This window comes from Ctenopharyngodon idella, chromosome 3 (genome assembly GCF_019924925.1).
Source record: "Ctenopharyngodon idella isolate HZGC_01 chromosome 3, HZGC01, whole genome shotgun sequence".
Lineage (NCBI taxonomy): Eukaryota > Metazoa > Chordata > Actinopteri > Cypriniformes > Xenocyprididae > Ctenopharyngodon > Ctenopharyngodon idella.
This window is the reverse complement of record NC_067222.1, coordinates 33,291,302-33,342,285: the sequence shown is the minus strand read 5'-3', so window position 1 is coordinate 33,342,285 and position 50,984 is coordinate 33,291,302. Positions and strand designations below refer to the sequence as shown.

Here is a 50,984-nt window from a genome sequence, read left to right as displayed (position 1 = left end):
ATGGGTAAGTTTGGTTGTTTATTAGACAGCTTTAAAAATTAATTTTTACTAGAAAGTCACTCAAATTGATTTCAGAATTATAGTATAAATTTATGAACAATTTGTAAGTCTACTCACAAAGCTGTGTCAGTGAGAAAGCAACCAAGTCTTGCATCACTGCAACGATTCCTTCGATTTGTACCATCTGTCATTATCCTTCTAGAGATTTGTAGCTGAGCATTTGAATTATAAAGCATTATTCATAGGATAACTTCATCCTCAAAGCTTATGCTGGCTCTGTCGGAGGAAAGCAGGAATTGCGGTTTGGGGGATAAAGGTGCTTCCCACTTCTTCACCGTCTTGGTGAAAAGGGCAGGAAATCTCACTAGTATGTTTCCATACTATGCATGCATTGTAGAGACCTAGTGAACAATAAGAATAAAGTAAAACACAGTGTAATTTCCATGCTATATTTAGAGGTTGTGAAGATGGATATGACATGCTCAACGAAGGGAGGTTTTGTGAGAAAGCATATAACACTGTGAGCTGTAGTGGGAGGCGAGCTTTAATATGATCTTCACACAGTACAAGAGGTGATGTGTCACATTAGGTGTGACACATGCGGTTTTTTTATCTGCTCATTTATTTCACAATTTGGAATAATGTGCAAAAAAAATGTACCCTGACGTAGAGTACTTAAGCACAGCCTTTTTTGTCACATCATGTACGACTGTAAAAATACATACATTAAAAATGACAAGTTAAATTTGCAAGCAATAAAGCTGTTTAGTCATGATGTCAATTTGTAGGAGTAGGTCAACTCTGAAGGCTAATAGATCACTGCAGTGATGATGTATTTTTAAAAGCCAACCCAGAATGTCCTGTCTCCCTCGACAAAAACCCAAAAGGATTTTTCCTTTGGCTTTTGGATTATTGCAGAATATAAGCTCTGCATACCAACAAAAGTTTATGATTCTTACATGATTTATTCATTATGATAATCTTCACAAACAAACACATCTTTTATGCATTTTAAAGCCTAAATACAATTGGCTTTAGCTATAAATGAATGACACATTACATAACTAAGCTTCTAAAAAATCTTTCAGTTTGAGTTAATAGTTTGCAAGGGCACGATTTTAAACACATCAAGGCTGTAAAAGCAGACTAGTTAGTAGACAGGTTTTCCTGTTTAGTTTGATGTTTAATATCTCTGACAATGTCTGTAGTCCCATTTAGCCACTTGTTAGTAACCACCTTTTTTAAAAGATGCATAAAAGCACCAAAAAAAAAAAAATCACAATGGTACTTATTTATTTTATGTTGTAGAATAAAACGTAAAAGTATGTTGAGCTTGTGTTAACCACAGACCTTATTTCAGGAATTTAACCAAAAACCCATTCAAAAAATCCAGTGACTTCAGGGCGATGGAACCATAAGTGCTAAAATGCTAGCTTGTTTCCATCCACAACGTAGCTGAAAGGCATAATGGAGGCCAAACTAAATTTGCTTCTGGATATATATACCTATCCAATCATAGTCAGAGATAACCATTTAAGCCAATCGGCTTCATCATCAAGCCTGCTTGCTTACGACAACAGGTGCAGAGAAACATCCACAGAATCCAAAATATAAATAAACTCCAAATTATTCCAAGTGTGAGTCACTGCAGGTCAGAGTAGACAAGTGAGACTGAATGACAGAGAGATATACATTTGCCATAAAGGTTGTGAGTCTCTCTAATTCATTTATAAATGTTTATAATGGTCATAGTCTGAATATGACGCTGCATGATTTTGTTGATTTACTAAGCTATATTGACATATTATGTTGGTGAACAGAGAGATTATAATACACCATTAAAGAGATAATTCAGCCTAAAATGAAAATTAAGTTGTTAAATAATACGTTCAATTTCAGTTTGTTTTTTACCAAACCCTATCGTATACCCCCAGAACACTTGGAATATACGACACATGTTGCATAGGACCATTATGTGATACTTTTGCATCTTTTTTAAAAAGCTTGACGTTGGTCGTTTTTCACTGCCATTATGGACGAATGCAAGTGGGACATTTTTTTTTTTTTTTTAATTATCCTTTTGTGGTCCGAAAAATAAAGACAGCATACTGCATTAGAACAATAGCAGGGTGAGTAAATGATTACTTAATTTTCATTTTAAGGTGAATTATCCCATTAATTATAAGGCAAGGGAATCTGTGTAAGGGAGCATAATTGTCAGCAAATAAGGCCTATAACAAATCTGATTCTGCTGCAATCTGTTACTGGTTTGATCAATATTAATTTACATATGACTTTCCCTGGAAAAAAAAAAAAAAAAACCTCATTGACCAATCACAAATGAATCGAATTCAGTTTCTTAAAGGGTTAGTTCACCCAAAAATGAAAATTTCTGTCATTAATTACTCTCCCTCATGTTGTTCCACACCCGTAAGACCTTCGTTCATCTTCAGAACACAAATTAATAAGATATTTTTGATGGCTCAGTGAGGCCTGCATTGCCAGCAAGACCATTAACACTTAAAATGCCCAGAAAGCTACTAAAGATATATTTAAAACAGTTCATGTGGTTCAACCTTAATGTTTTGAAGTGACAAGAATACTTTTGTGCACCAAAAAAACCAAAAACAAAATAACAACTTTATTCAACAATATCTAGTGATGGGTGATTTCAAAACACTGCTTCATGAAGCTTCGAAGCTTTACGAATCTTTTGTTTCGAATCAGTGGTTCAGAGCGTGTATCAAACTGCCAAAGTCACGTGATTCAGTAAACGAGGCTTTATTATGTCATAAGTGTTTCGAAATGTCAATGGTTCACCACTGGGGGGGCGTGACTTTGGCAGTTTGATACGCACTATGAACGACTGATTCGAAACAAAAGATTTGTAAAGCTTCGAAGCTTCATGAAGCAGTGTTTTGAAATCGCCCATCACTAGATATTGTTGAATAAAGTCGTTATTTTGGGGGGGGGTTTTGGTGCACAAAAAGTATTCTCATCACTTCATAACACTAAGGTTGAACCACTATAGTCACATGAACTGTTTTAAATATGTTTTTAGTAGCTTTCTGGGCATTGAAAGTGTTAATTATCTTGCTGTCAATGGAGGCCTCACTGAGCCATCGGATTTCATCAAAAATATCTCAATTTGTGTTCTGAAGATGAATGAAGGTCTTATGGGTGTGGAACGACATGAGGGTGAGTAATTAATGACAGAATTTTCATTTTTGGGTGGAACTAACCCTTTAACCATTAATTTAGTACGTCTGATGAAGAAATATTTGTGCAAAAAAAGAAATTATTCACTCAGTGACGTATGAACAGTAATTGTTTAAAGTCTCACAACATAACATTGCAATAGTTTTTGATGTAGGCTATTTCTAAGTGATTCAGTAAGTGATTCTTGATTCACTAAAACAACCAAAAACACAGTCATATGGTTTTTGATTCTCTAAAAGAATTGTGCTCATAAGAGAAATTTCTCTGGTAATCTGACCACATTCACTCTAAAAAAAAAAAATGCTGGGTTAAAAACAACCCAAGTTTGGTTAAATATGGACAAACCCAGTGGTTGGGTTAAATGTTTGCCCAACATGCTGGGCAGTTGTGGCTGGCTTAAAGTGAACCCAGGTTGGAAATTAAAAATCAGACACATAATTACTAGAGGCAACAATAATAATCAACTGCTGAACATTTAATAATAAGCAATTTAATGTTTATTGTTTAATTATTATTCATTAAACTTATTAATAAATGTTAATTTATTAAACATATTAATAAGTATTAATTTCCAACATACTTTGGGTTCATTTTAAGCAAGCAATAAAGTAAACAATAGCTGAGTTAAATGAAACTATCCAGCAGGTTGGGCAAACATTTAACCCAACCGCTTGGTTAAAACAACCCAATCGCTGGGTTTGTCATTTTCAACCCAACTTGGGATATTTTTAACCCCGCATTTTTAGAGTGTTGGTAAAGCTGCATGTTTAGTGATTACTAAAAAGAAACGTAATTCGAGTCAGCTCAGGAACAGAGGAATCTGAATAAGAACCTTTTTTTTTTCACCCAACCCTATTCAAACATAAATTTAAAAAGCAAACAAACAAAAAAGGTCAATGGAAATCATGCAACTTTTGATTGTACTGTCATCAGCATATCCCTATGAATCCAAATTATCCACTGATCTATAAAACTCTACAGAATAGCCCATATGAAGGTCTCCATGGAGGAAATCATTGAAAATGTCTGTGGCTCTTTAAGGACGTTCCTATTCTCCAGGGTCCGATTTTTCATGCATCGCTTCTTGCCCATATCTTTGCATATGAAGGCCTTAAGTAGCACATTGGTTGAGCCAGGGGCGCTGTGCGGGGAGAAACTCAGAGATTAGACGAGAGGCTTCGTCCATTCAGCAGCGCGGACAGCAGCCAGCGCGCTCCCTCCGCTCAGCTCCGCTCCCTCTGTGGGCGGTGTTTCAAACGAGCGGATTCGGGAGGAACGTGGGAGCTGTCATTGCTGTAAGACACATTTGCGGGAACCAGCATCACCGTTGACAGCAATTACAAGTGCTGGGATTATGTTCATTTAAACGATCACTTATTGATAGGTGCCTTCATAACATGCTGCTCCACATATAATCAAATGTATTTTTTTAGATTCGCCACATCTGAAGGGGAATTTTGGAGAAACACAAGCTGCTCATGAAGTGGGATATTTCACTCTTCTCTTGTGTTTTAGAGAAAAATACCGGATGCATCCGTTGAACGAAGGTATTTTCTGCTGGATTAACAAGGGACACTATTTTTGATACTTATTCTCCGTGCATAAACACTGATCTATTGGCGTTTTCGGGAAACAAAGATGCTTTTGTGAAGTCACATGCGAAACATCGTGTCATTCGTTTAGCCTAGTACCTCAATTGCAAAATGCTGTGGTGCTGATGAGAGACTGTTCCTCGATAACAGTTGTTTTTTCACAACCCAGAATGAGAAACAAATAGCTCTCCGCTTAAGAGATGGAAACACTGTGAGGCTTCCTACTGAACTTGAGAAGCAGCAACAGCGACTGCAACAGTCTCGACACCCCAGAAATCAACACATAATAATGGTATGGGCTTCTGAAGTCGATTGGAGCATGGAGTCCGCACACCAGGCAGGCTAGGAGGTTTTGCGAGACACGCTAAGAACCTTGTTTTGACCCCCTATCCTGAAATGAAGCAAAATGTTGATGTGTGACAGAGGAGTCCAAATGCTCATCACTACAGTGGGCGCTTTCGCCGCGTTCAGCCTGATGACTATCGCTGTGGGAACGGACTATTGGCTGTACTCAAGAGGAGTGTGCCGGGTCAAAAGTAATAACGAGAACGAGACGAGCAGGAAGAATGAGGAAGTCATGACCCATTCAGGGCTCTGGAGAACCTGCTGTCTAGAAGGTAAAATGCTTTGTGTGCTTCTAAAAGTCCAACTTAAGTGTTTTCCTATCTATCTATCTATCTATCTATCTTAAGATTCTAGTAGACTATAGCGTTTCTATCATACACCACTGTTCATTCTATCCTATGTAAGTGTTTAAGATTATTTAATATGACACACAGGAAGCACTACTAACCTCAGTCTATCACCAGAATTTACTTACTTATACTACAATATTTACAACTATTAGCTGCTGTTAACTACAACTGCTGCGATATCCTAACTGTTTAAATGAATCGAAGGCTTTTTGAAGCTCTTGTCCCACAGTCACAAATCGAGTCTTTTAAATAGGCAGCATGATGATTGCAGCTGTCATATAACCAATAGATCAGGGCTAAATTGTCTAATTACTCGCTTGTCAATCCAAAATTAGATGGGCACTGGGCAGTCATATTGATTACATTATATTGCAGTTCAATAAAATCACTTTATTTTACAAAGTATAAATCTTTCAGTATTGCGAGCTGTTGACACAGAGTACTTGGCCATTGCTGTTGGTGTCTGTGATTATTACCAATAATAATAAAAAAAAACAATAGTAAATCTACCCCCTACATTAAGAAACCTTAAAAATTATGAGAATATATTTTCTTTATCTTTTGGGGTGGGGTGGGGTTGGGGGTGAATTGTGTTCACTCCTGAAGCTGTAATCAGCCACACCGTTCTGTCAATCAAGATGCTCTGAATGATAGTGAACATCCTGTTGTCCCATCTCTCACACAAAGCAGCTTTAAAGGTCTTGTTGAGGGGAAATAAAAGTCATTTCATACTAGAAGCCCACAGCCTTACATAAGTACAGCGAGCTCAACAAAACACCCTATGGAGTTTAAAACATACCCTGTAATTCAAATGTATATCATATACCCCTAAAACATGATGATGATTTGTTCCCTTTGCTTATCCTCTTCCTCTATTTTCCTCATTTTTCTCCTTATCTTCCCTCTTTTTCCTTGCCTTTGTCCTCTGGACAGATTCATTCTAATTCCATGCAGTTTAGGTTTTGGCAGCCCTGACACTGCTTGACTGGGAGCGAAATAATGTACTTCATAATGTCTTTTCAAACTTTGATTAATCTCCTGCCCCAGGGAACGCAGAGAGGTGACATGACTGCAGTGTGATGGGAAGATCCTCATCTTTAATTGAAAGGGATGGGCGCAATCCAATAGATGTGGCCATGGCAGATTACACAAATCCAGTGATTGACTTTTCAGTATTAATTTAATTGAAGTGTATGTCACTGTCACCCAGTGCACAGATACCCACAGCCATATTTGATCCACTTTAAATCTCAAAAAGATTCTCCTGATTTATTTGCTTAATATCAATGAGGGATTGATCCGTCTAAGTAGAAACCTATCACTCTGAGTCATGGTCCATGCTTGTCCGTACATAAATCTTTGAGGGAGGTAATAATGAGGCTTTCTGCTGGACAAGACTACATGACCAGCCTCTCTGAATATAACCTTCAAGTGTGTGCTGCTCTGCAGCCACTCACTACCTTCAGTGTGTTCCTCCATGCATGACAGCTTTGCTTTGCCTGTTGATGGTTTTTGCCTTTTTTAACTTTCTTAATGCACACTGGTCTCATTGTGAATGATTCATCAGTGCATGTTATTTCATAGAAAAAAAGATGTTTGCTTCTGTAATTAAAATATCTTTTTTTTTTTTACTCCTACTGGAAACAACTTTCCTGTCATGCTGACACCATTTAGGCCATGCAGTCTATTTGATCATGTTAACCAATAGCAAAAAGGTATTTAGACACATTTTAGCAATCCATTCTGGTATAAAACGCCCACTTTTCACAATCCAATCAATTCTCAATTGATAAAAACAAGTTTTTCTCATATTTCTTACTCAGAAATGAATTGAATTCTGAAATAAAAAGGGTTGTGAATGCCAATTCAGACGACTTTAAAGTGCCCCTATTATGCTATTTGAAAGGTTCCTAATTTTGTTTAGGAGGTCTCCTACAACAGGTTTACATGCATCAAAGGTCAAAAAACACTTTAATTTTCTCATAATTTACATTGCACATCACCACATTTGTCAGTGATTCTCAAATGACTCGTCAGATGAATCAGTCTCTCTAAATCCCTCCTTTCTGTGAGCCTACTCTGCTCTGATTGGTCAGATGACCCAGTCTGTTGTGATTGGTCTACCACTTACAACGCAAGTTGGAAACAACAAACGCCTATTACCATAACTGATTCAGCTCCGGAGGCTTCCTAAATCTGGGGACACACTTAACGACTAGCTAAAACATTCTAAGACTGAGCTCAAAAAACAAATACTGTTTCCTTCGACTGAAGAAGATTTAAATATTACGGAATTTAAACACCTGACTTTAAACACAGACTGACTCGGCGCGTTTGGGCATGGTCAGTAAGTACCAAATTACATTCATAATCGGCCATACAATCATGTAATGTGTTCCCGGCTTAATTAAGCTCAGCAATTGTACACGCTGTAAAGACACTAACAATGGTGTTGATTTTACCATATCAGTCCGAGTGCAAGTCCAATGATGAAATATTGGAAGAACTAGTTATTTAAGCCTCCATCGCAAGGACGACTTGAGCAGGATGTTTCTCAGTGATACACTACTAAGTTTGACGTTCATCATGAGATGTTGCAACTGTAATTCCTCTACATCAGCATTAACAAGTGTATGTCCATCATTTTCTAATTTATTGCGGTGCACATGTGGGAACTGTATTATTAACTGTATCAAAAGCACATATGTTAGCTGAGCACTAATGTGCATGACTGATGTAACATTAAAGTTTGTAAAACAAATATTGCTCCATCCTTTATCACAGACAATCTGCATTAATGGATACAGTTTTAGGTAGCAGTGGGACCACAGCTGATTAGCAGAAGTATTTCAGTAAGATAGTGATAATGTGAGTTAGCCGGAGACATAACACAATATAGCTAAAACACAAAACTATGTATTTTGAACATTCGGTATAAAATATATACAGTACATCAATAATTAATCAAACTTACAGGTTGTGATTCTGAGGAGCAAGTTCAAATAAAGTTGGTACTGTCGCATTTTTAATGAAGAAGCATTTTGTAAATCCCATTTAGACCTCACACAGATTTGAGAAGCAATCGTCAGAAGGTTATACTGCTGTTGTATCACTTTGGTAATTTTAACCACTGACTCTTCACATCCTCATACTTTGGAAGTGTTTATAAAGAGAATTTGCATTGCAGACTAGAAAACCACATCTTTTCGACATGTACACAATACAAACCAGGCAGCTACAGTGTTTGAGAGGGGTTCAAGTTCTCGAGGGGTGTCCATGCAGAACGTAGTCCGGCATTATACAAATGTGTTAACTTGTGACGTATGAACTTCTCGGAAATGGGATTCGAATTACAAACAGCTTGTTTAAGCGGTTCAGAGTCGACTGTTTCTTTTGAGAGACAATAACTTTATTTATGATGCACTTTCAGCTTTACAACTTTGCAGACTGTTTACATTCACATACAACTACATTACACACTGCATGAAAGCAAAAATCAATAATAGGGGCACTTTAAATATTTACCTTTTATATACGTTCACTTATTGTTCTTAAGAGATTTGGGGCCAGATTTACCAAACGGGGCAAATTAGTGTGAGAGCGCAATTCCACAAATGCTCCGATGGGAGTAGCAAGTTTTGCGCGTGATCTACTGCTACAGATGCAGACAAATCATTTACATAATGACCAACGCAATCTACCAAGAGCAGTGGAAATTAGCATTGGGTCGCAAATAAACAGAGCTGATGCTCATCAGGTGTGGGTCAACACAGGCGAAACTTCTTACATGTAATATACGGATAACGTCTTCCTCTGGCATTCAAAAGAAAGTAATACGAGTGGAAAATACTTTCTCCATTCTACCACGCGCTCTCTGTCCTCTGCGGTGTCTCCTCCTAGCAACAACAATTGCAACAATCGCAAAATGGGTTAAGACATGCTTTTTTTGGGCGCAAATAATGCCGCAAATACCAGTAAATTACCTAGCACAAACATTAGTAAATCGCCATGCGTGATTCATTTAAATACTCTCCTCTCATAAATATTGCGTCTGAAAGAGAAACTCCTACAAATGCATATGCAATAAGGTCAGCCGCAAAAACATCTCAGTTCAGAGCTAATTTTGCACTGCGTGACTTTAGCAAATCCTAACAGTATTTTTTAACGCCAAAAGAGGGTTTGCGCTGGCGCAAGCTGTTAGTAAATCTGGCCCTTGGCCTCTTTGTGATTATTGGTCTTGTGTTTGAAGTAAAAGTTCAACCAAAAATGAAATTTCTCTTATCATTTACTCACCCTCACGTACAGCTGAACACAAAATAAGATATTTTGTAGAACAACTTTGTTTTTGAGTCAGTGTGGTCTAAAACAACTTTTCATTGACTGGACAAAAAATCACTGAGACATTTCTCAAAATATCTTCTTTTATGTTCCACAAAGAGTCATACAAGTTTGGAACGACATGCGGGTTAGTAAATGATGACAGAACTTTAATTTTTGGGTGAACTGTTCCTTTAATAATAGTAGTTTGGATGCTTATAATTTTAGGATAAAGCATCAGAAGAGAGACATTTCCACATTTCCAAAAAAGACTGTATTACAGGTTTAGGATTCAAAGTCTTTTTGTTGAAGAGCTATGACATAGACATTAGTCTTTTTGTGTTTTTAGTAGTCTGTCAGGTCATGCTATCATTCTCTTCAGCCTTCTTAACATGTCCAGCAGCCAGGTGTGTTAAATGCTCTGGGGGAGTTCGTCAAGTACAGCTCTGTATGCCAATATGTAAATGACTGTCTCTGCAGGAGGCCAAAACAGCAAGTACTGATCGAGACTTCCTGGAAAAGCTGTGAACTGAAGTGCGACTTGAATTTGATAGGCCATAAGATTTGCTTAAGATCATGATTCCTACCACGTAATTACAGTTTAAATGCCAAAGGCTGAAGGTACAGTCATATGTTTAATGCAAACAACATATTGGACCATTAGAATTCATATGAATAATATGAATCAGCGTGAAGATGTGATTCACTGCATACTGCTCCAATTTTCATTGAAACACATTTACCAAAAGGCATGACTTTATTAACCCTCATGTTCTTTGGAGGTTATACTTATTGTTTTTTTGTTTGTTTTTTATGTATGAGACCCCCATGATATACACTGATATACACTACTTTCTATTCATCAAAAAATCCTGAAAAAAAAATAGAATCATGGTTTTCACAAAAATATTAAACAGCTTAACCATTTTCAACATTGATGATAATAATAATAAATGTTCCTTGAGCATCAGATCATCATATTAGAATGATTTCTGAAGGATCATGTGACACTGAAGACTGGAGTAATGATGCTGAAAATTCAGCTTTGCCATCACAGGAATAAATTACGTTTTAAAATATATCAAAAAAGAAAATAGTTATTTTAAATTTTAATAATATTTCCTAATATAACTCTTCTTTTTTTTAGTGATTTTTTATTAAGTAAATGCAGCCTTGGTGAGAATAAGAGACGACTTTTAAAAAATTAAAAATTCTTACTGACCCCAAACTATTTTTAACAGAAGTGTATGCCTTAAAAAAATGATAGTAATATCAAAATTAACCTCTCAGAATTACTAGTCTAATCTAGTCTAATAAAAAACCCAGTCAGCAGATAATTTTGAAGCTTTAGCCATCTGTTTAGTAAAGTAGTCATGAACTTATTAGATATGTGACTAGTATTAATTCCAACAATTCTAGTAAGGAAAAATCGAACAAAACAAATCAACTGGCTGTATGTGTACAATTTCAGAAAACAGCATGTGAAAATCCATTACATTTAATCATGTTTTATATCCTGGGCCTGTGAGACCAAAACAGAAGTGATGTAACATTTTTCATAGAGGAATTTTTGAAGCGCAAGTCGAAATTGTGTTTATGATCAATTCTCATAAGATAGGAAAAGTCAAGAAGTATCAACCTGATACTTGAATATTAAGTCTATTTTTCAAGCCATTAAAAAGGCCTTGAGATCTCCCAAACAGAACATGAGGGTTAAATATATGGCGTGTTGCATCACATGTCATCAGAGGGAGGCACATTAGCAATTATGTACGTAATAATAAGGGAATGATCCGGTAGAATTTAACACGGGTTCATTTGCTGAATGGAGGTGTAAGATTAATGCAGTTGGTCCTCAAGTGCAGGTTGATCTCAGGGGAACAGTTTGGCCTTGCTCAGGATAAATGATGACCTGGGAACTGAGGTGGGGAGGGAAGGGGGGGGGAGAGAGAGGCAAAGCAGGGAGTGATGAAGAGGGACTCTTCCTTCCAAGTGTGCACCCAAGCAAAGCCTGTCTCATACACTCTCATCACGCACACACATCTCCTTGGAAACCAGCCGCTCCCGTCTGCGAGATAGGCCCACTGCTCTATCTCCATACCTTCCCCCATCCTCAACCCTGCTTCCCGTCCTCCTCCTCCCCTTGTTCACGAAGGCTTTGGAAAAACAGAAATAAGCATGAGATGCTGCCTGACCATCACACTGCATCTCAAACATGTGTCAAACATACATGGAGAGATGCGCATGCACCAGTGCACATATCCTCAAACGGACAATGAGATTGGCTTGTTGGGATGTGAACATACAACTGTTCCTCATAACCACTTACACTGCCACTCGGGACACTCTGCAAGCATGCGGCCCTGTGTTTTTGCCTTTTTAATGTGCACTAAAGGTGCGAGTGAGGGCTGTTAGACTGGGAACAAAAGGTTGGGTTAATACACACGGCTACAGTGGACTTCATTTATTATGGCACTGGTAATGGAAGAAACTTGTCAGCACTTTGCAGTACATTGTTGAAATACACTTTTTATCTATACGCTAGCAGAATTTTTTTTTGTGGCAATTTAAATGAGCAAACGAAATTAATAATGAATGTTTCTTTGTGTTAAAGCCCAGTCAGTATAACAGTCAGATATGCTTTCACCATTTTCATTTAGTGCCGCTGACATGAACTCCTACATATCTTTGTGTAAAGACTTATGGGGCGGATGTGAAGAGAATTTCTGATTTTAAATGATGACAAGTAAGCAGCCTGTTCTTTCTGGTGAAAGCATGTAAGCGATAATACACTCCGCCCTCAGACGGGGTTTATATTTTTTGCAATAATGACCAAGTGGCTGTACATTATCCTACTTATAATATGGCTACTCACCAAATAAATGATGTTTTATTAACAAAGTTCGGGAGGAGCACTTGCAAATGATCTATACAATCAACTCGTCATCAGCATATCAGCATGAGAGGAGGCCTATATATATACACAGTTGACTCACCTACATTCCTCGACAGGGCCAAATACTGAGCTAGGAGCCCTCTCCTCGGACAGTACGCCAAATATGCATACCATTTATTCAGTCTGACTTATTTGTAAGTGTGAACTCGTGAAATAAATATGTGAGCATTAAGTATTGATTTGAGTTGAAATGATTGTATAATTTTATTATCTTAAAGCTTTCGATTCAGTTTATTACAATGTACAAAACAATCATATAAAAGTATATACTGCATTGACAGCGGAAAATACTAGGAAATATCTGACTGTTGTGAATGACCAATCAGAATTAAGTATTCCAGAGAGCACTGGGTCTCATACATTAATAATTATGTGGATTATGTAGAAGAACACAAGAAAAGTTTAATTCACAACACGTGTGTATGCACATGAATTTAACCTCATTCTAATGTTAAAGAATTTAAAATACTCTAAATCGACAGTGTACCCAAAGTTTTTTGCATCATTTGCATAAAACATGCTTAAACTTTATCCATAGAAGGGCTTTCCACACAACCTACATATAAAGATCTTCAAGGAATGCCAAGTGTTCCATCTTCAAAACCAGTTCAAATACATAAATGCTTTTTATAAAGACCCAGATTGCAGATTTCTCAATAGCCAGCTGTATATACACAAATCTGTTTTTATGCAGAGGAATCTCACAGCTCAAGCTATTATGCACCTTTTCTTACTCTTTTACTGTGTGTATATATATGTATATAAAGGGTTAGTTCACCCCAAAATGAAAATTCTGTCATTAATTACTCACCTTCATGATGTTCCAAACCCGTAAGACTTTTGTTCATCTTCAGAACACAAATTAAGATATTTTTGATGACAGAATGCTGTCAGATTTCCTTCCATAGACTGCAGACTGCCTTTGCAACTTCCACTTTGATGCTTCAAAAAGTTCATAAAGAGTTCATAAAGAGATCGTAAAACTAATCCATATGAATCGAGCGGTTTAGTCCAAATTTTCTGAAGAGACTCGATCGATTTATATGATGAACAGATTTAATTTAGGATTTTACTCTCATGTAAACATTGATCAGCGAACATAAGCAGAAGCTCAACCTAACCTGAATAATGCACCTCTTGTGGAAGCTCAAACATGCTGCGTAACACGAGAATGAACCTTATTAATTACGCAGCACATTTGAGCTTCCGCAAGAGATTTGTTCTTGTGTGATATTTAGGTTTGGTTGAGCTTCTGCTTATGTTCGCTGATCAATGTTTATATGTGAGTAAAAGCCTAAATTAAATCTGTTCATCATATAAATCGACCGAGTCTCTTCAGAAAATTTGGCCTAAACCACTCGATTCATATGGATTAGTTTTATGATTTTTTTATGAACTTTTTGAAGCGTCACAGTGGAAATTGCAAAGGCAGTCAATGGAAGGAAATCTAACAGCATTCTGTCATCAAAAAGATCTTAATTTGTTTTCCGAAGATGAACGAAAGTCTTACAAGTTTGGAATGACATGAAGGTGAGTAATTAATGACACAAAATTTCATTTTGGGGTGAACTAACCCTTTAAAATTTATAGGGCCACCAATAGTATGTGATTTTTGCATACATGTGGTTTCAGTTGTTCCTACAATTTTTTTTTCCGTAAATTTAGAATATATTTTAGTGTGGAAGTTTTGGATGAATCATAATTTGTTTGTCAAACCGTGAGACCCATTGTCTATTCCAGAGTATTATCTATGGCAGACGAAAACTCTGGGACCTTTTATCCCATGTTCCTTTCTGTTTTTTGGAGTGTAAGGCATTAAATAATTTGCTGAAAGTACAGCCATGCACTTTGACTATTATGTTTAAGAGCGGAATTTTTGCACTTTGTATAGGCTGGGCTTCTGAAACCATGCAATGTTTAGCAAACCGATGTATTAATATCTAATGCCATGCAAAATCAATACAATATTGATGCTAGTTTATCCCTCCGTGACAGTGTGTTGATTTGATGTGGTGGGTACATGGCGTCCTGTGAAGCCGGCAGGAGAATGTGGACCATAGTGAGTCACTGCTGTTCCAGGCTCCTGCCTGTGATGCTGCCTCTGCCCCTGGCTGCGATGACCTTTGTGAGGCAAATTACTCTTGATAGATCCTCTAACAGCATTGGTTAAGCTTGCAAAAATAGCTCCCTGCGTCTCCTCCCCATCTCAGAGGCTCAGCGACCAGAGATAACACGGCCGGCCCCCACTCCTGTGGGTCTGAGCCCGAGCTATAGGAAGTGAGGTTGCGCTGTGAACCCGTCACTCTGATCTGCATTCATACGGGGCTGCATCGAATTTTGCGAGAATGCGTTTTGAGTTAACTTTAATGACCCTTTCAAAAGCTGCACAATCAGTCATGCATTAGTCTCAAAGGTAGCACATCACTGATCAAAGGCTGGTGACACGTAACTGGGTTTGCAACAAGGAGGATGGATTATATTTATATATGTGCTGTTATTTGAAAGCAATTTACTAAGGAGCAAGATATAGTTTTATGGATGTCGTCAGGTCCTCTTATGACCCGAAACACTCTCTTTTGGACATGTGCCCACTGTATACAGCACATAAACATGCACACATATTCACACAGACCTGCCAGAGATACTAAGTGGCTCACATTATCTTGAGATGGAAATGCCAAGGCTAGGATGGATTTCGTATTGGTTACGGTGAAAGGGGGAGCGCGGAATAAAGTAAGAGACTGTATTATATTGATGAGAGGGACAGGGTGCCAAGAGAAAGCAGGCCTGAAAAATCTGTTTGTGCAAACACTTTTCAATGAGTGTTGATTTAGGTGATAACAGGGCTTCTGAGAATGTGTTGCTGGCAATCCATCTTTGTGTGTGTGGCCCATTTGCTCTGCCACTAGTACTGTCACTTTGTTATCACTCACAAAGGAGACTGTCAAAGGCAAGGTGTATAAATTCATTAGTCAATATTTTTCACACTTTTTGCATAATTTGATAGATATAAATATATATGTTGCTCACAAGAAATTATTAGTAATGGTATTATTTACTCATCTCTAATTGCAAGTATGATCGTTACTGTGTTCTAAGTATATAAAAACTTTTGCAGAGATGCTGATATACTGTATGGGTTCAATATTAATTATCAGCTGATATTAGAGATGTTTTTTGGATTTATTGGTATCGGACAATTTTGGATATTAAATATTGTAATATTGGTAACACTTTACAATAAGGTTCATTAGTTAACATTAGTTAGCTACATTAGTTAACATGAACTAATAATGAACTGCACTTATACAGCATTTATTAATCTTTGTTAATGTTAATTTCAACATTTACTAATACATTAGTAAAATCTTGTTAACATTAGTTAATGCACTGTGAACTAACATGAATAAACAATGAACAACTGTATTTTCATTAACTAACATAAACGAAGATTAGTAAATACAGTAACAAATGTATTGCTCATGGTTAGTTCATGTTAGTTAATACATTAACTAATGTTTAACTAATGAACCTTATTGTAAAGTGTTACCGTAATATTTTTGTTCTTGCTCATTGCTCCTATCTTTAAAAACACTTATAACTTAATCTTTAACAAGAGTTAAAATGAATATTGATTTTCTGTACTGTACATTCATTGTAATGATGTGGTCTTTTGAAGCCTAATTTTTTTTTTTTATTGATTATGAGTCATATCACATCATTATTGTTGAGAATTTGAATATTGGTGCCTTCCTGTTTTTTACACAAAAACATTGAAAAATGTTTATTTCACATGTATTTACTTCACTATTAAATGCATGTAATTTATCCTATTGTGAATGATCCATCCATGGTTTTTATTCAAAATGTTATTGCTTGATCTTCTGGTGTAACGACAGGCTTCTTTCTGGTGATGTACGCCGGACTTCTCCACTTATTTAGTAAATTATTTACTTAAAGGTGCTGTATGTAAATTTTTGACTGTACACAGCAAAATCACCAGAGTTAAATCAACTCTGCTCGGAGTACATATGGTCCCTCTCTAAATAGTGTTAAAGCAGAGTTAAAGTTAATGAGATAATTAAGCAATTAATTAAGTGATGAATGAGCATTAATGATGAACACCTGCTGTTAACAAGCAGAATCACTGAAGAAAAGATAATCCTCCTCTGCTGAGATCTAGAGAGATATAATGTCTTTTATCTTCAGGTGATTTCATCTAAGACTGTGGCTGAAGTCAGTTGTAGTTCTTGTGTTTCTCTTTTCTTCATTGATTCTGCTTGTTAACAGCAGGTGTTCATCACTAACACTCAACCATTACTTAATTAATTGCTTAATTATCTCATTAACTTTAACTCTGCTTCAGTGTTACTTTAACCATAATATGTTTGCAGATATTTAGGAAACATGCTGAGTTCACATACTCATTTCTCTGAAAACCATTGCTACAGCCAGTTATTTTACTTGTGCGTTCCGTGTCGGAATGTCTGTTTTTGTTTTGGTGTGTGCAAGACCGCATGTTGCCAAATTACCCAATAGTATTTGTCCACCCCAGGTTGCCAGTTGGTGGAAAACACATGCAGCGAAATGCAGCCATGAAAGCCAGCGAACAAACTGGGTCACAGATCGCAGATTCTACCTGACCTAAAAAGCCTCAGCCTTCATCTAAAAATCGGTATGAACGGGAGCATATTAAAACGCGAATTCAACTCATCATAAATCAATAAATCAACTAATCAACTTACAGTGTGTAAGTCTCCTTGCCTTCCAATGTCCTGTTGCGAGTCCTCAAACTGGCAACCCGCGTGAGCATCGAGTCTGAGGAGGAGGGGGTGGGGCAAACAATATTTTGAATTTGTACCCATTTTGTACCCATTTCAACCCATTTCATTCTTACATACTGCACATTTAAACCCTGCCTCCATCTTACATTCAACTGCAAGCTCACATTCAACTGATCTGCCTGCATCCAATTAACAACCGATGGATAGAACCAAGTCCCCACCATACTTTTTTTTTTTAGATAATCCAATTCACTTAGATGTACGTCAAAACATGAAAGAAAATCCTGTCGCTACTTCCATTTCATGACGACAAAAGTTTTCATGATAGTTTTTATGTGACTTTCATAAAATCTTTTTCTAGTTTGAAGATCTAGTATGAATAAAAATCAACCCCTGGGACATAAAGGTGCACGTAGTTGAAGAAACACTCATATAAATGTGTGCATGCATGCCCACACAATTGTTATATCTAAATACCGAGCTTTATCTGACACTAACAACAATAGGTCCGGCAGTCCCAAGGTCCTTTGCGGTGTCAAACACAGACTTTCACACTCCTTGGGCAAACATTGATTGTGCTGGCCTCTGGGGTGTTTCTCTTAATGTACTTAGAGCTCAATAGTCTCGCTATAGCTCTTCAAAGTAGCACCCACACCGGCCTGTCCACACAAGTCACCGTAAGAATTATTGTGGCTTTGGCAATGAGTAAGTGTCTTCAATATCTGCAGCATGTCCACCTGCGGGGGTTCATAAGCTCACCGCCGAACAATAGTTATGGCTGTGTCCCTGTTTTTATGAGCAATCCATCTTGTGTTTCTGCGATCTCCTGGAGTATTGTGATTAGGAAGCCTGCTGAAAAAGCCGTGTTCCTCCCCTGTGTTATTAAGTGCCGTTATCTTCCTTAAGCCCCGGTTGTTTACTCACTTGCATTCACTCATGTGGAACAGTTTTTGGCACATTGCATGTAGATGTCCAGCACTGTTCCCGAACTCTTGTATGTTACTTATTTTATTAGGGATAATGGGAAAGCAAAGGGATCAGGGAGGGATAGAACTGAATATTGATGTGTATGTGTCGACTTCACCTCTGAGTGAATACGGGCAGCGCTGCTAGGGTGTAAACAAGCCAAATAAGTCCATTAAACTCGATGTTGGCCCGTGCCTGAGGAGACCTCTCTGTGGAGAATGGGCTGGCAGGAACCTTTGGCTGGCTTGCGCAGGCAGCTTCTTCCTTTTCATAGAAAACTAAATCAAGCACGTTGGCTCTGAAGAATAGCCATGAGATGAAGACTATTCGATGTGTGTCAGAAAAAAGTGCTTTCACAGCAATCACAGCGTCTGAATTGGCTGCTGTCAGATTCACACGTATGTACCAGCTGGCGGTGAGTCCCTCCCATACTTACAGCAAACTTCAGCAGAACACTTCTCATCACTCGGATCAGGCTCCGATGGTGTCAGGAAAACGTTTATCAGCCGAACATACGGCCTTTTAGGATTAGCCCCCACACAAAATGTGTTCACTTTCATGGTTCTGCTGTCATGTTTTGCACAGTAAGCCCAAATATTCATGAGCTCTGTCTTTGGCAACCAAAAGACAAGATGGTCTCATTGAATTACAAATAGGGAGCGCAGCCCACTTTTGATGAATACTGTCATTCCTCTGTCAAAGCACTTTGGCCTTGCTGGGATGAGTTAGCAATCTGCAACCCAACAAACTGGCAGATTTCACGCCAGGTTTGGGTCAGGTTTAGTTTTTTAAATTGTTTTAGAAATATTTAAAGGAATAACTCACCCAATGATGACAAATGAAATGTGTGTCATCATGTACTCACCCTCATGTCCTTCTAAACATGTATGACTTTCTTTATAATGTGGAACACAGAAAAACAAACAATTTACAAACATTTAAAAAATTACAATGAAAGAGTGTCAGTGTTGTTTTAGACCCAACTGAATTTCATTGTATGAACAAATACAGTTTAAACATTCTTCAAAACGTCTTCTTTTGTGTACTGAAGAAGAAAGAAATTAACACAGAAATTCATAACACTATCTCTTTATGATAAAAGTTAAAATTCTATCATTATTTACTTACTATTATAAAACGGTTAGTTCCTGTCCGTGATTCTGATTGGTCAGTAGCTGTGTTTTATTCATGATAAAACATGGCTATGACCGCTTCACCCAGCGTTTCTATGTATCACTACACAACACCCTTAGCAACCACTCTTAGCAATGTAAACTGTTTGTTCTCAATTGATATTGTTCATTGAAGCTTACTGTATTATGTAGAAGAGTATTGTGAGAAAGAGATCAAGTGAGCGAGTTTATTAGCTGCATTCAGATTTATCATTTTCCTTCAGGTCAGTCCTATGTTCATAATAAAAAATCTGTTTAAATGTCCGATGTATTATCTTGTCCTTTTAACATTTAAGGGGTTTTCCCGTGACTGACAGCGCTAGTCAAAGCATTTGTCAGTTGCGTCTTGTTCCATGTTCACAACAATTCAGTATTTCAATGTAAAAGTCTTCGCTACTGACTGACACACTCATAAAGACAGTCTTTGCCGCCATCTAATGGCTTAATAATGTAACTTCTGTTGCTGTTCACGGTCAGGGACCATTTTTCTGGCGGAAGGAAGGCTTTTAGTTAAAGTTTACTTTATGAAAGTTGCATTGATACATATTTTTGCCTTTAATACTTGTATTGTGTGGTAACCGTTTAATAAAAGCAATAAGGTACTCAAGGCTAGTGCTGTATCGGGAATAAGTCACAGCTGAAGGGGTTGCAGGCACTCCGCTTTGCGTCGTACCTTATTGCTTACATATATATGATATGATATGATATGATATGATATATGATATGATATGATACGATACGATATGATATGATACGATATATGATTTTTACTTGGAAATTGCATTGCTAATCCACTTCTGAGGGGACACTCAGTTTGAATGGGCATGACACTTCTGGAAGTAAAGGAAGAGATATTGTCCTGGAGTGATGTAAACCTGAACCCCTCAGGATCACTTAGACTATTCAGTCCCTGAGAGGCATTCAAGAGCCCCTGAGGTTCTACAGGAAGTGGCTGCCTGTATCAGCTGCTGCACAACCCCCTCTACCCGTCTTCTGAAGTGTGCTGTCGTTTGAAAAGACTCCATTTAATGGAAAAGACCAAAGCAGAAGTAGCGGATTTAAACAAACAAGAATAGTTATTGGACCCTGCTGAGACAATAGTAATAAGCAGCTAACGGCAGCCGAGTGTGCGGGCGAGCGGGAGAGAGGAGGGGGCAATCGACGCCACAAGTGGAAGCAGATTGCCTCTTGTACAGTCTTTCAGTCCCGTCCCAGTAGTCTTAGACAGGCCACATTGCACATTTATTACCCCATTCTCCAGAAACATGATTTAACATGGACGCTCCATGTCTTTGCTTATCGCAGATCTCAAATAAAGCGTTCCTTGCCTTGTTATGTTTAGTTGAATTAGCAGGCTGGTAAGTGAGCTTCTCGTGTTGGTAGGAATATTATTGTGCAAAGATATTGTGCCCTGTGGAGGATCATTAAAACCGTGCCTAATAAATGTGGATGACTCACCGTGTCCAAACCATTAGGCCAATCAGTCTGTCTGCAAGCTGGGCCTTAATTTTCAAACCCTACCTGCAAAATTAAACGCACACAAGTCATTAAAAGCAGCAGAAAGTTGCAGTGCTGTCGCTGGAGCAGTGATTACAGTCACTCTCTGAATGGCACAAGCCATCGCCGGCTCAATAATCAAGATCTTCATTTAAATGATCTCCAATTAAAATCCCAAAGTCGTTCTTTCACTCTGTGCCTATTTTCAGTGGTTGTGAATTTCTGAATTTAATTTGATAGTGTGTATCAAACAGGGCTTGACACTAACTTTTTTGCTCACCAGCCGCTATGCCTAGTGGTTTTCCAAAGATACTACATTACACGCCACTGCTGAAATCCAACCGCATTTAGTGGGTGTTAATGTCAAGCACTGGTATTGAATGTGATGCAATAAAAAAGTCAGTGTACCTCAAAAAAAAAAAAAGAGGCAAAAACAGCAATTAGACAGCTGAGCAGCCCATGACGATGAATATGATTTCACCAAGTACAGCATGTTCCTTGATCAACATCTTTGATGACCCTGGAACAACATTTCAATCAACCAATCAGATTTGAGGGTCTACCGTTTATGTCAAGTTTAGGCTTACAAGCAGGGTTTGGTGCTTCTACATCAGTGTTATTCACCTATTATTTCCCTCTGATTTTAGGGATACCTTATGGGTAGAGTTAGGTTTAGGGGTAGGGATAGGATTAGGACTAAATTTTCAGGCAGGAATGTTGTTCCAGGATGAACAAAATGTGTTGATCCAGGAACATGTTTTTCTTTGCAAAATCACGGTTACCAGCCATTGACCGATTTAAAGCCGATATGTATGATATCATACTATTTATTTTAAAGATGGTAAATAACATATGCATAACAATTGCTGCAATGAATTGTATATTTATTTTATGTAATATTTACAAAATTAGAAACAAATCAATTGAAATAATGAATCAATATGGAAAAACATTTTTTGGCAGGCTACAAATGCTCACTTCTCATTGGATTCGCCAAAGTTTGCAAGACTTGAGGAATTTAATGTTTATTAGCTATTCAAAGACTTGTATTTGTAATTGACTTGTAATTGTATTTGCTGAATGCCAACGGTATATGAAAGAGCATTTGCCTTACTACTACTTTTAATAATAAGACAAAAACTGAAATATAACATTACTTACTGTCTTTGTTAAACAGTCCTATCATTTTTTATTTATTTATTTATTTATTTGACAGAACTGTTAAACAAAGACTGTAAACACTAATAAATATGGAGAATGGGAGCTCCTGTGCATCTGCGTTCAGACACTGGCATTCTCAGTGAGTCAAAATAAAAGTCATCCGCTTCTGACTCTTACTGGCCAAACAGAAAAACAAATTAGCCAATGGTGATAAGTAAAAAACAAAAATATAGTAACTATTGTGGTCTGATTCATGGAAAAGTGCTCTTATGAATTGGTCCTTTTTAGTTAATCAAAACAGTGTAACCAGTGTAGCCTGCTTCCCAAAACAAATAACTCTTACAAGCTGATTGTTTTGATGAATAGTTCAGAATGTCCGGTTAATGGTTTGAATCAGTCTGATGTACTTTCCGGTGTTATTCACAGTATTAGCATAAAGAACACAAAATACATGACACACAAATATTGAGTAGTCTGTTTTTAATAACATTTAAAAAAAAATGATTCTCTTATCCTATCCTCCATCTTAGATACATATTTTTATTACTTTTTTTACTGCTGCAGTGCACTTCTATGCCGCCCTAGTATTTGTTCATAACAAGCTATTATAAACATAATTATGCTGCCTATACCTTTTGAGACAGCCTTAGGAGCCATTCACACAAAATGTGAATAAAAATATGAGATTCTAGCGTCATGTTTTTTAAAAGTTGAACTTGAGCACTATGTTTTTGCTGCAAAAGATGCAAGATGCAAGTGCAGCGGTCAGACACATTCATCTATGTTTACAAAGAAAAACACTGGAAAAGCAGCACAGTGAAATACAAAAGCATGTTCGGTGTGAATGGCCTCTTAAGGCCCTGATATACTACAAGCAAAGTTCTCTTTCGTTCTTCGTTTAGGAGTAAAACAAAGTTCGAAATACGTGAGCAGTGATATACTGTTATCGAACATCTGACTCCGCCCACACTGCTGAGAGCGACGGTTAGATGAATATGTAAAAATGTTGCGTGCTTTCCTCTCAGTAACAAAATAAACACAACAAAATTGAGAAACTAGCAAGGATTTTTAGAAAAGCATCTTGATCATGGCAACGTGGATATGTTTGTTTGCACAAGCTCTGTAATTCGGCACTCCAGTCACGTCACGTTTATATTATAACACTTTATAGAATAGATTGCTTAAAATCAAGCAGCTTTACCGTATTAAACACGAAAAACAGTGTCAGTCTCTAATTTCATCAGAAGTACAACTTCGTTTTCTACTATAAAGCAGCTCTCCAGTGTTCATGTTTTCACTCGAGGACTTCTACGGACTTGAGAGTAGAAATGAACTGGAAAAGATTTTCCGAGTGAAAGAAGGCAGAGTCTCAGCGCACACATACCTTACATAATGTCCGCGGACCAGTGGTAGTATGAAAGTGTTTACCAGCCATTCTGGAAAAAGTTCGCTTTGGCAAGCTGTATCGAACTTCCAAAACAAACTCCAAACAAACTTCGTTTCGGCCTCATTTTGTTCGAAATTAAGTCACATCAGTTCGTTCTTCAATTTTGTTTGAAGTATATCTGGGCCTTTGGTGTCCTATAATGCCTTGCAATGCTGTCTGGGTAGGTAACTCACTACGTTTTACAACTATAATATCTTATAAGAAAATTACAATATTTTTCTCATGAAGAGCACACTAAAAAGAAAGGCTTTTAGATTGCCTCTAAAATCGTCAATGTATTTGGCCATCATATTCCAGAAACAGGGTGAAATCTTGCTTGACAGGAAATTTTATGGAAATGCTGACTTCTGCTCCATCGCTCTGTTCAGCACAAATGAAGTCTTTACACTTTGACTGTAAGTTCCCTTTAAGCTGAGGGTGAATGCATAGGCAAATTAAGCTGAGCATGTATTTCTCTGAAGTGTGACTAACCGTGCGTCAATCAGAGCAAGGCAGGCAGCCCGTGTGCTATCAGAGGAGCTCCAGCAGCAGAGCTCTTCACTGCGCCCACAGCCACCCACCGCCGGCCACACAGGACCAGCGGACGAGAGCGGCGATGCAGAGCAACACAAAAGCCCCTTTTCATCCCCCTTTCTCTTTTTCCTTTTATAAAAGTGTCGCTTTATCTGTTAGCGGTGCGCTGAATGGGCCAGAGAGCTGCACTGGCTACACAATCCAAGTGGAGGAAGGGAAGAATGGAGGGCCGGGTGGAAAATGTCTCCATCAGTTCCTTAATCTTTCTGGTCTCATCCAACAAAGCTGTCACCTTTGAGGCGATTTCTGTTGAATTATTCAAACTGGAGGTGTGTCAGTGTGGCGACAGCCCCCAACCCACGGGACTCACCGCTCTTTTCACCTTCTCTCCGATGCGGAGACCCAGAGGCTCGAATCAACACAACCAGATGAGTTGTTTTCTAATCCGCACAAGGGTAGCTTTTAATTGAAAACATTTCTCTGGTGATTTTACCTCAATATTGACTGTAAACTACTTGCTTTTCCCCTTCCCTCTCCCTTCTCTCTCTCAACATCTCTATTGATATCCGAGCACGAGCACTCCATTAACTTAAAGTGTGAAACCGAGACTCAGATGTGACTAATTGTTTTAAGAGGGTCCTAACACAAAAGGGTCAATGAGACCTCAAAGTGGTGATGAAGACAAATTTTTCCACCTGCAGACAACAACACAGGAAAAAAAGTTCATCTTTTTTGTGTGTGAATTTATGAAGACATGCCCTAATCAGGTTATTCTGAATCATTGCATTGTCAGCATAGAAACCAAATTAGGACTTTTTATTCTTATACAAAGTATTCCTTGCAGGCATTTTTTTCCAGGGGACCCTTTCAGCTAATAGCATCAGTGTTCTTTTTATTTATTCACAGGCTGTTTGTAATGATAGTAAACACAGAGATAAAAGCTAATGAAATACTTCCTCGCTAATGCATTCACCCGTCCTCTGGTAAAGCTCTCTGACAGGTCCGCGACTGAAGTTGTGACAAACACGCAGTCATTCTGCAGGTTTGTGTTATGTAAATGGAGACAAAGAGTAGGGCTCTAAATCTGAGTGATTGTAGGTAAAAGCAGCTGCTGGTCTTATGATGCTTTTAGCGCTGCTGTAATATATCGCAGCTCATTGGAGGATGGAGAGGCCTGGTTGTACTTCACACTACGCTAGACAGATAAGTGTGGACACGGGCAGTGGACAGCTGATTTATTGAAATATGATATGAGATGACTGTCTTTCAATTGACATTCCAATAAAGTGTTAGAAACTACTGTTTATATGTGTGCATGTCTCCACCTACTAATCATATTTTGGGGACAAATTTGTACCCAAGTGAGCTAAATCGGGCACTAGTAAGGACCCTGGCTTACAGCACATTGGCTGTCACTGTCTCGTGTCATTATGTGTATTGAGTTTGGCTCATGCATTTTGTTGAACATCGATGCTCCTTGGTTTTCACAGTGCATTGTGGGATTTTTTAGGGAGCGAAAGTTTCAGTCCACTGGAAGGATTTTGCGATTGAGACAGCACTTAAAATGGCCGACTCTCTGATCAGTGCCCTGTCTACTGAACAAGGGAGCTGATTGAGACGCACCCTTATTTAGATAGCTAGGTAAATATGTGTGTGTGTATAGGCATTTTAAAATCGCTTTGAATGTGGCTCATCCGGACAGTTAAAACTATTTGCTTTATAATGTTAGGGGGTAAATCTCACATAGAAATGCCTGGATCATATTTCACCTGAAAATCAAAAGAAAATATATATTTAGTAATTTTTTAGTACCAGGTAAGACTTATTACATTGTCATATTATTTTACTGACAATTTTGTTTATTGACACATTTCCTCCCAAAAAATCATTACTTTAATGCAATTTTTTAATGAAATTTTTTATTGATGGATGGATGGATGGATGGATTGATTGATTGCATACTGAGAAATTGTCAGGGATAGGCCTATGTTTAGTTATGTTTAGTGTCATTGTGTTTTGGTTTCATTTTCCCTGATCCCATTTGCCTGTGTTCTCGTTCATTGTTGAGGTCTGCGCGGGACTGTTTTTTTCGTCCCGTTCCCGCCTGCTCCCGCAAGGTTCTCTTCCACACCCACCCGCCCCCGCTTAAAATTCACCATGTGTTCACCCGCTATCCGCTTATCCCGACCCGACGGGTCCCGCTAAATTTAGATCTCGTTTCCAGAATCTCACATTTAAACTTCCCATAAATAAAGAATCATTAGGAATAACAAATATAAAATGTTGGCTAAATTTTTATTTGTTATTGACTTATGATAGGCTAATGTCAACACCGTAAAAATGTCACAGAGAAAAATAGGCTAAATTAAATACGACATCAGTCACTTAAAACTATAGGCTAAGCCAAAAATATGAATAAATGAAAACTGTTGGCTTACTAGTAGCTATTCTTATAATTAAATCTTTTTTAATATCCACACAAATACGTCACTGACTCACGACGGTTTCAGTACCGAACGTGACGTCTCCACAAAGGCTGAATGTTCTCTCTGAAGGTGCACTCGTGGCCGGGATGCAAAGAACATATCTTGCCAGGTTGATCAGGGCAGGGAACTGGGAACTGTGTGAACACCACCACTGCAGAAAGTTTTGTTCACTTCAAGTTGGATGTAGGGAGCGGCCGGGCTACTGTCAGACCGCCCGCTCCTGCCCAAAGTACACCAGAGTTATCGACCGCTACCGCCTTTCATTCAAAATTTAATCCCCTGCCACAAGAAATCTAAATGGGAATGCAGACCTCTAGTTCATTGTTAGCTTCCATGGTTCCTGATTAAGTTACACACCTGTTTCTAGTATTGTTATTATTTAGTTCTGTGTATATAAGCCCTTAGTTTTTGTCGTTGTTGTTGTTAGATGTGTATTTGCCTTGGTTATTTCTCTTGTGTATTCTCCTGATTTGTTAAAAAGAACTCTGATGGACCAAAAAAAGCAGCACCATTCATTGTTCCTCGCTCGTGAAGGACTTTCTTTGTTGAATTATTACCCAGTTTTATGTGTTGGCACAGTGCTCCTTTCTGGACAATGCCACACTAAAATCAATTTACTGGATGTTTAGTTTTGTTAATTATCTAGTTGTGTGTATATAAGCCCACTGAACAGTTTTCTCAGTGTTCGATGTCGCTGGTGTTAGATTTGTCTTTATTCTGCGTATTCTCCTGATTTATTAAAAAGAACAAATCTTTCTGCTTCGTGCCTTGTAGTACTGTAGTGATGGGTCGAATGCGTGAGGATCCATTTGCAGCTTGTTTATTAAAAGTACTTACAGAGTAGACAGGGCAAAGGCAGAGACACAAACAGGGACAGGCAATAGTCGAGGCAGGCAGCAGACAAACTGTATCGGGTCACAGGCGGAGATCAGGGCAGGCAGCAAACAATCACAGTCCAGTACACAGGCAAGGTTCAGGGCAGGCAGCAGAGAATCACAACGAATAAACAATCCAACGGTAACAGGGTAAACAGTCCACAAGAAAACGCTCAGAGTTGATCACCGGGGCAAATCAAGACTTCGCCAAGGGTGTGTGTGTGTGTGTGTCTTAAATAGTCCAGGTAATGATCTGCAGGTGTGTGTGGCAATTGGTGATTGGTGCATGTGATTGGAAGGGAGGATTATGGGAAGTGGAGTCCAGGAACTGACAGGAACAGACAGTGATCGTGACATAACGCCCCCCTTCCGGAAGGCGCGTCCTCGCGGCGTAAATGGCACAGATAGGGAGGGGGGGTGGGTACATTGGAGACCTGTTGGCAGACGGGAACGGGGTCTCCAATGCAGGTCCAGGAACTCGGGCAGCCACGGGGGGTCAGGTGCCACGGGCAGCCACGGCGGGTCAGGTGCCACGGGCAGCCACGGCGGGTCAGGTGCCACGGGCAGCCACGGCGGGTCAGGTGCCACGGGCAGCCACGGCGGGTCAGGTGCCACGGGCAGCCACGGCGGGTCAGGTGGCTTGGGCGCCCACGGTAGGTCAGGGTCCGTAGCCGGCCACAGCAGTTCACAGGCGGTTGAAGGCCGTGGGCGTGTAAGGTCCCCACCCGCAAGCTCAAGCAATTCGGAGGCCGCTGATGATCGCGGCCGTGCAGGGTCCCCACCCACAAGCTCCCCACCCTCAGGTATATGGCCCCCCCCCTCAGGTATATGGCCCCCCCCCAAAAAGTTCTTGGGGAATTCAACGGAGGCCGTGGCGGTTTCGTGGGTAAGGAGCTCGGGTGGCGCCGGCAGGGCGAGGAGCTCGGGTGGCGCCGGCAGGGCGAGGAGCTCGGGTGGCGCCGGCAGGGCGAGGAGCTCGGGTGGCGCCGGCAGGGCGAGGAGCTCGGCGACGGCCTCCGTGGCCGTATCAGGAAGAGCGGGCTGCTCTGGGACGGCAGCGGACTGCTCTGGGACGGCAGCGGACTGCTCTGGGACGGCAGCGGACTGCTCTGGGACGGCAGCGGACTGCTCTGGGACGGCCTCCGGGCTTACAGCGGGCTCTGGGAAGGCCTCCGGGCCTACAGCGGGCTCTGGGAAGGCCTCCGGGCCTACAGCGGGCTCTGGGAAGGCCTCCGGGCCTACAGCGGGCTCTGGGAAGGCCTCCGGGCCTACAGCGGGCTCTGGGAAGGCCTCCGGGCCTACAGCGGGCTCTGGGAAGGCCTCCGGGCCTTGAGGGATGGAGGAAGCCTTCTTCCTCCTCCTCCTCCTCCGTTTACATGGTTGAAGCGGTGGCTCTATGCCTACCTCCTCTGAGGGCGCTGCAGCGGGCTCACGGGTTGGAGCGGACTCGCGGACTGGAGCTGGTTCTGGAGTGGACTCACTGGCTGGAACGACCCCTATGTTCCCAGACACTGGCGGGGCGGCCATCTTGCCCGTGGGCACTGGCAAAGCGGCCATCTTGTCCATAGCATCCAGAGAATTTGAGTGCGTGGCAACCGGCGAGCTTGAGTGCGTGGCAACCGGCGAGCTTGAGTGCGTGGCAACCGGCGAGCTTGAGTGCGTGGCAACCGGCGAGCTTGAGTGCGTGGCAACCGGCGAGCTTGAGTGCGTGGCAACCGGCGAGCTTGAGTGCGTGGCAACCGGCGAGCTTGAGTGCGTGGCAACCGGCGAGCTTGAGTGTGAAGCGGCCGGCGGAGGCTTAGGAATGCCAGCCGCTCGTACTGAAGTCAGCGCTGGATCAGCCACACTGGAACGCAACCCACTCCGCTCCCAAACAGATCCAGAGACGTGATGTAATTCTAGAGGATCAACGGAGACTTGACTTGGCTCTGGAAGATCAGCGGAGACATGATGTGATGATGTTGTGGCCGCCATTTTGTGCAGGCTCTCTTTAGAGGCAGCCATTACATGGGGGGACGAGGTGTCGCGTTCCTCCGCGACACCCACAGTAAAAAGTGAACCAACAGTAAGCAGGGCAAAGTCCAGAAATTCCACAAACGACCCTCGGGGACCATTAATAAGTAAGTAGTCCTTCAATGGTTCGTTTAATCCATAGCCAAAGAAGTCAATGAGGGCACAGTCAGGCAGGTCAGAGAAATAGGCAATGTCTAAAAACTTCTGAATGTGGTCCTCGAGTGTACAATTACCTTGCCGAAGGCGGACGAGACGTATTGCTGGGTCCATGCTAAGGCTGGAAGCGCTCGTAGAAGCTGCTGGATCGTTTGATGGCGAAGTCTTCTGTAATGATGGGTCGAATGCGTGAGGATCCATTTGCAGCTTGTTTATTAAAAGTACTTACAGAGTAGACAGGGCAAAGGCAGAGACACAAACAGGGACAGGCAATAGTCGAGGCAGGCAGCAGACAAACTGTATCGGGTCACAGGCGGAGATCAGGGCAGGCAGCAAACAATCACAGTCCAGTACACAGGCAAGGTTCAGGGCAGGCAGCAGAGAATCACAACGAATAAACAATCCAACGGTAACAGGGTAAACAGTCCACAAGAAAACGCTCAGAGTTGATCACCGGGGCAAATCAAGACTTCGCCAAGGGTGTGTGTGTGTGTGTGTCTTAAATAGTCCAGGTAATGATCTGCAGGTGTGTGTGGCAATTGGTGATTGGTGCATGTGATTGGAAGGGAGGATTATGGGAAGTGGAGTCCAGGAACTGACAGGAACAGACAGTGATCGTGACAAGTACTATAACGTGACAAAAATGGGCAGGTTTTTCATATAGTAGATTTGATGTCATTTAATATATTTTATTTTTTATAATATATAATATTGTATCCATGAATTATGGTAAAATAAAAAAACATTGTGTATAATAATATATACTGTTACCATTATATACAATTGCTCATATTGAGATACGAGGCTGTTTTGATAACAGCTGTGTGTTCATAAAGTGCCATAAAAACACTTTGTAATTCTTCGTAAATTTTTAACATTTTACGTTGCAAGCTCTGTCTGAAATCATTGATCAGTGAGGTGTTTTATACCGCAATATTTGATCTTATCAAAATTCGAATTATTTAATATCTGAGGACTCAAATCATATTAAAGCCCTTCCCACTCAAAGCATAAATACGTCATAGCAGTCACAGTCACCATGACAATAACCGTCCCTCTCTCAGTGCCTTTATCGCCTACTCGTTTTCTGATCTCCCTCCATCTCTGTGTTATGAGCAGGCGCTGTTTGTGTGCCTGTGTGTGTGTTTGAGGGAGTGAATAGAGCTGAATGGCTTTGAATGGCCAGTCTGTCAGGTCACCTGTAGACAGTGATGGTGGAAGAAGGCTGCGGGCTGAGCCAGAGGGGATTTCTGAAGGAGCCTGAGTGCCCTGATTCACTCTTAATCATTGAAAGCCCTCACCATGCACCACAGAGACCTGTTCTGTCTCTTTCTCAAACAAAATGGCTAAAAGCATTCCACTGACACACAAACACACATGCAAACACATGGATACTTTAGGTGCTGTGTGTTCTATATTAATTCAGAGTCGTAACCACATGTTCTTATTCAAAATGGTAGTTGATCAATATGGGGTTTTCAATGGCTGATTCATAACCCTCATGTTCTCTTTGTGGTCTGAGATGCCAATGCAATTTTAATTTAATTTGATTGTTCCAGCAGCTGATACTTTATTCTGATTTTTTTTTTTTTTTTTTTTTTTTTTTTTACTTTTTTGTAATTTCAGATTCAATTGAACATATATAATATTTATTTAATTTTATATTATTTTAGATATTTTATATAGCATATTTATTCATTATTATTTATTAATTTTATTAATATATTAAATATTCAATCATTTTGTCATATGTCATTTTATGTATTTCCAAATAAAAATGGTGATATTTGTAGACATGACTACAAATACACTCCTGACGGTTGATTATTTTGATTTATTTTATATATTTTTCTATATAAAATACATATATAAGTGTGTTTTTGCTGTGATCAAATTGAACCTGAGTAGAAATGGATACCAGTTACACATTTGAGTATTACATGATAGTTTTATAATAAAACAGCGGGTTAATGTTTCAGTAATATCTTTCAGATGGGTTTTGATTCGGTTCAAGGAGCACATCAAAAGAATCTGAATGTAAAATAAGAGGTTGGTTTTAATTTAAATGATGTAAATCATGGGGATCTCTGGAACCCCCAAAATAAAGACTTTAATCTCAACAGAAAATAGGAGTTAAGTATTTAATTTGGTTACGTCTTTGAATTAATCCATTTTAACAGTTACTTTGTGTATTAACAGTACTGTGCATTGATATTAGCTACAGAGAAGTTGATATTAGCTACAGAGATGTATCAGTATTGCTTAAAACGGAAACATTTTAAACGCCTTTAATGCAAAGGAGAACGTGACAGCATGTGTCAGAATGGTTTCCCCCTACATAGGGCACATGTATTTGGTACGATAAACCTCTTCATTAGCCGGTCACATGTTACGCCCAAGGGCAGAAACGTTATTTTTGTTCATTTGTCATCTTGAGCGCACAGCCGAGTGAACGGGTTGTCAGTGAATGCACAAGAAGGCATGCATACGTGCACATACACACACACATATACATAACAAGCAGCTTACTAGGACTGTGCTCATTGACCTGATAAATGCATACGAAAATCCAGCAAAATAATTACACCAAGACACATATACTTTCGTATTTACACACAAAAAATGGACTCCTGTGTTGTGTGTATTTATATGCACTACAACACATGCTTGCAAAAAAACAGACTAATGGTATTTTCTCTCTCTCTCTCTCTCTCTCTCCTCTGCTCTCTGTTCTTCATGGCTGCAGGAACATTTCGAGGTGTCTGTAAGAAGATTGACCACTTTCCGGAGGATGCAGATTATGAGCAGGATGCAGCAGAGTATTTACTACGTAAGTCTGTCAAAACACCACACATCAGGGGCGTTTTCTCCGAGGAGACGACGCACCTCTTCAAAATAAATTAGATGAGAAACTAATCGATTACAAATATTTAAAAATATGAGCTCAAATACTGTGTAAATCACTCATTTTTCAACTCATGTCCAACAGTGATACCAGCAGATAAAGAGGGAGGCAGTCTCTCTTTTAGCTCTGTTTGGGTCTTACTGAGATCCTATAGCGTGACATAAATGTGAGGGCCGGGGAATGGTAAAATACAGGCGATAAGTCATTTGAGGAGACGCAGTGCCTCCATGTCACTGTGATTGGCTGATCGTGTAGTCAGTGTGCTAATGCCTACCTATCATGGCCCACAAATTGCATTAATGGGTCAAAATGCTAGTAATAGTTTAATTACAATCACCCACTCTGACATCATCACTGTCCTGTCTTAATAAAAATTAACTTAAAATGAATTAGTCGATTTTTATTAAGTGCACCTTCATGCCTGCTACCATTTTATGAGGAGGTCTCTGTTATGAATAATAATAATAATAATAATAATAGCTGAACAAATAGTTGTAAAAAAAAAAAAAAAAAAGATACATAAAATATGATTGTTACTATATTTTTTAATTGGAGTTACCCTTTTTAAGATATATAAAAATGCATAAATGCTATTTAAACACTTTTATAAATGTTATTTAAAATGAATTATGCATGTTGGTTTTATTGAAAAGTGTCAATAAACACTATTAGTCAAAGGTTTGGGGTCAGTGAGATTTTTTAATAAAAGAAATTCTTTTACTCAGAAATGATCCATTAAATTGATCGAAAGTGACAGTAAAGACATTTATAATGCTACCAAAGATTTTTATTTCAAATAAATGCTGAACTTTCAAACTTTCTATTCATCAGAGAATCTTGAAAAACAAGATAATAATATTTATAATAATAATAAATGTTTCTTGAGCAGCAAATCATCATATTAGAGTGATTTCTGAAAGATCACTGAAGACTGGAGTAATGATGCTGAAAATTCAGCTTAATAATAAATTCGATTTTAAAATATATCACAATAGAAAATAGTTATTCCACAATATTACTGTTTTTACTGTAGTTTTGATCAAATAAATGCAGTCTTAGTTAGCATAAGAGACTTCTTTTAAAAAACATTAAGAAATCTTAATGACTTCAAACTCTTGAACGATAGTAATATTGTAGCACCTAATAATATTATAGAATTGGTTGTGTACTGATAAACGCTGTTCTCATAAACCATATAAACATCAAATGACACATGAATTGAAAAAAAGTTTCAGAAGTCCACCACACACACAGTCACATCTTAACCGTCTCACAATCACCCAGACTGATGATATGCATAGAGAAGGGTCATATTGGTGAGATGGATTTTTCTTGTTTAGCCCTACTGGGTTTCTTCAGTTTTTGCAATGACCTCCACACTTTTTACCATCTTATAGATTAGGTGCAGCATGTCTTGAAATTGCTTGGTGACTGGAGCCGAACAAAGTAGATGCACGCATCCAAGCATGTCATGGTTTATGCTTAGTGATAAATCATGCTTACCCACAAGCCTTTACACTGTCATGGTCATTTGGTTGTACTATTTAAGTGACATCTTCTTTAACTGGCTCCCCTATGTAAATTCGTACATATTCTTGGAATATGTTTGTTCTCTCAGTTCTCTCAGTTTGTTCTCTCGTGTTACATAATTACATAATTTATGATGAGGCGTCCAGCAGATTTCTGTGATTATGAATCTCTGCTGCAGTGCATACAGTGACTCGTTAAAAGGATAGTTTACCCAAAAATGAAAATTCTTTCATTATGTACTCATCCGCATGTTGTTCCAAACCTGTATGCTGGATTTTTCCTGTGGAACACAGAAGTAAAACATTTTGAGGAATCCTTATGCATGAATGAACATCACTGAGAAAACTACTGCTACCTTGATGGTGCGGCATCAAACGGGACCAGTCTTTTATTTAACTTTTATTTGTTTTAACCCAACCACATTTATTTATTTATTTATTTATTTATTTATTTATTTATTTTCTTTTCTTTCAATTAAAATTGCATGGGGAAAAAATCAAGAAATTACCAGTGGTTTTCTCAGTGACATCCATTCATCAAAAGCAGGCAAATCAATCTGGTGTAATTTAAATAAATATGTGTGGAGAGGGAATACTCACAATGCTGCTAATGACCCATAAATACACCCTGGACATCAGTAATTAGACCTTTTGCATTAACAGGCATTTAGAGGTGCAATTATAAATTATAAAGTTATTTGCATAATAATGATTTAATGATTATATTTTTTGAATTATATACACTTTTGACAAATATACCAGTCAAGTGTGGGCAAATGATAGCCATCCCTGCAATTATAGGGGTTATGCATTCTACTGAAGTGTACCATGGACCATAGATTAAGCCCCCTAGTGGTCCTCTCGTATAGATTACTTTGTAGTCACAATGAAACTGAAGTAGCGAAAGATCTTTTCTTCCACTTCATGATGTACAGATTGTCAAAAAAGAATAAATGTAGGGTGAGAACTTGGATCTATGCATCGGTTGTTAATTGGATTTTTTTGAGATGTGGGCTTTGCACTCAAAAGTGAATGTGAGCTTACAGTGGATTGTGGAGGGGCAGGGTTTAAGGTGACTTAGGGTGTTTTCACACATGAACCAAACCCAGGTCAGTTAAATGGAACCAGAATTTAAAAGGGGACTCAATTGAACCTGAAAAGAGAGGTGGTCTGAGTATGGTATGGAATTTGTGGGTCATTTTAAGAGGGTCTGAGATCATTTAGTGTGTTTTCATATACATCTGCCCAAGACCACTTGGAGTGCGCAAACAAACTCGGAAAAACACCCTAAATCTTGGGAGAAGTCTGTCGCTTGCAAAAAAAGATACATAAAATATGATTGTTACTATATTTTTTACTTGGAGTTACCCTTTTTAAGATATATAAAAATGCATAAATGCTATTTAAACACTTTTATAAATGTTATTTAAAATGAATTATGTATGTTGGTTTTATTGAAAAGTGTCAATAAACACTATTAGTCAAAGGTTTGGGGTCAGTGAGATTTTTTAATAAAAGAAATTCTTTTACTCAGAAATGATCCATTAAATTGATCGAAAGTGACAGTAAAGACATTTATAATGCTACCAAAGATTTTTATTTCAAATAAATGCTGAACTTTCGAACTTTCTATTCATCTTGACCGAAAGATCAAGTTATAACATTTTGATTAAAAATTGAAAAGTAAACATATATGAATCATTCACAATAAATTCTATAACATGCATTTTTAAAATAGATAGGGTGACTTTTTATTTCATGTTGACTTTAAGGTGCTTTTTTTATGTTTATCAATTGGTGATTATATTGTCGCTGTCAGGCAAAAAATCTCCATATTTTGTCATTTTTATTATATACTATTGGTCACCCTTTACATCTGTCTGTGGAATTTGCAATTATTTAACCAATGAAAAGTATTAAAAAGAGCTTGTGACTGAACCTTGTAACTCCATTAGGTCCCCAAACTGTCAGTCAGTGAAGTGCCGCACACAGTTTGGACTGTCTCTGCTTGTTTGCAGTTCAAGGGTAAATAAAAAATTGTTTGTTTGAATAAGAACAGCATTTTCTTTACTCAAGAAACAATATACATACATTATATATATATACATATATATTTGGGGCGTAACGGTACACGTATTATTCGACCCGAACCGTATGGTATACGAATGTCACGGTTCGGTTCATGCAGTTAGATGACGAATACAGTCAGTCATCGAATGCGTCTTGCTGCGCTCACAGACAAAGAAGTATGCTTTGAAAGGCTCTCGCTCTCGACTGTTCATGAAACAGAGCGGAACGCGGAAAATTTAGTATAGGAGGGCTTAAGCTTTGAATGTTTAAATATACTTTAAGTGTAGCAAATTGTAACTCTCCTAATGCACAAGTTTTTTTAATTTTATTTTTATTATTCTGTTTAATTTGTACTTTTATAACACAAGATGCTTTTTAGTTTTGTAGCTGATTGTGACCAAATACCATTTGTTTTTTTATCAGCCCTGCAAAAAATTTGACCTATGCAAGAGTGGAAAGGAGGAAAACTAAAGGAGGCTGTGGTGTACCAACTACCTCAGGGGGGACTAAATGCCTCTATAGGTGGAACAAACTGTGATTTGCACTACTGTCATTTTGGCATTGTGGATTTGTTTCTTTTTCCAGTAACACTTTAGTTTAGGGTCCAATTTTCACTATTAACCCCTTAGCATTTCTGTAAAATTTGCCTAAAACGTCTAAAAAAGGCATACCCAAAGTAAATTGCATACTGTTCTTGAATCATTTATGTGCATGGTTTTGGTCTCTTTTGAAAGGTATGTGTACCAAGGGCGGTGCAGTGAAATGCTAACAGGTTAACTTGTTGTTTATTAGCAAGCATATTAGTATGATTTTGGCTGTTTATTAGTACTTATAAAGCACATATTAATGCCTTATTCTGCATGACCTTATTCTACATCCTTTGATCATACTCAATACATAAACTTAACAACCTTACTAACTAATAAGCAGTAATTAGGGGTTTATTGAGGCAGAAGTTAGTTAATAGTGAGAACTGGACCCTAAAACTAAGTGTGACCATTTTTCATATTGTACCGAAATCGTACCGAACTGTGACCCCAAAACTCCTGTGTACCGTTACACCCCTAATAGACAGATAGATAGATAGATAGATAAGTTGATGAAAACGCAATGCAATGCACTTACTGCCATTGTAATGACGGACAAAACACTTATGTCGACAGTCGCTTGTCAAGAACCTCGCAACTCCATTTGAGCTTGATTTTGGTAAAATGTTAATACTATAATGACACATGCACATGTCTGACCATATATATATATATATATATATAAAGCCACAATATCAACTTGGACAACACTGTGTTTAATTATTTTATTTATATAAAAAAAATTAAAAAAAACACAATACAAGGTTTCCGTCTGACAGCAACAATGTGCTGTTGTTATATGTAGAGAGTGAAACTTCTTTAAAATAAAATTCTTCTTTGTGTTCTATGTGAAGAAAAATGTAAGCATTTGGTTTTGGAATGACAAGAGAGGGAGTAAATAATGGCAGCAATGTAATTTTTCATTTTTGGATGAACTATCCCTTTAATAAAAAGTCCAACAGCAGCCTTCCACTCTGGAGATTTATGGAGAGACTGATGTGATGTGAGATCTTACTGCATGTAAACAACAAACCACAGCAAGCGAGGTTTCTGCCAATAACTATTTACACTAGACGTCTTAGACTGAAGTTTCACAGGAGATGAGTCTAGTGTGATCAGTGTCGGCATGACTGTGCAAACCAAAAATACAGACATCCTACCCAGACTTTAAAGGCAACAAAGAGAGAAAACAGGAGACCGAGGCATAGTTTGAAGCTTTGCGTTACAGCTCCTTTCGGTGCTCTGCTTATATTGATATTATTTTGGCATGTCATTCACAGTAAACAATGCCGTGAAATACATTCATGAGCACTTAAAAATATACATTTGTGAGCAGCTGATTATGAAGGGAAATGCAGTCGAAATGGTTCATTTCTCTGCCTCCGATTCTCTCGATCTTTATCTGTCTCTCTCACAGCGTACTTTAGTTACCCTTGAGATGGCTGTCTCTCCCTATGAGCATTGTTCTAATTTCTCTGTTATTCATTTGAAGCAGAGGGCCGTGTCCTCTGGCCTAACATGCACTGCATGCGAGTTCAGATGGGCATTTCACATTCTGCCCTGCACATCTTTGTGTACAAAATGCCCACCACACAGACTTCAGGGGATTTGCTAGGCTGATAACCTCGACTTGTTAGCCAGAGAGGCCCATCCATCCAGTTTTCAAACTGGAAGTCTCAGCCAAGCACAAATAAATGTTTAAGTCATCCCACAGAGGTATTACCCTATGTAGATCTTACCTGTCAGCGAGGCGATGGACCCATCAAGGACGCAGATGTCATCCCTTTTGTTGCATGCTAATGCTCTGTACAATCCTCTTCAATAAGTATCTCCCGTTTCCAGCTGTAATTAAGCACGGCTCGGCCACTGATCCATTTTTCAAGGATGGCAGGAAAATTGGATGATGGAGGAGTATTTTGTCTTCCCCTGGGCACCAATATATTAATGAGGTGTGCCATGGGAGACTGCTGATCCACTGAGGAGAGAGAGACATGAAGGAGAGGGAAGGAGAGTGACATTTGTTATAAAAAGACAATGAAACCATAGTGCAGTTGCCTTCATAAACAACTGACCCCATATGATCATCAATGAATGCACATCTGTTTAATGCTCAAACAACATTTAAAGTCATGTATTCTTTTATCATTGGCAGTTCATAAATGGAAAAAGCAAAAAATTTTGCTCGTTACTCCACTTTTCAGAATTAATAATTTAAGAATTGGCTTCCTTTAATCTATGAAGATGAAATGAATAGGCCCCCCATGATATTGAATGGAAATTTCAATTGGTATGACAAGAAAAGGAATAAATGAACTGAAATTCAAAGAAATTCAACACAGTCACACAGAGGGACTTCATTACTTTTGCAAGAAAACATAATTACGTCATTAATTTTGACTTATTTCTCTCTCTCTCGCTTTTGGCTGGCACATAGCGCTGCAAAATGTCCACCACATTGTTTTAGGTATCTAAAAAAAACTTGAGGCAATTTAGTTCAATCAAATTAACTTCTTTTTCTTTTGAGTTCACGAAACTGACACATTTTAAGTAATCTGAATTGTTTCATTGTTTTGAGTTTTATGAACTTGCTTCTTTTATTTAGATAAACTTAAATTTACCTGAAACTGGGCTGGGATTTCTATTTCCCATCATGCTTTGCCATGACACTCGAAAGCGAGAATAAATACTAAAATTAAGTGTTAATCCTCAAGATACTCAGAAATATCCAAGTTAGGAGTAATTAAAATGTACGAGTACAAAATTAAAACCTGTTAGATCTGCTTACATAAACTTTGAATTTCTTAACTTAAAAAAATTGATGTAACTGATTACCTCAATTTTTTTGAGTTTTGCCAACTTATTTGGGTTTACAGTGTATATAAATTAAGTTCAACTAGATGGTATTTTATTGATTTGTTAATATTATACTATGTTTCTGGAAAAAAAAAAAACATACTGTGTACTGTGTATGAAAAGATCATTCATACTGAAAAATCTAACATTTTTAAAATGCTTTAACTTTTATAAGAATTTCATTTCTATTCTAAATGATGGAATTAAATTGGCATTCTAAATTCTTTCTTTTTTATCACATTCTGTTAGCAATGCATGTAAGTCTGACTGTGTAACACTTCTTTACAGCGCATGCAAATGTTATGTTTTTGCATGAATGGTTCAGAGATTTGCATTGTTTTTATAAAGAGATTTACATAGCTATCATTGTTTTGTTGTATATATAAACATCACTGTCAATTGTATTGCATGTATGCAGTAAAGGATAATGTAAAAGCTGAATTTCAGAAAAAGCGAAACTGATGCATTTTCCTATCACATTCACTGGTTATTTCATCTGTGGAAATGATTGCCCCTCTTGTTCCAAAATATTTATTTCTTAGAGGAGAAGTGCTCAGAAGGGCAAATGCTGCAGCGCTGCGGTATGCATAGCAATAGAGTACTGATAAGGGCAGTCAACTAGGCTATTGACATTGATCCTGACACTCTCAGATGCCCCTCCTTTAGCTTTTATCCTGTTTCTGAAGAGGCTGATGAAGCTTGATCTGAGGCAAAGTGAAGAAGCAAGGAGTTCAGCCAGTCTGAGAAGCCCCATGTGTGCTGCATTTTCTGATGCAGAACTGTCCGCAAATAATTGGATGGAAGTGCGAGGCATTTTGGACAGATGCTGTCTGTTGCAGTGCTCAAATCTGCGACGACTTAACTAAACACAGGCGTTCTTTTGGCAGAGCACTATCGGATGGCTCACTCGGGAAGGAACCTTCAAATGTGGGGTTATTAGACCAAATAGGCCCTACCTCTGTGGTGCTTTTTAATTCTTTTAACATCAATGAGAGAAGAGCAGACAAGACAGTCTGATCTATACCATAAATCCAAAAAATACCACCCTATGTGTATCATAAAATAATAATGTCAATTAATCTTAAAGGGATAGTTAAAAAAAAATATGTAATTATCTATTCACCATCATGTTGTTTGAAACATTTGGGGGGGGGGGTTTCAGCCCAGGCTCATTAGAAAAACGAACCTATGGGAACATTTTTGCAAAATGAAAATACGTAGCGCCATTTACGTTTTGTGACAGTTTCAATGTGAAATGTCCACTAAGTGGTGCTAAAAGCGTGTTCCGAAATAGATCGTTTTTTCTGAAATAGATGAATGATGAATGTGTTTTTATTACGTTGGTTTTATACGTATTACCGCAGTTATGATTTGAAATGTCCTTAGCTTAAAGGTATAGCTCACCCAAAAATTAAAATTAGCCCAAGCTTTACTCACCCTCAAGCCATTCTAGGTGTACATGACTATCTTCTTTCAGACGAACAAAAAGTCGGTTTGCGGCGGAATAGTATCCTTTGACGTGACGCACAATGTAATGACGAAGGCGGAGGCGTAGAGGATAGAGCAAAACAACTCACTGGTCATGGATTATAAGTCTAAAATGATCATATTTAAAGAGAAATGTTGAAGGATTTCAATATAAGAGAAGAGGAGCTTAAATTTGTTGCACAGCTCTATTTGTTTGAACCGTGAGAGGCTTCTAAGGTTACAATACTCCTACATCCTGCGTCATACATCGCGTCAGAGGATTACTCATTTGGCGCAAGTCGACTTGCGCATTCTGCGCATTTTCTTATAAAAACGCATCGCTTTGCTTCAAAAGACCTTTATTAACCCCCTGGAGTCATATGGATTACTTTTTTTATGGATGGATGCATTATTTTTGTCTTCAAAACACAGCCTCCCATTCACAACCATTATAAAGCTTGGAGGACTAAGGATAATTTTAAATATATCTCCGATTGTGCTCGTCTGAAAGAAGGTAGTCATATACACCTAGGATGGCTTGAGGGTGAGTAAATCATGGGATAATTTTCATTTTTGGATGAACTATTCCTTTAATGCACCATTACGATTTAAAATAACGTACCACCAACACTACACCTAAACCTACCCGATAGTGTTATCAAAAGCAAATGTGACATAAAAAGCATTAGTAATCATGCCATTTTAGCTTGTTTTTGATCTCTCATCTTTGTACGGAGCCCCGGACATGACATGCAGGAAAAAAATAGTGCGCACGATTTATTAATTCCTTCCCTCGATTTACTAAAACGATTTACTGTTTCGTTCGCTCGATTTACAAATTATGCGCATGTAAATTTAGTAAATCTAGGGAACGAATTAATCGTGCGTACGATTTAATTTTTTTTCTTGCCTGTCATGTGCGGGGCTCGTATCTTTGAGCTCTTTTATCGTGAATCATGTTTTGTACTCAAGGCTTTCGAATCCTACAGCTCAGCTACCAAGCAAGCTTGTTACATCAGAAAAGCAAAACATATGGAGCTGGTTAAGCGATGCACTTTATAAAAAATAAAAAGTGTTTTGAGATCATAACATAATATTGTGAAGGAAACATGAAAGCAAGTCTTTATTAATCCATATTCTTACCTTGTAATCATAACTGTGTATGAAAACGATCAAAAGTGCTTGCTGTTTTACTGTCTCTAGTATTCATTTCTGTTGGAAAATGCAGTGATATGTATATTGGTACATATTTTGCATTTTGCAAAAATGTTCCCACAGGTACGTTTTTCCATGAGATCAGATTGCAGCTTTTCAGTTGAACTCAAAAGGAGTTATTCAGCCGAATGTCTAGGTTAGTTTTTTTTTTTTTTTTTTCCCATACAGCAAAATCAAGTATGAGAGATTATTCTATATACCCTAAAGGCCGCATCCTGCTGCTGAATATAAAATATAGTTCCATGTGAACTGTATTGTAAAAGTGGTAACTTGCAATTATTTCCATAATGAGCTATTTCTACCCAATCTGTTACACAATACTTTTAGAATTTTTTCTAAATTACTATATTTGCTTTTTTGTGATCTTTGCATTCAGTTAGAATCCTGAACCAGAATGATCTATTTTCTAATTAATCGATTTAAGCATAAATGGACCTGTCATTCACATAAAAGCGTTTCATGACTGTATATTATGAGTCTCCCTGTGTACTTTTTACAGTGACACTAATTTGGTTGGGTTTGCTTGTGTCTCCCTCAGGAGCGGTGAGAGCGTCCAGCATCTTCCCCATCATGAGCGTTGGGCTTCTGTTCATGGGAGGTTTGTGTGTGGCTGCCAGTGAGTTTTACAGGAGCAGACACAATGTCATCCTCAGTGCTGGAATCTTCTTTGTCTCTGCTGGTAAGAGATTAAACCCACTGCATCAGTGCTAGCACTCTCAGCCTGTTTATATTTTTAGTCTTAGCAAATTTCAGTCTTACCACAGTCAATTGTCCAATCCAGGGCTTCCCCACATGATAGAGAGTATCGTTGGGCTCGGAATACAGCATGTTGAAAATGGATTAGTTCACAGACAGGTTAGGATGTCGTTCTCCCCGTAGACTCTGCAGATCCGTGTTGACTTCCCAGATTAACTCTGATTATTGACAAAGGAAATGGATGGGCCGGCTAGAGCAGTGTAAACAAACAGCAGGCCAGCATATTGACCCACTGCTGTAGTTCTGGCTTGGAAAGGGGTGACAGACAGGGATCCTCAAACAGAACTGCATGTTGGTCAAATATTTAGAGAAGGCCCCATTAGGACCTCATGAGCACACAAATGAGCCCAACTCCCTCCGTTAGAACTGAATTATGATGAATCAATCCTCATGATTGCAGTGAACGCTCTGCCGATGACTGAGCATTGCTTTGTACACAACAATGTGCTTCGAATCGCCTCATCCTATTGGTTATGATCTAAATATTCAACAGCAAACTGGTAATTATTTATCCTCCAATATGATGAAGATGATAAAAAGCTAATTAAAATGTTTCAATTGTTCTTTTTTTTTCTTTGTTCCGCATGGCTGATAAGCGATGCATTCTTGTGTAATGATACGGAATGATGAGCCACAGCTGCGTGCTGAGCCGTAACTCTCTCTCTCTCGCCCTCTCCTCTGCTTTTCCTCTTCACGCAGGCCTAAGTAACATCATCGGCATTATCGTGTACATATCCGCCAATTCAGGTGACCCGGGCCAGAGCGACTCGAAGAAGAGCTACTCGTACGGCTGGTCTTTCTACTTCGGCGCCCTGTCCTTCATAATGGCCGAGATGGTGGGCGTGCTCGCCGTGCATATGTTCATTGAGAAACACCGGAAGCTGCGTGCCAAGTCCCGCACCGAACTGATCAAGAAATCGGCCTTCAGTCGCATCCCCAGCTACCGCTACCGTTTCCGCCGGCGTTCCAGCTGCCGTTCCAGCGAGCCCGCCTCTCGTGACGCTTCGCCCATGGGCAAGAGCGGGTACACGGGCCCCGCTGCGGCAGACATCTCCATGTACACCCTGTCCAGGGATCCCTCCAAGGCGGCAATGGGTGCCTTGCTCAACTCCGAGAGGGAGTTTTTGCAGGCTCACAACTCCAACGCTAAGGACTTCAAAGATGCGGCCAACAGGAGGACCACTCCAGTCTGAGAGAGTCTAAGCACAGAAGAAGTGCCATGGCCAAGACGTTACAACCACAGACTTGAGCTGGACCCCAGCAGGAAGAAGAATTCACTCGAGGCCTGCAGGGCTATAACCCTCTTTCTATAACAGTATATATAAATATAGATGGTAATTGTTAGATCATTGGTGCTTCCTTTTAATCCTCATTTTTCAGTCACTGTTTCTGTCGTTTCACCTGAGTCACACATCCCTCCCCCTAAGGGCTACTCAAGTAGAATGCTAGTCCTTTCCTCAATGTCATTCATTTTGCGATTGAAGTTCCTGAAGTGCACAAAGGTAGCCCAGCGAAACTGTGAAGCCCTCTAAGGGGGAGGATTGTTACGCTTCTGACAGATGAACCGAAAGGCTGTCCCGATACTCGCCTTATGCACAGCTCAGTAGCCCATAGCTGTGAGTGCCGCCTCACACTCACAAGATTGTATACATTGTTGGTTTCTCTCCCGGGTCGGAAATTGAGCCCACAACTAGTGCCACTGTCTAATGCTGATCACCCCCACTCATCCCACCTACACACTGCCCACGAGCTACTTGGCCAGGCTCTGCATGCCATCCACAGTTTTTTGTTTTGTTTTTTTACGTTTACTCCCAATGTTTCCATTTCAAACACCCCAGATTCCCCTGCATAAACTTTTATAACAGGGTTAAAGTGCGTGTTATTAAATATGATCTTTTAGCCCACCAACGTTTTATGGTATTACATTGTTTTCATTGAGATTTTAAAAAATAATACATAGCGAAAGGTTTTCTGTGAGATCTCCTTGATAAGAGGTTTATTGGAGGCCTTTGTGCTTATTAATATGAATATTGTGGTCATTATTGCTGTAGAGTTTTCCTCATCTGTTAGCGAAAGAAAAGCAGTTGGCTGCCAAATGTAGATTTCTTAATTGTGTATAGTTGAAATATTTTTAGAGAAAATATTGTCATACATTTACCAAAAGATGGGCATCAAGAGTCAAAAGGAACTGCCCTGAGTACTTGGACCCTTCACATATCATGAATAGACAAGCTTCTAAATAGACTGATGGGATTTTCAGGTTCCAGTCCAAACACAACAACAAACGCTACGCTTATGAACATGCAGCACCTCTTTGAAAATATATACTGCTCATCCTATCTACGTTAATACTACATTGAAGCTATACTGAACTTAACTACAAAATATAAATATATACTGTACTTTAGTTGCTTAGTTAATGTTATCAATACCATACTGATGAATATAAACTCCAAGGGCTTTTGGTTTTCAAACAACAAGCATACAAGGGCTTTAAAGAAGTTCAGCCAACAGATCTGCCCTTAAAATAGTTAAATTGAAAGAACATTTCTTTACCTAACAATATTCATGTATGCAAAACACATCCAGACGTAATGATATAATGTATACAGTAAGTTTTCCTTTGCATCTGTCGCAATTATTAATCCACGTGTCAGGTAGGTAGAAATGGAAGTAGATCCTGAAACATCTATAATAACGTAGTTTTTCCACCTCATTTCAGAAGCCCCAAAAGCTGACATGCATGTACTTTAGCTTTCAGATTCATGCAAGCCAGTCGCTCATCCTCAGTTTTATTTCATTCAGCTTACTGAAGTCATGCTAGAGATCTCACTGCCGCCTCACTGGAAATATTACTGTAAATGTTGCCTTTTGTTTGGATCCACTTTATGTTGTGAGATCGTGCTGTTCTGGGTCCAAAACTAAGTGTTTCATATTTGAAGGAGTCCACCAGAGTGCTTTCGGGCACAGTTTAACCCTTCAAGTCTCTCTCAGAGCACCTAGTGCCTGTCTCTTCTGCCTACTCCGAGCACCCATCGCTTTCGCTCGCTTGCTCCTTCATCTCCATCACAGTCTCGCATCAGCTCCTCTTTACCAGGACTGTTATTGCTCAGCCAATCACACCCATAGTCTTAGGCCCTGTCACTCACCACTTAGGCCTGCAACATTGTGTACGTGACCTCTCAACGAAAACAGCAGTCTCAGCTTGATACATGCTGTAGAAAAAAAGCACACCTTTTAAATACAGTAGTTTACATCAATAAAGATAATAGTCGGCGAGATATTTAAAGATTTAGAAAAATAAAGTCAGTTTTAAGAATGCCAACAATGCACTCTTTGTCTTCTTCACAAAATGTGTGCAAAATGACCGTCAGATTTGAAATAATACACAAACAATGTTTTGGTTCAAAATCAGGGATGGAAGAATATTAAAGTCAACATGAAATCAAAATTGACCCAATTTACTTTCTTAATTCACATTAAAGGTCTTATCAGTGCACTATATTCCAAAAAAATAAAAATAAAACAAAAACAGTTATTCATAATCTTTCATGAAAAGGTAATAACTTGCTCTGTGTCTAAGCAATAGTGCTCCAAACTAAACAATTACTACTATGACGTTACAATTGCGCCTAACCAAACAATGACAATATGAAACATTTCAATACCTTGTGTTGCAATAAAATTCTGTTGTGAATATGTATTTTTAATTAAAAGTAATGGTTCCTGGTTAATTTTGAATTGGGACAATAAAAAAATGACTCACAGTTCAGTGAAGTAGTGAGTTCAAGGCTGTTTCATGAATCTTTTTATTCAAATGAACCAGTTTATAAGAGTAATTTGCTCATGAATGAAACATCACGGCTCTTTCTGTGAATGAAACTTGACGCAGACTCTAAAGTCGCCTTTTCACCTTTTCCATTGTAGAGTAAAACAGGGGCAGCTTTTTTCGGCTAGATTGTATGCAGCTGCCTGACCAGTTGTGATGTATTTTAATCAAAACTGTGAGCATAAGGTTAGAATTACCAATGTTTCCCAACAAAATTTTCTGTAAAATGGGCGTAATAAATAATTATGTCAGAAATAATTATTAATTTTATTGATTAGCCCTAGAAAACCTACTATGCTTTTCTTTCAAATGTATTGGTGGTAATTTGTTTTCTGTGGATATATTCACAGTACTTCGAATGTCGGAGAAAGTGGAAAGGTGGCTATCAAGATAATATCTGACGAAACTGCATATGAGCGAACATTAATCTTTCCTGACTGTCACTAGCAGTAACTAGCGATATGTTATCACAATTTTTTGTCGTATTTGAGACTATTCGCAGTATGGAGCCTTTAGGAATCATACAGATCACAAATAAGTCACATTATGTAAAATGGGTTCTGAATGCCATTTCATGTTGACTTTAACACAATGAAGGTACACCCATTCAGTGCTCTATTATATACCCTATTAAACAATTATGTCCTTCATAATGATGTTTAACTTTTAGTCTGTCTATCTACATTGATTGAGAGGTCAGTGGCAGGTATATGTCTTCATTCATCAGAAGATAAATCCTCCACAGCAAAGCCTGGAAATCATTTAAAACACTCTCTCAAAAAAGCCATTCATCATCAGAGATGGGGGTAAAAGCTTCAAGAGTTTGCCGGGAAACATTTAAGTGACTCGCATGCACACAACGCACAGGTAAGACATTCATCTAGCTCAAGTGCTTCTGACAAGAGGAATGAGTGAGAGCTATCTGGGCAGTTCATCAAGCCCCCCATGAAGGGCAGGGAATTTAGTATGCCAGAGAGAGCACAGCTTACCAGCAGCTTGTGCTATAAAATCAATAGGAGCCCTGTCTGTGGCGTATGAGCTCCAGGCTGCACCTCTTCATCTTCAATAGGGCATCGCCGCTTGATTTGGGCCAATGTGAGTGAGAGCTGAGCCGTCAGACTGAAGTGGAGCACATAGGACCTCCAAACAGGTGGACAGCTGCACGTCTGCGACGATAATCATCCCACGGAGCCGAATAAAAAGTGCAGCAGATCTCAGGTGTGCGACTGGCTGAATACGAATATGCAGGTGGGCTTTTTTGTCAGTGACATTACCTGAGGCGAGTCTCTCAAGAGGCTATGTTTTGGTGGATAGGGAGGGATGAAGGTCTGAAGCCCTGAGGTTGGTCCCTTGCAGGGGTGAGTGAGGGCATCCATGCAGGCGGTATTGAGTGAGTGTCTTTTGGAGATCAGGGAGATCTGAGTCATAGACACAGAACAGGGCAGGTTGATCGTGCAAAGATTACCAACAAAAGCATTGCTATTCCTCATGGGCACCCACCAGCTTGCTCCCACATATAGCAGTAGCCAGATAACTATCACACAAAGGTCATGTTTTTCAGCCGGTGCTTCCCTTTTCCCTCCCTATTCACCTGTTTGCCCCTTTTGGCCCTTTAACTTGACACCAACTACATTTTCAAGTAACCATCAACCACATTGGAAAAACGTGCCTGTGGCAACATTTTTGCAAAATAATATTGTTGCTTTTTGCTTGTTTTGTGACATTTTTGATAAAATCCGATGGCTCAGCGAGGCCTGCATTGACAGCTATTTAATTAACACTTTCAGATGCCCAGAAAGCTACTAAAGACATATTTAAAACAGTTCACGTGACTACAGTGGTTCAACCTTAATGTTATAAAGCGACAAGAATACTTTTTGTGCACCAAAAAACACCCAAAATAATGACTTTATTCAACAATATCTAGTGATGGGCGATTTCAAAACACTGCTTCATGAAGCTTCGAAGCTTTACAAATCTTTTATTTTGAATCAGTGGTTCAGAGTGTGTATCAAACTGCCAAAGTCACGTCCCCCAGTGGTGAACCATTGAAATTTCAAAACACTTATGAAGTAACGAAGCCTCGTTTACTGAAATCACGTTACTTTGGCAGTTTGATACACGCTCCGAACCACTGATTCGAAACAAAAGGTTCGTAAAGCTTCAAAGCTTCATGAAACAGTGTTTTGAAATCGCCCATCACTAGACATTGTTGACTAAAGTAGCTATTTTGTTTTTTTGGCACACAAAAAGTATTCTTGTCGCTTCATAACATTAAGGTTGAACCACTGTAGTCACATGAACTATTTTAAATATGTCTCTAGTACCTTTCTGGGCATCTGAAAATGTTAATTATCTTGCTGGCAATGGAGGCCTCACTGAGCCATTGGATTTTATCAAAAATATCCATTTTTTGGCTCCCCATTGAACCTTTCAGTGATCAGTTCTTAAAAGAACCATTTTTTCTTATTGTGAAGAACATTTTAAAAATCTAAAGAACGCTTTTCCATTAGGTAGATATTAAAGGTTCTTAATTAATGCCAATAAAGAACCTTTATTTTTAAAGTTTAACATAACATACCACCTACACTAAATCCTACCTTAATCCTATAACAGATATAGTTAACAAAAGCAAATGTGAAATAAAAACACAACCATGCCATGTCAACTTGCTACTACAACTTTTTGACTCATTTTATCTAATGGTAAAGTGTTTTGTGCAAGGAACTGCACCAAAATAAGTCTTTATTAATCTGCCTCTGTTTTTACAATTTTGTTTTTGAACAGGAATAAAAGATATTGGTGTTTTACTGCCACTAGTGGTAATATCAGTTCTGTTTTTGGAGTTTTGCAAAAATGTAGGTAGAGGCACGTTTTTCCAATGAGCCTAGGTTGATAAAAAAAACTTTGAGAAACATAATTTCATGTTGTCTGAAAAAGCAGCTATTTTGCTCCCTGAGCATGTCTGTTAAGCAGCGGCAAGACTGATGGATGAAAATTAAAACAAGAGGATTTATGAAAACCTCATTTCTGCACTGAAAAGGATGAAGGGAATTTTGGATGTGTGCTTTCTAAACAGGCTTTGATGATTCACTGGGTGAGTTATCTACAGGAGCAAGTGCAGGCTGCAGAATGGCTCCTCTCTGCCTGAGTCTGGAGATAGTCAGCCATCCTCACCATAACAATGTTTTAATCTCTGCCTGTCAATTCCACTTCCTCCATCTTAACTCTCACTAACTCTACAGACGAGGCTTCTGCTCAAGTCTGAAGTTGTCTATAAGTGAAGCATTACAGGCAGTCATCCATGATACATTACAATAGCTGCTTTAGAAGAGTAATGAAGTTAAAAAATAATAATAAGGTAGCAATAATCTTGTTCAAGGAATTATGTAAATTATGTAAATTATCTAAATAGCCATATTATATATATATATATATATATATATATTAATAAATTATAATGCCAATTTTATTTCATTTTATCGTAAATGTTAATAATGTAGAATTAATTTTGTTTATATATACTGAAGCACAGGACTATCATCACTTTTTAGCTTAAACATTTTACAAAAGTAAGTTTGCTATGTTTCAAAATATTAAGCAATAGTCCAAAATGAAGACATAAAGTCTTGGACATTTTCTGGCTGTCAAACTTTGTGGAACATGGTTATATATAATGAACTACATCTGTGGTAATTCTGCTACAACTGTGTGATCTTGAGATGAACTGATTCATACATCCACGAAAATGACCTCAACACCAGCTGGTTAAAAATAATGGCTCATGAAAGTGTTTGCAAATACTGCATTGTTTGACATGTATCTAATGCAAATTACATTTTTAAGTGTGAATTACAGTCACTTTATACAGTACAACTGAATTCTTAATAGTCACACCCATGCACAGTAAACACATCTCTCACA

General features: G+C 38.7%; 1 protein-coding gene across 1 annotated transcript; it reads left to right on the top strand.

Moving 5' to 3' along the window:
* Positions 1–4,351: 4,351 nt before the first annotated feature.
* cacng3b (calcium channel, voltage-dependent, gamma subunit 3b) lies at positions 4,352–45,135 on the top strand. Its single transcript, XM_051888706.1, has 4 exons — positions 4,352–5,428; positions 32,596–32,679; positions 43,014–43,154; positions 43,931–45,135. Exons 1-4 carry the CDS (start codon positions 5,218–5,220, stop codon positions 44,422–44,424), a joined length of 930 nt encoding a protein of 309 aa, XP_051744666.1. The 5' UTR covers positions 4,352–5,217; the 3' UTR covers positions 44,425–45,135.
* The last annotated feature ends 5,849 nt before the right edge of the window (positions 45,136–50,984 follow it).

What these genes read in the sequence shown, in the direction of transcription:
- cacng3b (XM_051888706.1), top strand. Translation starts at nt 5,218, where the DNA reads ATGTTGATGTGTGACAGAGGAGTCCAAATGCTCATCACTACAGTGGGC. An exon ending in TGCAGCAGAGTATTTACTAC is followed by an intron (nt 32,680 to 43,013) that starts GTAAGTCTGTCA and finishes TGTCTCCCTCAG; the next exon opens with GAGCGGTGAGAGCGTCCAGC. An exon ending in AATCTTCTTTGTCTCTGCTG is followed by an intron (nt 43,155 to 43,930) that starts GTAAGAGATTAA and finishes CTCTTCACGCAG; the next exon opens with GCCTAAGTAACATCATCGGC.